This window comes from Dipodomys spectabilis, unplaced genomic scaffold, assembly GCF_019054845.1.
Source record: "Dipodomys spectabilis isolate Male_0828 unplaced genomic scaffold, ASM1905484v1 ptg000043l, whole genome shotgun sequence".
NCBI lineage: Eukaryota > Metazoa > Chordata > Mammalia > Rodentia > Heteromyidae > Dipodomys > Dipodomys spectabilis.
In genome coordinates, this window is record NW_024870720.1 from 25447725 (window position 1) to 25519813 (window position 72089).

General features: G+C 36.0%; 2 protein-coding genes and 1 pseudogene across 3 annotated transcripts; all 3 read right to left on the reverse strand.

The window, feature by feature from the left end:
• Positions 1-8121: 8121 nt before the first annotated feature.
• Positions 8122-23957, reverse strand: LOC122106894 (UDP-glucuronosyltransferase 2B15-like). Of its 2 annotated transcripts, none has more exons than XM_042678442.1 (6): positions 23706-23957; positions 15966-16114; positions 14117-14248; positions 12198-12285; positions 11194-11413; positions 8122-8569 (listed from the first exon to the last, which is right to left on the reverse strand). In XM_042678442.1, exons 2-6 carry the CDS (start codon positions 16095-16097, stop codon positions 8290-8292), a joined length of 852 nt encoding a protein of 283 aa, XP_042534376.1. In that variant the 5' UTR covers positions 16098-16114; positions 23706-23957; the 3' UTR covers positions 8122-8289. The 2 variants fall into 2 exon arrangements, with proteins under 2 accessions (XP_042534376.1, XP_042534375.1); XM_042678441.1 differs by lacking the exon at positions 23706-23957 and adding an exon at positions 17475-18248.
• Positions 23958-32002: 8045 nt separating this feature from the next.
• On the reverse strand, positions 32003-39597 carry LOC122106849 (UDP-glucuronosyltransferase 2B17-like). The gene is made up of 3 exons (XM_042678376.1): positions 39408-39597; positions 37840-38059; positions 32003-32320 (listed from the first exon to the last, which is right to left on the reverse strand). The coding sequence occupies exons 1-3, from the start codon at positions 39595-39597 to the stop codon at positions 32044-32046; spliced, it is 687 nt and encodes a 228-aa protein (XP_042534310.1). The 3' UTR covers positions 32003-32043.
• Positions 39598-46921: 7324 nt separating this feature from the next.
• LOC122106895 lies at positions 46922-57791 on the reverse strand (annotated as a pseudogene).
• Positions 57792-72089: the final 14298 nt, after the last annotated feature.

Below are 72089 nucleotides of genomic sequence, written 5' to 3' on the forward strand. Positions count from 1 at the left end.
CAATTGCCACTCAGAACCCTGCTCCTGCTATTTGCTGATGAGGAAGCCTGCTGTCCTCATAAGCCATGAGCCTGGTTTGGGACACTAAGTTAGCAGACAAATGCATTGCCATGGAGAAAAAGTCCACCCCTCCTTGTGCCCTTGCCCCTCACCACCTCCCAAAGCTCTTGTTGCAGAGTGCCACGTTTAGAATGCCCTCAAGGGGCCAGCAAAGCTGCTAGGCAGCTGACCCAAGAGCTCAAGTGGCCCTGCATATTTCCTGGGTAGCCTCAACCTGAGCAGTACCAACTGCAGAAGCCTCTAGAATACAACTGAAATCCTGCTGACCCTAACACTGCTAACCAGAAATCTGCTCAGCTTCTCTGACCACTTTACCCATAGGCCAGGCAAATCGCCTTCAATGCCCAGACAACTTCCACTTGCCACTGGAAACTTGCCAAGACGTTAATGCTGAGCTGGTTATCAAACACTGATCCTTTGAAGCAGGCAGGTGACTCTGCCCCTCTCTTCAGGCCACCCACAACAGCAAACCTCTGAGCCTGAGTGAGGGAGCCTGTTGAAGTTCTCATGAAGCAACCACCTGGCTTCGCAAATCCTGATATGACCCAGGAAGAGACATTCTCACAATGCACAGCTTACTTGATAAGGTCTAGGACGCAAATATTGGCCCCTCTCACTCATTTTCATCCCCAGGAAGAATCTGGATAGCTCAATAAGTGCAGTTTAGATGCTTGAAGCAACTATGCTGGCCCTCGGTCACAGACAGGTGGTCTTCTTTGTTTTCTGTGATTGAGGCATTGCTCCAAAGCAACGCAAAGATATTCCAGGGTACTCCATATTATTTCTTGATCTACTGTTCTACAGAAAACATCATTTTCAAGCAAGCTGTATTTGAATAATTTGCTTTGTAAATATTACTTCAACTGAATTATACCTCTTTTCAAAAAGAATCTCTTTACTTTGGTTTTTGAATCAGAGAGTAATGACCAGTTCTTGAGCTTCCTCCTTTGGCTGGCCTGTGCTTGACTACATTGCTGCGATTTGATTGCTTATTGATTATTTTATCTTTTTTGTAAATAAAAACTGGCAGTTTGATTGCTTATTGATTATTTTATCTTTTTTGTAAATAAAAACTAGCGGGTTCCAAACTGAAATCCTAGACTCTGTCACCATAAGGAGCTACCACTCCCAGGCCATTCCCATAAACAGACAAGTGCTCAACAGCCTCAGTGGTCTTTACAACCTACAGCTGCTGCTGACTAGTTCTGCCTAAGAGAAATACACCTCAGCTGCAACGTTATGTCCTATCCCTACAGAAGAAGCCATGGACACACCCAGAGCTCACGGTCATTGCCTACAGCTGATGATCTGTGTTGACCCTACACAAACACCCAACACCCAATACCAACACCAACACTGTCATCAAAGCTGATACATCTGACGTGGCCAATTCCCTAAGATATAATAATGAAGTATTTTACTATGGAAATGATCCTATATAATGGCTGCACAACTGACCTTCCACATGCAGAAATGCAAATGTAGGGACATAAGATACAGGTGAAAAAGAGAAAATTCTATGATCATTCAAAGGGAACACAATATGTTCTGGGAAAAAAATTTAAAGAAATCTTAATGAAATTAATGACTGGCTAAAAACTATTCGGAATAATAAATGTAAAGAAACTCAATGAGATATAGATGTTTAGAAGGCTTAATGGAACTTTAGTAGGTTTGAACAAAATTTATGCTAGCCAAGGCACATGAGAATATAGTCATATAAAAGAAAAGACCACAAAATGATTATAAATACAAAACAAGCTGTATTATAACAACATAACATTTCAATATACTAAGGACATGCTTTTGCGTATGATACTCAGCAGTAACTTTACATCAGAGAAGACAGGGGTTGATATATTCAAATTCCTGAAAAACTCATTAAACCTGAGAACTCTGTCTCTTTCTTTGTCTCTGTATATATATCTACATATGCATGTGTGTGTATATATATATATGCATATATGTATTATATATATATTCCCTTATACATTAAGGAGAATAAAGTATTGTTAAACTAGCAAAATGATATGAACTAACTACTAATATACAAATCCTGGAAATAATGCTTAAAGAATCTTATCTTGAAAGAAAAGTATGATAGCTGCCATCATATTGACATAGACAGAGAAGAATAAAGTAAATATACAAAAGAAAAAAAGGAATCATAACATGATCATTACAAAAACTATGCAATCCCAAGAATGGAAAATAAGAGAAGCAGAAACCCCTTGCTTGGATGGAATACGGGAACCTCCTTACTGACAAACATACAGACTGCTTAGATTAAAAACAAATATAATAGACAATGTCAGCTGTAAGAACCTATATGGATTGAAAGTAAAGAAATAATGAAAGTTGTACACAGAAATGAATAACAGAAGAAAATAAGAGTATTTACACTAATGAAGACAAAATAGACAGTAGGAAAAAACCCATGAAACACTACAAATGAGGTCATTCCATAATGATAAATGGGTCAGTACAAACAAAAGAGAAATGCTAATTCTCAATATATAGCCCCAATCCAACCACTCTATGAATAAAACATTATTAACCTAATACCACTATACTGATACTAAATAAATCTTAGAAGACTAAACATCCAAATTTATTAACGGACAGACAATGCGGTCAAAAAATGAACAAAGAAACATGAGAATTAAATTATACAACAGAGGAAGCAGAACTAGCAAAAGATAACACATTCATTTACGGGTGCCAGCATGAACATTCCTTCCATTAGCATAAGAAAAATTCTCTAGGATAAGCTAACTGGCAGATACAAAATAGATATGAAAAATTCATCATAAGATATATTTTCTTAAAAACAGAATGAAATTAAGAATTTAAAAACAGAAAAATTTAAAGTACCCATAACAGAGAAATGAAAGAAAATTTCTTGAGCAAAGGATGTCACAATTAAGGAACCCAAAGTGAAATTAACATTTTCTTGATTCAGATGCAGTGAAATGGAGCAAACATAGACATAGCAGGGAACTTAACATGAAGGAGGAACAAGAAGAGGGAGTTTAAAAAATACACTACAAACGCCAATCTAAAACTAAAAAAGAATGCACCAAGCAAACCTCAAATGAATAGAAGCAAGAAAGAGCAATGACCAGAAACAAAATAACTTACAGACTGAAAGATAAAGGGTTTATAAATAAGTTAGTTGATTTAAAAAAAATTCTTCAGAAACCATTATCTGGAATGATGAGGAAACAAGAGGGGAGACCCAAATGAAGAAATCAAGATGAAAGGGGAAGTATTCCAACACATGCCGCATGGTCATGGCTTGAGAAGACACAGGGTTAATTTTTGAGAACTTTGGCACAATTCAACAGTGGAGTTAGCTGGTCCTCCTCATCTTCTGTTTGTTTTGGAATCTCTACCATATGTTATTGGTCTGTCCATGTTTCCACATATTCCAACTTAGTAGATTATCTGTCCAGAAAGAGATATAGTTGTTTTACATTTTCCTATTGATTGCTGAGAAGTTGTTTCTGATAATCCCTCTAGCTGCATTTCTGAAGTATCAGTTGAGGTATCTATGCCATTGAATATGACTTTGGTTACTTTAGTGATGGTTAATCTGGCAAAAATAATTGTCCATTTTGTTTTGTGCTGTATATTTTATGCACAAATTCATAGATCATCAATTCAGAGACCTTTCAGTGTTGACTCCAGTATCCAAAAGCACAGGGTTTATGTGATAAGTCTGTCAATGTCATGGCTTTCTCAAAGTTTCAGTTCTCCATTTAGGAAGAGATGCCACAGTGAGGACGTGGGAAGGCAGCCAGGTTCCACACTTAGGACCAGTGTGATTTGGAAATGGTTTTTAAACTAACTTTGCTGGAGCTGGGAAGTTGGCTCAGTGGTAGAGCACTTGCCTTGCATGCCTGAGGCCTTGGGTTCAATTCCTCAGCACCACATAAGTAAAAGAAAGAAAAAAGCCAGAAGTGGTGCTGTGGCTCAAGCGGTAGAGTGCTAGCCTTGAGCTGAAGAGCTGAGGGACAACTCCCAGGCACAAAGTTCAGGCCCCACGACCGGACCCCAAAAAAATAAATAAATAAAATGAACTAACTTTACTAAAGTGTGATGTTGTAAATGGACCCTAGGAGCAAGGGAAATGTATGCCTGTTCCTTTGCTTTGTTCACTTTTCACTTCCAGTGGAAAAGATTCTGCTCTATTCAGTGTTTACCTCCATCAAACCTGCACTGCAGTGGTGACTTTGTTTGGGCCCCATCTTTGGTGGATATTTGTTTTACCTACTTCACAGAACCAGAAAATATATCATTAATTGATGTGGCAAAGCACTATTTATTAAACTCATTGACTATCTTTTGAAGTTTAGAATCCACCTTTCAATCATGGGCTTGAACTTGGGCCAGAACATTTGTCCCTAAGTTTTTCTCTGTCTTTGTTTGCTCATTATTAACCCTCTACCACTCAAGCCAAAGCCCCACCTCCAGCTTTTGAGTGTTTAAGAGGAGATTAGAACTTCACTGATTTTGCTGCTTGGCCTGGCTTTGAACCATGATCCTCAGATCTCAGTCTTCTGAGTAGCTAGGATCAAGGCATGTGCTCTCAATAACACTTTTGTAAAATTTCTGCTTTCTCTATTTTCTTACAAACAAGTAAAAAAAAATTTTTTTGTGAAAAGGGTTAGATTCCTGAGTCATAGTGACAGTGGCTTAGAGTTCTTGGCATAAACGGGATTAAGGTTAAAAAAGTAATAATTAACTAGTAATTCTAGGTCACATAAGGTTAGGATTGCAACCATTTGTCAATCAGAATTGATAGAGGCAATTCACGAGAGTAAGACAAAACCAATGCAAAATTGAAGGAAGTAATCGGAATCAGTTCCATAAAGCAAAAGCTAAGTAATTGCTGGTGAGTATATAAGTGTTTTAAGAAAAGGTATGACTAATATAAGACATTAAGAAAATTTAGCTTCTAGCCTATTACCTGCTGTTCTGGAGCCCTTAGCAGATTTTCATTGTGTGCTCTTCTATTCAGGTTTACTCAGAAATCCAGAAAATTCACTAAATCTCTCCACTGCTGGTCATGATTATCTTTTACTTTTTCATTCATCCATTCTGTCCCTTTCACATGGTATAATGAGGGAATGCATCTATAATTTCAAGAATTTGTATCAGTGCATATAAACTATTTCACTATGTAAATTCATTTCCACATTTACTGTACTGCACTTTCATTAAATTAACCTGTATTAACTTCTACTAATTATATTTTTCTTTTGTTCTATTCCCTCCTTACACCTGCATGTGGAAAGCTTTCAGTCGGTTCTATGTTCCATCCTCAAAAATTGGCAATGCATTTTGTTATTGTTTATACTAACTCATTCTCTCATTTTAATCTCCTTTCCCTCAAACAGTCCAACAATTACATCACTATGTATATATATATACACTTATGCATATTGATTATATAAACTTACACATATACATACATGGTGATATAACAGTGATATATAGATATATATGTACAAAGACAGAGAGTGGTATATATACTTATAGATATATCCACATTATAATGGTATCATGTATACAAATATAATACTATATATTTAATAACACTGTATAGGTACATAGAAGAACAGATATAGATATACACTCTGTGTACTCTGCATGTGAGAGGAAACTTGTGACCTTTGTCCTTCGGGACCTGACCTAATCTGTTTAACGCACTAATCTCCAATTTCTCCCCAATTTGTTTGCAAATGATATAACATTCTTATTTCTGTAAAATACTCTAATATATACATGTGTAGATCTCTATTCATTTTCTTTTATAGGTATATATGTGTATATATATTTATATATGAATACATCTCTCTATTTTTCTTATTCGTTGAAAAGTCAAAGGTCATCTAAACTGACTTCATAACTTGTCTTTTAATAAATAATGCTGCATTAAACATCTGAGTGTGCAATTATATTACTTCAGAGATGTGACCAACAGTGATATTAAGTCATTCACTAGCTCCATGTCTAGTTTTTGAAAATCTTGCATGTTGCTTTCCGTAGGAGCTGCACTGGTTTGCGTTGCTCCCAGCAGCATTTCATGTTTTCTTTCCCTTATAGCCTGGTTAGCATCTGTAGTGCTCTTTTGTAGAATTTTTTTTTAGTTATCATTTCTTTGTAATTTGAGAGTTTTGATAGTGATATTTCCATATACACACATTGTGCACTTGGAACGTATTTTCATTTTTCACTCTATTCTCACCCCCTTCCAAGGTCTCCTTTCTCAAGTAGCGTTTAGTTCATTTAATCATGACCCTGTCATCGATGTGTGTGTTCAATGTCCTTTTATCCTCTGTGCTCCACAGTAGCCTTTCCTTTCTCTCTTCCTCCTATTGCTGATCCCCTCTTTAAAGGTCCTGTATTCACGTCATCTTGACTGTTGCATACTATCATTATTATCATCATTTATGTGTCCACTCCACAAATGAGTAAGACCGAACTGTATTTAGCATTTTTATTTTTGGTTCATAGCAGTCAACCTGATGATTTCCAGTTTTATTTATTTATTTTTTCGGTCATGGGGCCTAAACTCTAGGTCTGGGTGCTGTCTCCCAACTCTTCAGCTCAAGGTTACTGCTCTACCACTTGAGCCAAATGCCACTTCCCTCTTTTCTTCTGTTTATGAGGTGTTCATGCATGCAAGGCAAGCACTCTATCACTGAGCCATCTTCCCAGTCCCTCCAGTGTTATTTATTTTCCTGAAAATGATATAGTTTAATTTTTCCTTATGGTAGAGTAATATTCCTTTGTATATCTAATGTTAATAGGCAATCTTACTGTATATAATAATTTGAGGAAGAAATTAAAGTAGACTAGAAGTTGCTTTGAATAATGTATATAGAGCTTCATTATAAGTGCAGAAAAAGTATCTGCAAAGTTTTTTCTGTTAAATACTTAATATAATAAAGAGCACAGATATATTATTTTGTTTTTATACATTTATTTGTATCCTATGTTTAAAATATAGACTGATTATACATTTAAATGTTAGTAAAGGGTAACTGTCTTTACCTATTTCCTTTTGTAATGTTACTTTCATAATTAGTTTTATTAATGCTTCCTATAGTATAGCAGTGGAATAAAAATGAGAGTCTCATGTTTGCTTGAGCATATACAGTTTTGCCTTTACTCAAATCAAACCATCACCATACTATCTCCATTTCCTAAGGAACAGGGATTACACATGTACAACACAATGCCCATCAGATCCCTTATTTATTTATTTGTTTATTATTTGCTTGTTTATTTATTTATGTCAGTAATGGGCCTTGAACTCAGCGACTCATGGTCTAGATTCTATTTGCTCAAGTTTAGTACTCACTTTAACCACAGTTCCATTTTTGGTTTCTGGTGGTTAATAGAGTTAACACTCTCCTAGACTTTCCTTCCTGGGCTGGCTTTGAACTGTGATCTTTAGATCTCAGCCTCTTGTGTTGCTGGGATTACAGGCATGAGCCACCAAGGTCTCAATGATATCTAATTTTCTTATATTCATTACATTCATAAAATCTGTCCATAGGTCAAAAGCAATAATCATGTCTCAGTGACCATATATAATGCACACCTTCTAACTTTTCTACCCAAAGCAGGCCTTTTCCAGTAAATTTTCACTTCTTTTGTAGTTGGTTATCTTCACATAGATTGTAGTCCCATTTAAGTCTCCCTTCTTCACTTCCTCTCACTCACTCTTTATGTTTATGAAAATCTTAGTTAGCTTTGAGTTAGCAGAAGTTTACTTCAGTTATTGTCAACTATCTCCCATATGTCAGTAGTCTGAATAAAATGTTACCTCTTTTAACCTATCCCTCTGTTTTTCTTTGGACAGACACAGAAAGAGTTCATTTCATTTTATCTTAATAAAATATTCCTTTTTAGAAAATGCCCATAAAACTTTGGATTGTATGCTTCTCTCAAACTAACAGACTCAAATTTCCATATGTCCCAGTTAATTCAGTTATACTATCTACATAAATCAGTGACGGACCTTTTTGAGGAACTCTGACATTAGAATTGTACATTGCTTCATTTTTAATCAAGAGTAAGATCCATTTGAAAATACAAAAGGCATAGGTTTAGGTAAAGTGTGAATGAGAATCCCTCCCAGCTTGATTGTGCTAAAAATCACTAGGATGTTCTTCCTTAACAGGCTTTTGGTCCATTTCCTGAGCGTTGAAAGCTCTACTCCCTCTTTTTCTTCTTGTCCATCTTAAAAACCTTTTGGTAAACAAGCAAGCAACATTTTAAGACAAGGAAGGTAACAGTGGCCACACAGGCCAGTAGGAATCCGATGACATCCAGAGAGTGGTACTGGTACCAGGTGAGGTTGTGGGAAAGTGGCCTCAGATGCTGGGCTCCTTTGTGGCGCATGACAAATTCAATCCAGAAGACAGCTCGATCCAGTGGCTTCATAGGCTGATCATGGTGAATGGTTGACAACCACATAGCATTCTTTTTGTAGCTAAAGGTAAATCAAGTTGATGTAAGTATATCAAATAAACTAGAAAATACAGATATTGAAATTTTCTGCAGATGAGTCTAAAAAAATTTTGAGAGAAAAGAGAATTCTTTTCTTCTGCTGTATTTTTAGACCTGTTAGTGTAAAAGGCAAGAGCTTCTTAATAGCTCTGGATTTAACCATTTAGAAAAATCTTGTTAAAGTCGTGGGGGGGGGGGGGGTGTGGGTGTGGGGGAGAGGTGGGTTGGTATGAGAAGGAATAGAAATATGAAACAAAGGAGAAAGCAACAAGGCTTGATAAGAAAAGTATTCATTATCTTGCCCATGTAATTGTAACTCGTCTGAATGGTATTTTCACAATAGAAAAAAAAAGAAAAATCTTGTTAACACAAGAATTTCTGAAGACAAATGTAGAATGATCAAAGAAATCCACAGCAATATAAATGCTTAATTATTACTGCATGTTGTTCAAAGTTTAGAATTGTGTCATAATTTAGAGATTGATAGATAATTTAATCAAGAAGTTATTTTCCCCTGATGGCTCTCTTTATCATTTATTGGTGCTTAATTATTATTTAACTACAAAATTCCCTGCCTCCTTTGTTTTGTTCTGGTCTTAGAACAATTGAAATGTGTGCTAATGCTAAGTTTTAGCATGTACTATCTCGTTAAGAAATCTCCTGTATCTCCCAGTATCAACATTGTATCTGTTCATAATTTAATAAGAACAATATATGAGAGATATACTTATATAGCAAATAAAAATACAAAAATATACTGCCTTTCAAAACAAAGGAAGATAAAATATGGCTTACAAACTATATGTTTTGGTGCTCAATATCTGTAGGAAAATGGAAGTCAGAGCTAGATGCTGATGGCTCTTGCCTGTAAACTTGTCTACCCCAGGAGGCTAGGTCCTGACAGTCACAGCTCAAAACTGGGAATGGTAGAAAAGTCTCTAGACTTTACCTTCAAATAACCAGCAAAGAATAAAGTCAGAGCTTAAATCATAAAATGTCCCCACTTTTTTTTTTTTTTGGTCAGTTGTGGGCCTGAACTCTGGGCCCTCAGCTCTTCAGCTCAAGGCTAGTGCTCTACCACTTGAGCCACAGAGCCACTCCCGGCTTTTTCTACTTGTGTGGTGCTGAGGAATTAAACCCAGGGCCTCATGCATGCAAGGCAAGCACTGTGCCACTGAACCACCTTCTCAGCTCTAGAATGCCCTTTAGAAAGCTAAACATTTGAGTATTAAGGTCTGAGTTCAAACCCACCTACTCCCCAAAAGAGATCAAAGTAACACAGCCTTTACAATGTGTCTGCTATACTATTATATCCAATAAAAGTAAAATACACTACAATATTTTTACAGTTATGGTGAAAGGGAAGAATTACATACAGAGTATTACTGAGTATAAGAGGAAATTAATGGTATAAAAATAATTGAACCTATTTCTTGAAATAATTTGAATAATAACTTATTGCTTCAGATATTTTAGTAATCATGCAGTTACATTTCACTTGTACTTCTGAAGGTAATTTCTTTTATGCTTGTTCTGAATAAGATAATCATAGTCCCTTGATATCTAAGAATATGCATACATTTCAAAAAATGTTCTCTTTTCTTACCAGGATGATCAGGTAATTTTAAAAGCTGTAGTTAGTTAACAATGATAGAATCTAAGCATTAACATAGATATTTGAGGAAGTATTTATACTAGGAATGTGAAATTTGATTATTTTCTTGCTGTTTAACAATACAAACCATTTAGAATGTTTTGAAGAAACAACAAAAACTAGAAACTGAAATGACAGATATTTTCATGTGGTTCACAAGAGTAAAATTTCAACCACCGAAACTTCATGCTCTATTTTTCAAACACAGTGAATTTTTATTTTATAAAGAGTAACTAGTGCGATCTTAGGTGGAAAGAAAGTTATAACTGAATGAGTTAGTTAGTGTTATTTGTGGAGGAAGAGTTCATGTGCCTCTAGTTCACTGCTTTCCTAAGCTTCCTTGCATTCTTCTATTGTCATTCTTAGTGATTCCTTTCAGTCCACTTTGCCTGGTCTCGAATTTTGTACTACTCTCAAGGTTTTGATAATTCCTTTTTACTGAAATCACCTGGGGAACAAAACAAATTATGGTTGGAAATGAAAGTGGGTCTGTGGAATCTCAGCATTCCAAATGCTGAAAGATGATGATCATGAGTTTGAGGCAATCCTGGCCTGTATAGAATAACAATGTTGCAACACAGACACTGACACAGACACAGACACATGCAGACACACACAGACACAGACACACACACACACACACACACACACACACACACACATCCCATCCATACAAACATACACAAATATTATTGTGACTTGTGAAACACATGATGGGTTATTGATGAATCTTCCAGAATTAATCAAGTCTTAACTGAGGGTACCTTTCATGGTCAGACTTATGTGAGAAATTATCTATAATCACAATTTGGTCAAACAAGAATCAGACTAATGAATAGAGTAGAGTGGTCATTAATCATGAGCAAGTCCCTGGGTGTAATGCCCAGATGAACAAAGAGACCGACAGACTTACATACCAATGCACACCTACACATAATGAAGGTTATACTCACACAGGGTTATTAATGACTGCTTCCAGTGCTCTGAGCAAGTCTTTGCTTGATATTGCTCTTATATCCAGTTGAACAGCTGCTCCTTTGGCCACCATGTGAGCAATGTTATCATGTTGTTCCCCAAACAAAGGAATGCCCACCATGGGAATCCCATGATGGATCGCCTCATAGATGCCATTAGCTCCAGCATGAGTGATGAAAGCTTTTGTTTTGGGATGGCCTAGGATTAGGGACATTTCAATACAATTGTTCATTTAAAGTCTTAGACATGAAATGAAAAATGTATAACATGAGCAATGAAAAGAACAGTGTTGTCTAAATAATAATTCTTGAACCAATGGGTTACATTTAATTTGCCTTTATGTCACTCTGCAAGTAGCATCTAACCAACTGGAGATGTAAGTAAAATTCCTATGGTTTGTGCCCTAAGTTTTGTATGACTTGAGATTTGAAAACAAATATACCATTTCCTGTGGAACAGATAGGAAAACAACATAATGGATCATAGCAAATTCCAAAACAAGAAAATGGTCATGTTAGATTATGCTCCCATAAACTTAAAACTAGTATATTAATCTAATGAAGGAGGGATGCTTGAAATAGAGTGTATTATCATTTCATATGAAGTAATTTTTCCCACAAAGAAGGCAGACTCTTTCAAAATAAAACAAAGTAGCAAGTTTCAGTGGCATTGAAATACTTGCTCTTCTTTAGGAGGATGGATAATGTAAGGATGAATTAAAGGACAGAGAGATAACCTCAGGTAATTATAGAAAATTCTGTATCAATGGTAAATATATTTGCAGAAAGATAAACTGATTGTTAAGAATATGATGTAGTATGATGAAATTCCAACTACTTAGCCTTTTTTTGTTAGGAAAAAATGTGTGGTTTCACTTTTGAGTTTTTATTAATACATCTTCACCAGTTCTTTTCCTGTTGTGTTGTTATCAACTACTTCTACAGTTACCCATGCTTTCAGTATGTGTATTTCAGAGTCTTACCAAGGAGGTCATTCTGGGGGAGCCACTTGTACAGCCGAGTATTTGGTCCTAAGGTCTCTGGTTTCTTTCCATTAAATCTCCAAAGAATCTGGTGCGTTGAGATAAAATATTTTTAAATTTCAAAATGTTACTTTTTAAAATATAGAGATCACACAGTTAAATGACTTACATAGAATGGATAAAGAGAACAGGTAGGGTGCATTAATGAGGTCTATTATAAGAGTAAGAGAAAAAGAATATCGACATTTCCTGCACTTATTTTCACACTCAATAAGATGGAATGTCATCATAATTTTCACAATATTTAGACAAATGATGTAATAAATGACAAATGAATGCATTCCAAAATTTTTATGTAGTCACAGTGATAGATCTGGTGCATAACAGCACTAAAAATTCTTATGATTTACATCTTACCACATAAATATTTACTAAATGCTAGTTTTAGCTATCAACCATTATAAAATGATTAGGGTAATATTCTTTCATTCTATGAGATTTCATTTTAGTTTCACATTTTCATTTGTTTCTTACCTGCCTATTTAATAACAACTATTTTACCTTCACAGTTCTCCCTGGAGAGAAGTTATGTGAAAAAATATTGTCCTGTTTGACCAGAAATGTAATCAAATTTCACAATAATGAGCATGGTATTAAGTCAGATTATATTACAGAATGTTCCACATTATGGAGTTAGTACACAATATTAACATACTATTCATACTATGAAGGGACTCACAAAACTCTAGGTAGTAGCCTGGCCATTTAGCCTCCCTTAAATGTTGGTTGGACACATTGATCTGGACAGACAGACAAATGGTCCTTAGAACCAATTATGTGGTTGTTGACTGGGTCTTTCCATGACACCCAGATCAACAACTCACACCGTTGTTCTGCATGTTAAGGCTACATTTCCTGCCTCATGACCAGCACATGAACACATGTTATTTTCGTCCAATCTTTTCTAAAGACAAATTCCTCAAATCTATGTAACCAATTCTTTATGATTAATCAATTAATTCTTTTTAAGTAATTACATGAAACTAGTATTATAATAGAAATTATTAGTTGTGATATCTCGGAAATCTGCAAGCTGAATTTTGATCACAAATTGATTATACTGATATCCAAACTTACAATCATTATTGTGGTATAATCTTTAAAGGTGGGAAATGGAGCTGGCCTGTAGTTTATAAGTCATATGGCTGCTGCAAGGAATCCAAATTTTACTGATGCTACATTTATTTTTCAGTAGAATATGTCCCTTTTCACATGAACTGTACAGATCTTGTTTCATATATGAACAAGGCCCAGTCCTGTAGGGCAGGTTGTCTTTATTTACTTTCTCTGAATTTATCAGACTGAATACATACCTGGCAGGAGGAGTGAACCTTCTTTTGCCTTTCTCTGAAGAACCCCCTCAAGTGCACACTAAATCAGTCAATTACAAAATTGGAGGAACGGATTACATGTGAACCCTAAACTATGTAGAACATTTCAAACCTTTTTTCTACATGCTAATTGTTATTGTATGATGTCACTTATCAAGTGTAATTTAATTCCTTTATGAAACTTGCTTAGTTTATTGAGAGGCTTCAACATTCTTGCTATGACTAGATGAAAATTTCAGGATGTCTGTGAAGTCTTGCTGGCAATACTATGATAAAGACAAAGTTTCATACTTTGGATATTGTGTTTATTCTGATGACGGAATTCATGTTGTACTTACTGTAAATTTAAAACAATCCACATTGAATACTATCTGAGCATCTGTGATGCATTGCTTTGTCTTTAAACTGGCTAAGATAAGTTAGAGATGTAGTAACAGTGTATCTTTCACCAGGAATCTAGTGCAATCAGAAATCTCCAGGGTTGAAGTTCCATTCAGTGAAGACCACTAATGAGGTCCACTATCTCACCTTTTGTGGAACTTGGGCCAGTGCTGATGCAATCTCATTGGCTGTCTCCTCTGTTATGTTATCAACCATTGACCCCAGGGAAAACACCACCACACCATTGTCACCAGAGCTCTGCACAAAGTCTTCCATTTCCTGTGAAGAAAAATTTTGCCTTACCAAACACACACACACACACACACACACACACACACACACACACACACACACACACACACACACACACACACAGAAATAATAGTGAAGCAAACATTTAAAATATTGCTCAATCCAACTAGCCAAGTATGGTTGGCTCTTGCCTGTAACCCTAGCTAGTCAGGAGGCTGAGATCTGAGGATCATGGTTCAAAGTCTGCCTGGGAAAAAGTGTCTGGGAGACTCTCAGCTTCAATTAACCAAGAAAAATCTGGAAGCAGAGCTGTGACTCAAGTGCTAGAGTGCTAGACTTGAGCACTGAAGCTCAGGGACAATGTCCAAGTTGAATTCAAACGCTTCTTATGACAGGCAAAATCATTAATAGAAAACTAGGAGAGAAAAATCAAATACTATCAGACAATAGCCAGAGAAGATACATAAAACGCAATAAGATACATAAAACACAAAATTTTCCATTAGCCAATAGTAAGGGCACAGGTAGTATTAAATCAGATATTGGCACCAGTGTGCAATAAAATTTCCAAACATTTCCATCTTGAGTCTAAATTATTGTCTAGCATTTTTCCCTTATATTAAGTGAAGTAAACCAGGCCCAAAGACACATAGGTCCCATGGTTTCTCTTATTTGCAATAACTAGTTTACATCTGAGACAAGCAGAAATGGTCAGATAAGTTGATGTTAGGCAAAATGAACCCCAACATAAGGATTCAAATGGTTTTTCTTTCTTGCTACTATTTCTAACATATTTATAAGATGGTTTCTTTGTTGCTTTGTATGTCCCTCCCCCACGGTATAACCCCTGTTTTCACTGTATTTGATGTTGGTATAATTTGTGGGGGGGAAGAGAAAAAACAAATTGTTTAAATAGGGATACAGGTGGACCCCTTGCAACAATGAGATGTACAAGACTTTATGTGGAAAAACAAACTTTACAACTTTGTCAGCTGTGGGTGTGAGGTAGGGAAAGCCATGGGGGGGAGGGAGATGGGAGGGCAGAGATGGTACGGGGAAATAAAGGAGGAGGCAACAATGCTTGATAGAAATGCACTCTACCTTGGTCATGTAATTGTAGCTCTTCTGTACGTTATTTTCACAATAAAAATTTATTAATATTAAAAAAGAAAAAGATTAGTTCTTATAAATTGTTCTTGCTAGTCTAATTTCTTTTTTTATATATCTTTTTCAATTCTCATTTCTCAGAACTGATATCTGAGCATTGTTCATCTAATATTTCACTCTTAGTGATGGAGAAACTTTCTTTGATTCCTATCATATGTTACTTTAATATTGTAATTTTTCCTTTCCAAGATGCTTCCACATAATTTTTACTAATTGATTCTAAAGTCTCCTTTTAAAATGGCTATGTGTTGTAGTAGAAATAGCTGCAGTGTTTCCTTGCATGTCTAGTACTTATTTCTTTATATGCTAATTACTTGATAGTTTTATGAGTGAATCAAGGATTCCTTCTAGGTGCTGACTCATTAAATCTTAATTAAGCTGACTTTGTTCTGAATGACTCTAAGTTTTCTGAGATCCAGAAACTTGTGATGGTTCAAAAATTAGTTTCAATTGGTAGACTGCTTTACCCTACTTACTGTTTTTCTTTCACTGTAAACAAAGACTTGTATTGAGTGGTCCAGAACCATATTTATTGAAAAGGAAATGAAATAACACCGACAAAATGTTATCAATTTACCTTAGGCAACGGTTTGGCAGGTTTGCAGTGGAGTCCTCCAACAAAGTCAACATTTGGTAAAGTTGGGCGAGGGAATTCCAAGTCCCAGTAAGATCGAATAAGCCAGATTTCTGCTTTACTCATCATCTCCATTAAGGTAGTAGGTCGTCCTGAGTGGAGAGGGGAAAAGTAAATAGTAGGTAAGGACATGAAAGAGTTGTTTCTTAATAAAATATTTATATTTCTCTAAAAATGATTGGTATAATTTGTACTTAATGATATACAATGTGTTTGTTGATAAAATGTATTACACAAGAAATAAGGTAAGTGTGTATTTGTGTGAAAAGCATTCTGGTAAGACACTATATCTATGGCACCTCAATTTATTAGCAGTCATAAATAATCATTAAAATAAGCAATTATAGAATTAACTATGCATTTCTTTTCTCATTATCCATTAGAGAAATTTTCAAACTCCAGACTCAATGATTCTTTCATAGTCACAGAAATTATTTTCTCTGCAGTACTTAAACTAGTTTTCTACATTGTAATAACTGTTCCTTGATTCTTGATTTCCCATATGAGTGAATTTTTATGACTGTGGCTGAATTTCTTCCTTTTAGTTGATTCACATTAGGAGTCTAAAATATTTATTTTTATGTGGAAACACTGGAAAATATCAGCTGGAAGTATTTCAGAAATATTGAGACTAGATAACTGAATTTACCTTATTGATGGCTAATATTTAGTAAACGTAGGAACATAATAAGAATGACAGAGAATAATCACAAGTATATCATCACTTTACTAGATTGTATGTCTATAAAATAGATTATGAGAAACAATAAAGGAATGTGGATACATTAAGAGTTATAGTTATTGAGTCTGTGCTGAAACATTGTATTGGTCAAGAATAAGGAAGTCATTTAGTAAATCCAGAAAACTGGTCACCAGTGGCTCACACTTCTAACCCTAGCTACCCAGGATTCTGAGATCTGCAAGAGTGAAGTCTGAAGCTCACATGGGCAGAAATATTTTCAAGAATGAAGTAGCAAAATGCTGAGCTGGGGCATGGTTCAAGTGGGAAGGTACCAGCCCAAATAAGTAAGCCAAATAAGATTGAGTTCTCTGAGTCCAAACCTCGGTATAAGCAAAAAGAAAATAAAGAAGAATACAAATAAATATTTTGATTTAAATAAGGAAATTGATCAAGGAAAACTATTTCTTGTTTCCTATGAAAAATGTATCTTCTCAGTATACATATTTTCATTCATCAGTCTCTTCAGTAACTGGTGATTTTGATAACAAAGAAAAAAACGAACAATTTTTACTGAGGATAATCTCCTACATTGTCTTGTATAGATAGGTAATTGTCCATTGTCTTCTCTCTTATTCCATAATCTGGTAGACAAATTTATATCTCATTTAACTGTTTCATCTACAACAGACAAATTTCTCTTATTTCACATGCATCTCAGAGCACCTCTTTCAACTTTTACAAAAGTTATGATCTTACCCTATTAAACTTACCTAAAACTTCACTGTAAAAGCGACTCCACTTCTTTGACTCAAATGTCTCGAACCAAAAGTCAAAATAAAGCATGCATATCATGTTTTCTACCCTCTCCATGAAAGTCATCTGACCACTTAATCCTGACAGAATAACAGGCACATAAGAGGAAGGGAATAGAAGCCCTCCACTATACTTTTCGGTTGTGTAGCCAGGATAGAAGCGGAGAGTGTACATGAAAGGATTCTCCAATAGCTCAGCCAGAAGCTCCCCACAAGGACCGACGCCATCTGCAATCACAACATCAAATCTTGCTTTTCGTAGCCTTGCTATAAGTTCTTTGTTCAGAGCTGCTTCTTTACAAATATTTAGCCAAAAATCAGATATTGTCCTAAATAGATTCTGCAGTAATGGTGAATATGCCAAACATGTTGTTCTTGGCAGTTCATATGTCCACAAAGAGGTGAATCTTGTGAAAAATGCGATGAATTCATCGGTTTTGTAAGCCGAAGGGAAAGTTTCAAATTTAATGCTGGATGCTTCATTGCTATCAACAACAATAGCAGATGATGGTCTCACAACTGTGACTTGATGACCCCTCATGATAAGTTCATCCAGTATTACCTTCATATTCATCCAGTGGCTATATTCCACAGGCCACACCAGTACTTTCCCACAGCTTCCAGAGTTAAAGTAATAACTCAGCTGTAATAGTAGTAGAACTGAAATCCATTTCCAAGTCATCCTGACTAACATTACAGCGACCTTCAAACTATGTTCACCTCTGACAAGTTCTTGTGCTTACACACAAATAAAAAATTGATCATTAAGTTAAAATATAACTTGGGTTGATCCAAGCAAATGTGTAAAATGACCAACTGGGGCATGTGGACTGAATGGCAGATTTATAAAGAAATTTAATTTCCTGATGATTTGACAGGTAAATTCAGCATCCCTTTTGTAATTGAATACTTTCAGGCAGCTAGGAATCTATGACATGTTTGTGTAAGTACCTTGTTTTATGTAAGCCATTTTGTAATTATGCAAAAAATTTTGGCAGCTGAGTGGTGACTTGGTTTTGCATCCTTTTTGACACAGAAGAAACATAGTAATTTCATAATTGCTCAACATTTCTCAGATATCATGATTGAAGAGTTTTTGATAGTAACTGTTCTGAAATATAATTCACATTGATCCAATTCAGTTTAAAGTTTGGCATCAATGCTTTCTAGTATAGTTCCAGAAGCCTGTAATCATCTTCACTATCAGTTTTCAAGTACTCTAATCAACAGTATTCTAATAAAGAGTCATAAAAATGCCCCCAGGATATCAAAAAGATGGCTGATTCAAAGTGTTTGGAATTCTTCACTCCAGAGGAAGGACCAAATTATCTAGAAACAACACATTCCCCAGGAGTATATGAGGCAGATACCACAGGGATGGTTTTGAAACAGATATTGCAGAATACAGAGATAAAACATGGTTTACATACAAGGAGTCAAATATATAGCACACCTACATAAAGACTCGAAGTGTAGTTATCTATTATATCTAAATGTGTATTTCAGATCTAGCTTCCACAAAGGAGTGAAAACATGCACTGTTGTAGTTTCTGAGCTTGGGTTATACCACTTAACATCATTTGTTCTGGGTCCATCCTTTTCCATGGAAATGTCATAATGTTATTCTTTCTAATTGCTGTGCAAAATTCCATTGTGTATATCTGCCAATCTAACTGAGCTGAGACAGAAAATCTGAGTTGTTTTGCTTTCCATTTCCTTTATGTTTAGGGATGATGAACATTTCCTCTTGTAGACTAAGAAACGTTTCAACCTTTAAAAATAGAAACCATAACTTCTATATATATATAATGTACTTTGCAAGATATTAAATATATTGGAGAAAAGTTATAAATAAGGCAAATTCAATTAAAACTCCACTGAAGCTGAGCACTAATGGCTCACTTATGTAGTCTTATCTCTTTGGGTCGTGGACATCACAAGGATCATGGTACATAGGCAGAAAAGTTCATATCATAGTTCACATGGAGCAGAAAAGTTCAAATCACAGTTCACAAAGGTCAGAAAAGATCACAAAACAACATCAACAGCCAAATGTGGGTGTATTCACCTGTCATCCCACCTCCTGGAAATCCATATAGAAGGCCATCATAGTTCAGGCTGACACAGGGAAAAAGTAAGAACCTACTTCAGACTCCTACTCTGTATTGTGAAGTGAACATGAACACTAAAGGACTGTCACATGCTTACTTGTGTGTTGCTTTCCAATACCGTGCTTAGAACAGAGATACATTCTAAATGTTAACCTTAGATTCTTTAAGTAAGAGGCTGATTCTGAGTAATTACACAAATCAATGATTTCTATTTACAAAAGAGAAGTTTTGCAACTGATAGTAAGGTTTATTTTGAACAATTTTTTAAAAAATTTCTAGAAGTTACATTAGGAACATATTAACAATTGAACAAATAACATTTTGATCTCTGAATTGCTTATGTTTCACATTCTCCCTAATTGCAAAGCCTTATATCACTGTAGTTTTTATGTTTTTGTGTCTCATTTAAGAAACCCTTACAGGATCCAAATAGGGAAAGAAGAAATAAAACTCTCCCTCTTTGCAGATGACATGATCTTGTATTTAAAGAATCCCATAGACTCCACTCCCAAACTACTCAAGCTGATTCAAAACTTTGGCAAAGTAGCAGGTTATAAAATTAACCCCCAAAAATCAATGGCTTTTCTGTATGCCAACAATGAGAAAAGTGTGGCTGAAATTAGGAAAGCAACTCCATTTGTAATAGCCCCACAAAAAATAAAATACCTAGGAATTAACTTAACTAAAGAAGTGAAGGACCTCTATGATGAAAACTTTAAAATCTTGTAAAAGGAAATCAACACAGAACTTAAAAAATGGCAAAACCTCCCATGCTCCTGGATTGGAAAGATTAACATCGTGAAAATGGCAATACTTCCCAAGGCTATCTACAAATTCAACGCAATACCTATCCAAATTCCAACCTCATTCTTCAAGGAAATAGAAGAGGCAATCCAAAAATTCATATGGAACAATAAAAGACCCCGAATAGCAAAAACGCTCCTGAATGGAAAGAACACTGCTGGAGGAATATCAATACCAAACTTCAAACTCTACTATAAAGCCATAGTAATCAAAACAGCTTGGTATTGGCATAAGAACAGACCTCAGGAACAATGGAATAGAATTGAAAACCCAGAAATGAACCTACAGACCTATAGCCATCTAATCTTCGATAAGGGAGCTAAAACAATAGAATGGAAGAAAGACAACCTCTTCAGTAAATGGTGCTGGCAAAATTGGTTAACTACATGTAGAAAACTAAAGCTAGATCCTTATATATCACCCTGCACCAGAATCAACTCCAAATGGATCAAAGACCTTGAAGTCAAAGCAGACACTCTGAAAACATTACAGGATGGAATAGGAGAAACCCTAGGTCTCCTTGGCTCAGGCCGAAGTTTTCTGAATAGAAACCTGGAAACACAACAAATCAAAGAAAGGTTGGACAAATGGGATTGCATAAAGTTGCAGAGTTTCTGCAGGGCAAATGACATAGCTAGCAAGATCAATAGAAAGCCCACGGATTGGGAGAAGATCTTTACTAGCCATACAACCGACAAGGGTCTCATATCTAAAATATACTTGGAACTCAAAAATTAAATCCCCCAACAACAAATCCTCAAAGATACAACTGCCCAATAAATAAGTGGGCGAAAGACTTAAAGAGAAACTTCTCTGAAGAAGAAAGAAGGATGGCCAATAGACACATGAAGAAATGTTCAACATCCCTAGCCATAAAAGAAATGCAAATCAAAACAACATTGAGATATCACCTCACTCCAGTTAGAACGGCAAAAATCAAGAACTCTAACAACAACAGATGCTGGAGGGGATGTGGACAGAAAGGAACCTTACTTCATTGTTGGTGGGAATGTAAACTTGTTCAACCACTTTGGAAAGCAGTATGGAGGTTCCTCAAAAGACTTCACATAGAGCTCCCCTATGACCCAGCAATCCCACTTTTGGGCATTTTCCCTAATGTTTACAAACAAGACCACACTAAAGCTACCAGCACAACTATGTTTATTGCAGCATTGTTTACCATAGCTAAGATATGGAACCAACCCAGATGCCCCTCAGTAGATGAATGGATCAAGAAAATGTGGTATATATACACAATGGAATTCTATACCTCCATCAGAACGAATGACATTGCCCCATTTGTTAGGAAATGGAAAAACTTGGAAAAAATTATATTAAGTGAAGTAAGCCAGGCCCAAAGAAACGTAGGTCCCATGGTTTCCCTTATTTGTAATATCTAGTATATGTATGAGTCAAGTGGAAAACGTCAGATAATGTGATGTCAGGAAAATGAACCCTTAGATGTGTATTTTAATGTTTTTTTCTTTCATGCATGTGTTTCTAACACATTTATAAGATTATCTCTTTGTTGCTTTGTATGTCCCTCCCCCACAGTATAACCCCTGCTTTCACTATATTTGATGTCAGTATAACTTGTGGAGGAGATGGGGAAAAACCAGTTGTTTAAGGATACAGGTGGACCTGTTGCAACAATGAGAAGTACAAGCTGTCATGTCCAAAACGAGCTTTACAACGTTGGTGGGGGGGGGGAAGGAGAAGGATTGGGATTGGGGGGGGGAGGCTGGGAAGGGATGTGAAGGGTAAACAAAGGAGGAAGCTGCAATGCTTGGTAAGAAATGTACGCATTATCCTGCCCATATAACTGTAACTCCTCTGTACAGTATGTTCACAAATAAAAAAAAAAAAAAAGAAACCCTTACAGTGAATGGCAAGTTTTATAGGACGAAAACTTAAGAGTCAGACATGGATGGTAGCTGAAGCTTATAATTCAGCAATGGATGAAACTGGTGTAGAAAGATTTTGATTTTGAGGTCAGATCATACAAATTGCCTGAGACTCTCTCTTGAAAGCAAACAGGAACATAAGGGCTGTGTGTGAAGCTTAATAAACAACTGTGCTTGCCTGGCAGGCATGTAGCCTGTTTTCTATTACCACTAATGAAAAAGAAAGAAAACAGACACTCTGTATGCAGTACACAGAAATACTATGTCAAAGGATGATTCAAATGAACATGGAAAGTGTAGATTAACCAAAGCAAGTGAAAATAAATATAAACAGGTATAAATTCAACATAAAAATGATACTCTCTCCCCTATATTTTACATTATCAGTATAAATTCCTATCATTTAAAAATGTTTCAGAAAATGAGAAAATATTCTAATCACATTAATAGCTTTGATTTACTTTATCTTCTACTCTCTCTGAAATGGCTCCAGCAGTAATACAGAGGATGAAATTGACCAAAGTACAAAATATGTGTGCATAGAAATACCAAGTGAAAACTTTTGTACGGCCAATATAGCTTAATTTTATAACCTTGAAAAAGAACTGACTATCATGGTTTTTATGAGTTCAAGAAAGTACAATCATAATATATTAAATTAACGCTTATCTGATCAAATGCAGATTTTAAGTTATTATTTTATATTGATACTCATAGATACAAATTCTTCTCAATATTACTTGCTCTGTAAAGCTGGTATACATTAACCCAGGGCCTCCAACATGCTAGGTCATTTCACTGCCACTTATCTACACACATTCCTGACTATATCTATATTCTTGGTCACAGTAAAATTAACTGATGACCTTAAGCTTTTTCTTTTAGATCTGAAATGGGGACTCAAACTTGGTACCTGACACTTTTACTCATTAGCTAGCACTCTACCAGCTGAGACATGATAATTAGCTAGAAAATAGTACATGTAGTCCCACATTTTGAGTTTGCATTTACTTCTGGTAGAAAAATTAAACTTCAGATTATAAAGATTAACTACTTTAAGAGGTAGTGATTTTTATGGAACAATACAAGGATATCAAATAGTACAACCAGTGAAAATTGTCATGAAATTACTACATTTTATGAGGTTTTTTTTACAGTTTTTAATTATCCAATGATGTACAGTTACATAAGGCAGTGAGTACATTTCTTGTCTAACTTGTTACCCCTCCTTCATTTTTCTCTCTCTTTCCTTTTTCCCAACCCCCCTCCCAAGTTGTACAGATCATTTCCAACATATTGTTTTGTGAGTATTGCTGTTGTATAGGTTCCCCTTTTTAGACCTTTTTTCTTAAAGTTATGATATTACTCACAGTTCCATCAGTTAACAACTGGACCTCCAAAGCAGGCCTTAGAAAGACACTCAAGATGCAAACTATAGTGGTCTTCGTACTGTAGACAAATGTAGGGAAGGCAACAATTTTCTTCTGAAGTTCTCATGAAGCAGCCAGGGGGCCTCTCATATCCTGATGTGACCCAGAAAGAGACATTCTCACAATGCACAGCTTACTTGATAAGGCCTTCAAAGTAAACTTTGGCCCTTCTCGCTCATTTTCAGCCCCAGGATGAAGCTGAGTAGCCCAATAAATGCACTTCCGATGTTGGGAGCTGTTGGGAGCTGACAGTAAAGCTCAAAGGTCATCTTGACCCCTGTGCTTGCTTGAAGGCCCCTAATGAACTGGCTTACAGAAAACACCAGGTTCCCAGGATTGCTTTGCTGTGTCTGCAGTTTGTTTTACTTTCTACCAGTTGACCTTGTCTTGTTTTTACTGCACTCTGTTTTTACTGAATTTTCCTTGTTTTTCTGGACTATTGTAACCTGCTATTAGCTCTTGACTTCTAATAGTATATATTAGGGAAAGTTAAAAATAAACGCTGCTGCAGTCTTGAGCTGCAGACCTCCCGACCCCATCCTTTGTCTTTGTCTTTATTTTTCTGCATCCTTGCCCCCTAATTCAGGATTCCCTTTCATTGCCCGCAGGCTCCGGCATTCAGATACACTGGAAACAATTATTTTATCTCTTGGGCGCTGACAGGCGGTCTTCCTGCTTTTTCCATGCCTGATGCATTGCTCCAAAGCAACCCAAAGATATTCAAGGTGCTCCATCCTGCTTTCTGATCTGCCATTTTACAGAAGAAACATTTGAAAGCCAAGCCATCATTGACTAACTTGGTTTGTAAATATGACTTTAACTGAATCGCTACTTTTAGAAAAGAATAATCTTCTGACTTTGTCTTTTGAATCCATGAGAACAATGACTTTTACTCTGAGGAGCTTTACCTGTGAGAAATACATCTCAGTTGGCAATGTAATCTCGTGTTCCTACAGAAGAAGCACCTGAGACACTCAGATCTCACGGATATTGCCTACAAGTGAAGATCTGTGTTGACACTACAGCAAAGCACATATCTGGCATCAAGGCAAAGGCATTCATTATCACCAGTTCCCTAACACTTATTATAATAACAAAGTATTTTACTTTGGAAACCATCCTATGTAACCGGTACCCAACTGATGTGTCACATGGACAAATATCAATATGGGACACAAGATACATGGGAAAAAGAAGATACTGTGATAATTCAAAGGGAACACAGTAACTTCTTGGAAAATATTTGTATGTTTTTTATTGTAAAAATACCGGGCAGAACGGTTACAGTTACATGAGCAAGGTCATGAGTACATTTCTTATTGAGGATTGTTGCCTCCTCCTTTCTTTTTCCCCTACCATCCCTTCCCTCCCACCTCCTTGGAAATTTTTTTAAAGAAACCTTTCTTAAAAAATTATTTTATTGTGAAGATGCTGTACAGAGGGTTTACAGTCACATGATAACTCAATGGGTCCATTACTTGTCCATCGTTTTTACCCCTTCCATTCCTTAATGAAGTTAATTATTGCCTTAAAAAGAATTCAAAATAATAATTTTAAAGGCACTCACTAAGATACAGATGCTTGTAAGGATCAGTGAAACTTTAATTAATTTGGACAAGATTGATCCTGCCCAAAGCATATCAGCAAATGATCATAAAAAACATAAACAAGCAGAATTACAAAAACAACAGAATATTTCAAGACACCTATTAAGGAATTGCTATAGAGTAAAATACTCAGCAGTAAATTTACATGAGATAACACAGGGTTGATATATTGAAATATATTGAAAAATGCATACCAACTACAGGATATATACATATATATATATTATATGTATATACATGTGTGTATAATATATATAGAACATATATACTATAAATACAACATGTGTATAAATACATATATATAATTCATACATGTGTAATATATACATATATGTATATATTGCATATACATATATAATATATGCAATATGTGTAAATATAGAAAATATATGACATATATTTAATATATATTGTCCCTCAAACATAAAAGAGAATAAAGTCTTTTTCAAACTAGTAAATATTGTTTCCACTCACTACTATTAGTAGTAATTTAAGCACAAAAAATGCTTAAAGGTGTTTTACCTAGAAAGAAAAGGATGATACCATCCATCAAAGAGACACAGAAGTATAAGGCAAATATACAAAAGAATAAAGGAGAATTATAACATTCTCATTACAGAACACTGTCACGTCACAAGGAAGAAAAGTAAGAGATGAGGAAACTAAACAAAATATAGTCAACAGAAACAAAAAAATGACATGACAGGAATATATATTTATTAGTAATGATCTTGAATCAAAACAGCTGAACCTCCTCACTGAAACACATACAAACTGAGTAGATTAAAAACAAATATAACACAATAGACTGTGTCATCTGTATGTTCTCACATGCACTGAAAGTAAAGGAACAATAAAACTTGAACACAGAAATGCCTACCAGAAGAGAACAAGAGTGTTTATACTAATGAAGATAATATAGACTTTAGGTAAAATCCTGTGAAACACCACAAAGGAGCCTCAGTCCATAATCATCAATGGATCAGTACAAACAAAAGAGAAATCATAATTCTCTCTCCATATATATATTCATCCAATGTTAGCAATAAATGAATAAAACATTATTAACCTAATACTAATATGTTGATGCCAAATAACCCTTAGGAGACTAAACATCCAGCTTTCCTTAAAGGACAGATTATGCAGACAAAAATCAACAAAGAAACATTAGAGTTACATTATACAATAGGCCAAGCCGAGCTAGCAAATGTTAACACATTCATTTAAAGGTTCCTGAATGAACATTCCTCTCATTAGCATAAGGAAAATTCTATATGATAAGACATAGACACAAAACAAATACAAAAAATGCAGCAAAATTGGCATCATGAGAAATATTTTCTTGACCACATAGAATAAAACATGAAGTTAAAAAATATACAACATTTAAAAACTACCAAAAATGGAGATTAAAGAAAATTCCATGAACAAACAATGTTACAATGAAGAAACCCAAGGGGAAATTAATGCTTTATTGATTCAGAGGAGATGGAATTCAACAGAAGTAGACATAAGATGGAACTTAATATATAGGAGGAAAAGGAAGGGGGGGTTTAGAGAAAAATATCACAAATGGCTCTCAAGAAACTAGAAAAGGAAGAACCAAGCAACCCTCAAATTAATAGAAGCAAAGAAATAGCAATGACCAGAAACAAAATAAATTACAGATTGAAAGAAAAACAACCAACGAGGTAATAAGTTGATTTTTGAAAAAAACAAGAGGAAAGATCCAAATGAATACAATGAGATGAAAGGGGCATTATTCTAAGACACAGCGTTAATTCTTTAGAGGTTTGGCACAATTCAGCAGTGGAGTCAGCTGGTCTTAGTCTTCTCTCTGCTAGGAATCTCTACCATATGTTATCAGTCTGTCCATATTTCCTACATATTAACAAACCAATTTTTAAGATTATCCATCCAGAAATAGATCCATTTGTTTTACATTTTCCTACTCATTGCTGAGAAGTTGTTTCTGATCATCTCTACAGCTGTATTTCTGAAGTAATAGTAGCAATATTTTAAGCATAAATTCATAGATTATCAATGCATAGACTTGTCTGTATTGTTGCATAGAATGTCCAAAAACACAATGAACATATATCAACTCTGACAATGCCATGGCTTTTCTTTCTTTTCTAAACATTTCAGTTCTCCATTTAGGAAGAGATGCTATGCTGAGACCATAGAAAGGCAGCCAGCTACCCCACTTGATGCCAGAGTGATTTGGAAATTTTTTTTTAAACTAACTTTACCAAAGAGTGATTGTTGTGAATGGACACTACAAAAAAGGGAGATATACACCTGTTAGTTTGCTCTGTTAGCTTTTCATTTTCAGTGGTAAAGATTCTGCTGTCTTCTATAGATACCTCCATCAAACCAGCACTGCAGTTGTTACTTTGTTGGAGCTCCCATCTTTGGTGAATACTTGGTTTACCTACTACATGGAACCAGAAAATGTATCATTATTTGATGTGGCAAATTATGATTTATTATTTTGATTGACAATCATTTAAAATTTATAATCCACCCAGCATTCAGGGGCTTAAAGTCTAGGCCTGGGCATTGTCCCTAAGTGTTTCTCATTTTTATTGTGCTCAGGCTAGCACTCTACCAGTTGAGCCAGAGATCCACTTCCAGATCTCGTGTTTAATTGGATATTAGAGTCTCACAGACTTTCTTCAGAGGATGGTTTAGACCATGATCCTCAGACCTCAACCTCTTGAGTAGCTGAGAAGATAGGCATGAGCTCTCAATTTCTCTTTTGCAAAATCTCTACTTTCTCACAGACAAGTAAGAAAACTAAATTTGTTTTTGTGAAAAGAGTCAGATTCCTGAGTCATGATGAGAGTGGCCCACAGTTACTGAAAAGATGTGTGATCAGTCAAGGTTAGAAAGTGCAATAATTAACTAGTAATTCTAGGTTAATATATTTTTTTGGGGGGGTGGCGGTCCCTGAGCCCAAACTCCGAGCCCAGGAGCTGTCCCTCAGCTCTTCAACTCAAGGCTAGTGCTCTACAACCTGAGGCACAGTGCAGTTTAGGCTTTTTTCTTTTTATGGGGTACTGAGGGATCAAACCCAGGGCCTCATGCATGTAAGGCAAGCACTCTACCACCGAGCCACCTTTCTAGCCTTCTAGGTTAAATTTTAAGGTTAGATTTTGAAACATTTGTCAATGAGTTGTTACAAGCAAGTGGAAATCATTTAGACAAAATAAATGCTAAATTGAAGCAAGTAATATAAATGCAAACACTGAGTAGTTATGGCTGACCAAATAGTAAGAACTAAGAGTGTGCTAAGGAAGGGAAGGATGAATATATGATATTAAAAATACTGCTTTTAACCTGATACTTACTGCTCAGCAGCACTTAAGTGAGGTATTTCTTATGGGCTCCTCTATTCAGTTTTACTCAGAAAATTCTCTACATCTCTCCAACGCTGGCCATGCCTCTATTTTTTTCATTAATTAGTTCTGTCCCATTTCATCTCACATAATGAGGGAACTTTAAGAATTTGTATTAGCGTATATTAACTGTTTTGTCATGTAATTTTGCATCCAAATGTTCTGTACTGCATTTTGATTAAATTAATCCCTTACATTATATTTTTCTTTTTTCTTTCCATTTTATCTGTAAATGCTATGACATATTTTCTGTTTAATACTCTAATATATATGTGTATTCATATCTCTTCATTTCCTTACATATGTATAGATACATATTGTATATGTATCTCTATTTTCATTATCAACAGAAAAGTCAAAGCGCATTTAAACTGACTTCATAGCCTGGTTATTAGCAAATGATGCTGGAATAAACACCCAAGTGTGCAATTAAATTACTTCAGATAATACTTCACAGAATAATTCATAGCTCTATTTCTAGGTTTTTGAAAATCTTCCATGTCTTTTCCATAGGAGCTGCACTGATTTGCATTTCTAACAGTATATAACATTCCTTTTCTCCCTATTTCCTTGTCAGCATCTGTTGTATCTTTTTAAATATTTTACTTTTCAGTTTTCACTTTTTGTAACACAGGGACTTTCCTTGTAATTTTTCATATACACACACTGTGCACTTTGCATATATTGTCCTTTTCCACTATAGTCTCATTCCTCTCAATCTCTCCTCCTTTCTCAAATGGCATTTGGTAGACTTTATTATGACAGTCACAGGCGTGTGGGTTTTATATCCTTTTATCCTCTTTGCTCTACAATATCCATTGTTTTCTCTCTTTCTCCTTTTGCTGACCCCTCCTGGAAGTTCCTCCTTTTACATTCATGGCTCTTGTCCACTAATTGCTATCATCATCAACATCATCATCATTATTGTCATCATCATTATCATAACATCAACATCCTCAGTTTAGTGTCAACTGCACAAATGAGCAATAACCTGCAATATTTGGTATTTTGATTTTGGTTTACAGCAGTCAACCTAATGATTTGCAGTGTTATCCATTTTTCTGAAAATGACTCAGCTTGGTTTTTCACTAAGATAGCATAATATTCTTTATATATATGGTGTTAATATAAAGTCTCATTATATATAATAATTTGAGGAAGAAATTAGACATAGACTAGAATTTGTTTTGAGTAGTATATTTAGAGTTAGCTTCATTTTTAGCTCAGAAAAACATACCTACAAAGTTGCCTTCTGTTAAAAACCTAATGTAATAAAGGGTACTGATGTATTATTTTTATATTTTATACATTCATTTTTATTTAATTTTAAATATTAAATTGCTGATCTATGTAAAATCAAATCTTTAAAGTTACCATTATTGTCTATTTCTTTTCTGAACATTATTTTTAAAATTAGTTTTCTTGAGAGTAACTTTAGTACTGTAGCAGTAAGAATTAAACTGAGTGTCTTATGTTTGGTAGGCAACTGCTGTAACATGGGCCTTAACAACTTTGCTTTTACTATCCTCAAGCAACCACCATACTATTTCCATTTCCCAAGTATTTGGGATTACAGATGTTCAAAACTATGCCCATCAGATTCTTTCTTTCTCTCTCTCTCTCTCTCTCTGTCTCTCTCTCCCTCCCTCCCTCCCTCCTTCCCTCCATCCCTTTCTCCCTTCCTCCCTTCCTCCCTTCCTCTCTCCCTTCCTCCCTTCCTTCCTTCCTTCCTTCCTTCCTTCCTTCCTTCCTTCCTTCCTTCCTTCCTTCCTTCCTTCCTTCCTTTGTTTCTGTGTACGTCAGTCTTGAGTCTTAAATTCATGGCTCAGGCACTGTCCCTGAGCTCTTTTAGCTTTAGACTAGTGTTCAAGAACTTTCACTAACAGCTCTACTCCCAGTTTTCTTGTCCATAGAAGTCTCTTTGACTTTCCTTCCCAGATTGGCTGTGAGCTGAGATTTTCAGATATCTGTTTCCTAAGTGTTTAGGATTATAGCCATGAGCCACCAGCAGCCAGAATGATAATTGTAAAAGAGTGTTGTAAAGTTTACTATATGTGAAAATCAATCATCATGTCGCTCATTCAACTATTTAAACCTATCTTGTGCCAGGCGGAAGTAATACTCCTTAATTGATTTCCCTTTTTTCCTGCTTTGTGGACTGTGTTCTGAGCTCAGACTGTGACAGCAGCATCTTAACAGTGAGTTTTTGGGATCTTTTGAAATACTAAATGTTTTCTAAAATTGCTTCACAATTACTTTTATGTGTTATTATTCAAGAATAAGTAAAAATATAATATAAATTTAGGGTCTCATGTACTCACTGTCAAGGACTTCAAAGAAGCTAGATGTAATGAATTGTTGAGACACATTATGGCAAAAACAAGAGGTCCTGCTTCAACCTTTGAGCCTCTAGTTATCTTGCAAAACAGAAAATAACAAAATAATCTGAATTTCAAGAGGGATTTGCAATGTATTTTCTTCATGGTACTAAGTACAAAACATCAAACATTGCTGAGCAAAGTGACCAGATCTACCTTTGCCTCTACCTATACTAAGTTATGTAGAGTGTCAGTTCTGGACACCACAATTTTCTTTTTTCTTTCTTTTTTTTTTTTATGAAAATATGACTCACCAACAGTATACAATGCACAACCTGCAACTCTTCCACCCAGGGAAGGCCATGTTCAGTAATTTTCCACTTCTTTTGTAATTGGCTATCTTGATGTAAAGCTTCAGTTCCCTTTATTCTCACTTCTTCACTTCCTGTTATTCAGTTTTGATGTTTATGAAAATCTTAGTTGGCTTTGTCTCCGGAGAAGTTAGTTTCAGTTGTTGTCAACTCCCTCCCATATTTCAATAGATTAAAAAAAGTCTGTACTTCTTATAACCTTACTTTCTCTCTCTTATTTTGGACACACATGAAGAGCCCATTTGATCATATTTTATTAAAATATTCCCTTTTTGGAAGTGCACAGTAAAATGTTGGGTCTTATGCTTATCTCAAATTAATAGGTTCAATTTCCGTAAGTACCAGTTCATTTACTTATACTAACATACATAAACAAGTAAAGTGAAATTTTTTGAGGAATTGTGAAATTAGAATTGTACATTACTTCATGTTTGATCAGGAGTAAGATCCATTTGAAAATCCAGAAGGTATTAGTTTGGTAAAGTACGGACAAGAATCTCTCTCACCTTTATTGTGGTCAAATTTCTTGGGATGGTTTTACTTAGTATGCTCTTAGTCCATTCCCTGGAATATTGAAAGCTCTACTTCTTTTTCTTCTTTCTCATCTTAAAAACCTTTTGGCAAACAAGCAAGCAACAATTTAAGAGAAGGAAAGTAACAGTGGCCACACAGGCCAGTAGGAATCTGATGACATCCAGAGAGTGGTACTGGTACCAGGCGAGGTTGTGGGAAAGTGGCCTCAGATGCTTGGCTCCTTTGTGGCACATGACAAATTCAATCCAGAATACAGCTGGATCCAGTGGCTTCATAGGCTGATCATGGTGAATAGTTGATAACCACATAGCGTTCTTTTTATAGCTAAAGGTAAATCAAATTGATGTAAATATATCAAATGAACTAGAAAAAAGATATTGAAAGATTTCCGTAAGTGGTAAAAATGTTGAAGAGAGGAAAATGATTTTCTTTTGCTCTATTTTTAAACATCTTAGTGTGAAAGGTAAGAGCTTTTTAATGACACTAGGTTTAGCCATTTAAAAAATCTTGTTAAATTCAAGAATTTTTAAGTAGAAAGTAGAATCAGTTCAATTTCAAAGGCAGAAGAAAAACTTAATTTATTCAGTAAGCAATTATTAATGCACCTGTTGTTCAAAGTTCAGTTACAGGTATATTTTAGATATATAAGACCCTTGTCCAGTTATATGGCTAGTGAATAAAAGACCCTGAATACCAAAAATAATCTTTAGCAGAAAGAATGTTTCTGGAGGAATAACAATCAGACTTCAAGCTGTACTACAAAGCCATAGTAATCAAAACAGCTTGGTACTGGCACAAGAACAGATCTGAATACCAATGGAACAGAACAGAAGGCCCAGAAATGAACTCACAGACCTGTAGCCACCAATCTTTGATAAGGGAGCCAAAAATAGAATGGAAGAAAGACAGTCTTTTCAATAAATAGTGCTGGAAAAATTGGTTAAACAACTGTAGAAAAGCAGCAGAATCAACTCCAAATGGATCAAAGGCCTGGAAATAAAAGCAGACACCCTGAAAACATTACAGGAAGGAATAGGAGAAACTCTAGGGCTCCTTGGCACAGGCCAAAATTTCCTTAATAAAGACCCAGAAACACAACAAATCAAAGAAAGTTTGGGCAAATGGGATTGCATGAAACTGCAGAGCTTCTGCATGGCCAAGGACATAGCTAATAAGATCAGTAGAAAGCCCACAGACTGGGAGAAGGTCTTCACTAGCTATACAAAAGACAAGTATCTCATATAAAAAATATACTTAGAACTCAAAAAATTAAGCCCTCCAAAAACAAATCCTCAGAGAAGCAACCACTCCATCAGCAAGTGGGCTAAAGACTTAAAGAGAGACTTCTCTGAAGAGGAAATAACAATGGCCAATAGACCCATGAAGTAATTCTCAAATTCTCTGGCCATAAAAGAAATGAAAATCAAGACAATATTGAGATTCCACCTCACCCCAATTAGAACGTCTATAATCAAGAATACTAAGAACAACAGATGATGGGGGGATGTGTCCAAAAGTGAACACTACTGCATTGTTGATGGGAGTATAAACTTGTTCAACCACTTTGGAAAGCAGTATGGAGGTTCTACAAAGAACTACACATAGAACCCCCCCTATGACCCAGCAATCCCACATCTCTGCATTTACTCAAATGATCACAAACAAAGCCATACTAAAGTTACCAGCACAACTATGTGTATCACAGCATTATTTACCATAGCTAAGATATGGAACCAACCCAGATGCCCTTCAGTAGATGAGTGGATCAAGAAAATGTGATCTATATATAGTGGAATTCTAAGCTTCCATCAGAAAGAACAACACTGCCCCATTTGTTAGGAAATAGTAAGACTTGGAAAAATATTAAGTGAAGTAACACAGTCCCAAAGAAATTTAGTTCCCATGGTTTCCCTTATTTGCAATAATTAGTATACATATAGGATAATCTTGCCAATGAGCTGAAAAGCTTAAAAGCCATATACAATGATCATATAAGATGATGCGAAGTGAAATGAACCCCAAGATATGGACATAAGAGGTCTTTGTTAATAGTTATTGTTTTCAATGTACCATGTGATTTTCGTTTTTGTTGTTGTTTCCTTTGTATGTTCTTTCCCCTATAGCATATCCCCTGTTGTTACTGTACTTGATTTTGGTACATGCATCTTGTATGTACATATGTCTAATCTGGGGAGGGGAAGGGGAATAACAAAATACTGACACAGGGACACAAGATGACCCATTGCATCAGGGTTGATTCCATATCTTAGCTATGGTTAATAATGCTGAAATAAACATAGTTGTGCTGGGAGCTTTAGTATGGTCTTGTTTGTGACCATTCCAGTAAATGCCCAAAAGTGGAATTGCTGGGACATAGAGGAGCTCTATGTGGAGTCTTCTGAGGAACCTCAATAATACTTCTCAAAGTGGTTGAACAAGTTTACACTCCAGCCATCAGTGCAGTAGGATTCCCTTCTGTCCACATCTCCTCCAGCATCTATTGTTATTAGAGTTCTTGATTATAGCCATTCTAACTGGGGCGAGGTGGTATCTCAATGTTGTTTTGATTTGCATTTCTTTTTTTTTTTTTTTTTTAATAAAGAAGCAACTTTATTGAAAAGGTTCCTACACAAACCGGCCAGGGCAGCAGCAAAGGCTCGGGAGCTGATACTGTGACCACAAACAGCCCCTATTCTTTGATTTTTACAGGCAAAATCCATGAGGTCGAGCCTGGTCACGCACAGGTGACCAATGGGGTCATACCAGACCACACACAGGTGGCCAATAGGCACAAGGCAGGGTTTACCATAAGCATATGGTGTTGCCAGTTGGAGCCAGATTAAACCTGTTTTATGGGTCAGTCTTAACTGCACAATCAAGGTGGGTTAGGTTGTTAAGGGGAGGGGGACCTAGAGGCATTCTTTCCACTCCAGGAACTGGGCTGGTTGGAGCCGAGGTCTAGTTAACCTTGTTTAAAGTTTTTTGTTTTTTTTTTTCTCTAAAATCCCTGAAACAAAGGCAACGCCTGGAAAGAAGCTGTACCAGCTCTAGTCTCTCAGGACCTACTTCAGTTGTAAGGTGAATCATCCCAGAAGCCACATTTTGAAATATAGAATACTGGAATCTTAAGCTGGGCGCTGGTGGCTCACGCCTGTAATCCCAGCTACTTAGGAGGCTGAGATCTGAGGAATGAGGTTCAAAGCCAGCCCGGGCAGGAAAGTCCATGAGACTCTTATCTCCAATAAACCACTAGAAAACTGGAAGTGGTGCGGTGGCTCAAGCGGTAGAGCACTCGCCTTGAGCTGAAGAGCTGAGGGACAGCGCCCAAGCCCAGAATTCAAGCTCCATGACCACCAAAAAAAAAAAAAAAAGAATATTGGAGTCTTTATTATACAGTTAACAGACTGCAGGCCACAAGTTGTTACAAAGGCCTGCAGCAAACAAATACACTTAACACAGCTAGGAAACGTGCTAAAGAGGAAAGAAATAACAAAAACAATACCAACAAGCCAATTCAGCTCTAATGGAGAGCTGAATTGGGATCCATGATGACTGGAGATGAGCAGGAGACAGGACACAGAACATGATCACACAGACACATGTGGCATGATCTTCTGGTGGCTAGACTGGTCTGGGCCTAAATATGTCAACGCAAGGGGCAGATCCTCAGGAAATTCCCAGTCCCAGGCACTGGACTGACAAATGCAGGGGGGCGGGAGAGGGGAGTGCGGAGGCTCCTTTCCCCAGCATGAAGACAGCATGCCAGACCCTGCCACCTACGATGTGACCAATATGGCACCGGCCAGACCTGACATCCTTACTTCACCGTTAGGCATGTTTCTTTTTTTTTTTTTTTTTTATTTAATTGAATTTTTTTTTGTGAACATACTGTACAGAGGAGTTACAATTACATGGGCAGGATAATGCGTACATTTCTTATCAAGCACATTCCTTCCCAGCCTCCCGCCCCCCACCCAATCCTCTCCCCCTGCCCCCCCTTCCCCTCCCCCCACCAACGTTGTAAAGCTCGTTTTCGACATGACAACTTGTACTTCTCATTGTTGCAACAGGTCCACCTGTATCCTTAAACGACTTGTTTTTCCCCATCTCCTCCACAAGTTATACTGACATCAAATATAGTGAAAGCAGGGGTTATACTGTGGGGGAGGGACATACAAAGCAACAAAGAGATAATCTTATAAATGCGTTAGAAACAAATGCATAAAAGAAAAAAACATTAAAATACATATCTAAGGGTTCATTTTCCTGACATCACATTATCTGACTTTTTTCGCTTGACTCATACATATACTAGATATTTGATTTGCATTTCTTTTATGCTAGAGAGGTTGAGCATTTCTTCATGTGTCTATTGGCCATCATTCTTTCCATTTCAGAGAAGTTTCTCTTTAAGTCTTTAGCCCACTTATTTATTGGGCAGTTGTGAGTATTTTTCAAAATACAAGGCTTTATTTTGCAGTTATGGTGAAAGGGGAGAAATACATACAGAATATTGCTGATAATAATTGATACCAGAATTGACAATATAGTTACATGTAATGAAATATTTTGAATCACAAATATTTCTTGCTTCAGATATGCTGGCTATTAAACAGCCATATTTAAGTTGCACTTTACAAGGTATTTTTTTTTTTTAATTATAGCTGTTCCTAATAAGAAAACCATAGTACTAAGGATCTAAGAATATTCACATGTTTTTCTAACAGGATTAATCAGGTAATTTTAAAAGTCCTAGTGCTAGAATTAAAGCATTAATATAGATAGTTTAGGAAGCATTAAATAGAACAGAAATTACAGCTTAGATTATGTCTTACTGTTTAACAACAATGTAAACAATTGTAAAAGTGTTTTTTTTTTTCTCTTAAAGAAACCACATTTCCCTCCCAAAAAATCCCCAGAGGGCTAGGAGGTTGGTTCAGTGGAGGAATGCTTTCCTCACATGCATGAGGCCCTGGGTTTGAGTCCTCAGTTCCACATATGCAAAAAAAAGGGAAGTGGTGGTGTGGCTCAAATGGGAGAGCACTAGCCTTGACCTGAAGAGCTGAGGGACAGCGCCCAGGCCTAGAATTCAAGCCCCATGACCGACACAAAAAACCCAAAAACTGAAATGATGGATGTATTCATCCTTTTCACTATATTAAGATTTCAACTATCTTTACTTCATATAGTATTTGCCAAATATTTATTTTATAAACATTTATTTTATAAACAGTAGCTAGTGAGAGCTTAGGCTGAAAGAAACTTCTAACTGAACAGGATTAATTAGTGTCATTTATAGAGGGAGGGTTCATACACCCCTAATTCATTGCTGTGCTCATCTTCTTTGCAATCAACTGTTGTCATCGTTAGTGACTCCTTTCTGTCCACATTTGCCCTATTTAAGAATGCTCATGGGTCTAATAATTATTTTCCATTGAAATTGTTGGTGAAAATAGCTACTTATTATGGCTGGAAAGGAAAGTGAATCCCTGAAATCTCAGCATTCCAAATGCTGAAATATGATGACTGTGAGTTCAAGCTCTACAGCATGACAATGTTGCAACACACACACACACACACACACACACACACACACACACACACACACACACACTCTATTGTGCCTTAGGACACACATGCTAGGTTATTGATGAATTCTTCCAATATTAACCAACTCTAAACTGATGATAATTTAAATGTTTGGACTCTGATAAGAAATTATCCTAAAGACTAATAAAACATAAGCATAGTAACAAAAGTGTTGGATAGTTACCAATGAGAAACAATTCCTTAGGTGTAATATCTAGAAACACACACACACACACACACACACAAGATCATACAAAGGTTTGTGAATGACTGATTCCAGTGCTCTGAGCAAGTCTTTCCTTGATATTGCTCTTATATCCAGTTGATCAGCTGCTCCTTTGGCCACCATGTGAGCAATGTTATCACGTTGTTCCCCAAACAAAGGAATGCCCACCATGGGAATCCCATGATGGATGGCCTCATAGACGCCTTTAGCTCCACCATGAGTGATGAAAGCTTTTGTTTTGGGATGGCCTAGGATTAGGGGCATTTCAAAACAATTGCTCATTAAAAGTCTTAGACATGAAATGAGAAATGTATAACGTGAGCACGTGAAAGATACAGTCTTTTCCAAATAACAATTATTGTACCAATGAAGTTACATTTACATTGCCTTCATGTCTCACTCTTAGGACCACCTAATCCACTTGACAGGTAAGTGAAAAATCTTATGATCAGTGCCTTAGGTTTTGTGTGACATGAGCTGTGAAAATCAATATACCATTTTCTGTTGAACAGATAGGATACACATATGGATCATAGAGAGCAAATTCTGAAGCAAGAAAATGGTCATGTCCCATTATAACAATGGGATGTACAAGACATTATGTTGAGAAACGAACCTTACAATTTAGGCCAGGGCTGGTTGTGGGGAGTGGTTGCGGGGGAGTTTAGTTGTGGAGGTGGGAGGGAAGGGATGGTAAGGGAAAAACAAAGAGTGATGTAAGAACTGTTTTTTTTTTTTATTGTAAAAATACCATACAGAGGAATTACAATTACATGAGCAAGATAATAAGTACATTTCTTATCAAGCATTGTTGCCTCCTGCTTTGTTTCCCCTTCCCATCCTTCCCATCTCCCACCCCTACTACTGTCCTCCCTACCCCCCACCCCCACCAGAGTTCAGCCTCCCAAGTAGATAGCTTCCTGGGAAGAAATTCCCTATCATCAAGACAGAAGCAAGATGGCTGAATAAAGGTGCTTTACTCCACAACAAAGGAATAAAGCCCAGACAAATCAAAGTGATTTTCTTGGAGTTTGAAACAAAGTGACAGTGTTCAGGGAGGACATGGACAAGCCACTACACTGGAGAACTCAGGATTGAACTATGGCTTTATAAAATAAGGGGTTAAGAACACAGACTCTTCACTTTCCCATCTTGGAACATTGAACATGAGCCAAAAGACCCTTCCTCTAGTGGAGGAGGGCAAACAGGACACCCAACAATTGCCACTCAGAACCCTGCTCCTGCTATTTGCTGATGAGGAAGCCTGCTGTCCTCATAAGCCATGAGCCTGGTTTGGGACACTAAGTTAGCAGACAAATGCATTGCCATGGAGAAAAAGTCCACCCCTCCTTGTGCCCTTGCCCCTCACCACCTCCCAAAGCTCTTGTTGCAGAGTGCCACGTTTAGAATGCCCTCAAGGGGCCAGCAAATCTGCTAGGCAGCTGCCCTAAGAGCTCAAGTGGCCCTGCATATTTCCTGGGTAGCCTCAACCTGAGCAGTACCAACTGCAGAAGCCTCTAAAATACAACTGAAATCCTGCTGACCCTAACACTGCTAACCAGAAATCTGCTCAGCTTCTCTGACCACTTTACCCACAGGCCAGGCAAATCGCCTTCAATGCCCAGACAACTTCCACTTGCCACTGGAAACTTGCCAAGACGTTAATGCTGAGCTGGTTATCAAACACTGGTCCTTTGAAGCAGGCAGGTGACTCTGCCCCTCTCTTCAGGCCACCCACAACAGCAAACCTCTGAGCCTGAGTGAGGGAGCCTGTTGAAGTTCTCATGAAGCAACCACCTGGCTTCGCAAATCCTGATATGACCCAGGAAGAGACATTCTCACAATGCACAGCTTACTTGATAAGGTCTAGGACGCAAATATTGGCCCCTCTCACTCATTTTCATCCCCAGGAAGAATCTGGATAGCTCAATAAGTGCAGTTTAGATGCTTGAAGCAACTATGCTGGCCCTCGGTCACAGACAGGTGGTCTTCTTTGTTTTCTGTGATTGAGGCATTGCTCCAAAATAACACAAAGATATTCCAGGGTACTCCATATTATTTCATGATCTACTGTTCTACAGAAAACATCATTTTCAAGCAAGCTGTATTTGAATAATTTGCTTTGTAAATATTACTTCAACTGAATTATACCTCTTTTCAAAAAGAATCTCTTTACTTTGGTTTTTGAATCAGAGAGTAATGACCAGTTCTTGAGCTTCCTCCTTTGGCTGGCCTGTGCTTGACTACATTGCTGCGATTTGATTGCTTATTGATTATTTTATCTTTTTTGTAAATAAAAACTGGCAGTTTGATTGCTTATTGATTATTTTATCTATTTTGTAAATAAAAACTAGCGGGTTCCAAACTGGAATCCTAGACTCTGTCACCATAAGGAGCTACCACTCCCAGGCCATTCCCATAAACAGACAAGTGCTCAACAGCCTCAGTGGTCTTTACAACCTACAGCTGCTGCTGACTAGTTCTGCCTAAGAGAAATACACCTCAGCTGCAACATTATGTCCTATCCCTACAGAAGAAGCCATGGACACACCCAGAGCTCACGGTCATTGCCTACAGCTGATGATCTGTGTTGACCCTACACAAACACCCAACACCCAATACCAACACCAACACTGTCATCAAAGCTGATACATCTGATGTGGCCAATTCTCTAAGATATAACAAGGAAGTATTTTACTATGGAAATGATCCTATATAATGGCTGCACAACTGACCTTCCACATGCAGAAATGCAAATGTAGGGACATAAGATACAGGTGAAAAAGAGAAAATTCTATGATCATTCAAAGGGAACACAGTATGTTCTTGGAAAAATATTTAAAGAAATCTTAATGAAATTAATGACTGGCTAAAAACTATTCGGAATAATAAATGTAAAGAAACTCAATGAGATATAGATGTTTAGAAGGCTTAATGGAACTTTAGTAGGTTTGAACAAAATTTATGCTAGCCAAGGCACATGAGAATATAGTCATATAAAAGAAAAGACCACAAAATGATTATAAATACAAAACAAGCTGTATTATAACAACATAACATTTCAATATACTAAGGACATGCTTTTGCGTATGATACTCAGCAGTAACTTTACATCAGAGAAGACAGGGGTTGATATATTCAAATTCCTGAAAAACTCATTAAACCTGAGAACTCTGTCTCTTTCTTTGTCTCTGTATATATATCTACATATGCATGTGTGTGTATATATATATATGCATATATGTATTATATATATATTCCCTTATACATTAAGGAGAATAAAGTATTGTTAAACTAGCAAAATGATATGAACTAACTACTAATATACAAATCCTGGAAATAATGCTTAAAGAATCTTATCTTGAAAGAAAAGTATGATAGCTGCCATCATATTGACATAGACAGAGAAGAATAAAGTAAATATACAAAAGAAAAAAAGGAATCATAACATGATCATTACAAAAACTATGCAATCCCAAGAATGGAAAATAAGAGAAGCAGAAACCCCTTGGATGGAATACGGGAACCTCCTTACTGACAAACATACAGACTGCTTAGATTAAAAACAAATATAATAGACAATGTCAGCTGTAAGAACCTATATGGATTGAAAGTAAAGAAATAATGAAAGTTGTACACAGAAATGAATAACAGAAGAAAATAAGAGTATTTACACTAATGAAGACAAAATAGACAGTAGGTAAAAACCCATGAAACACTACGAAGGAGGTCATTCCATAATGATAAATGGGTCAGTACAAACAAAAGAGAAATGCTAATTCTCAATATATAGCCCCAATCCAACCACTCTATGAATAAAACATTATTAACCTAATACCACTATACTGATACTAAATAAAGCTTAGAAGACTAAACATCCAAATTTATTAACGGACAGATAATGCGGTCAAAAAATCAACAAAGAAACATGAGAATTAAATTATACAACAGAGGAAGCAGAACTAGGAAAAGATAACACATTCATTTACGGGTGCCAGCATGAACATTCCTTCCATTAGCATAAGAAAAATTCTCTAGGATAAGCTAACTGGCAGATACAAAATAGATATGAAAAATTCATCATAAGATATATTTTCTTAAAAACAGAATGAAATTAAGAATTTAAAAACAGAAAAATTTAAAGTACCCATAACAGAGAAATGAAAGAAAATTTCTTGAGCAAAGGATGTCACAATTAAGGAACCCAAAGTGAAATTAACATTTTCTTGATTCAGATGAAGTGAAATGGAGCAAACATAGACATAGCAGGGAACTTAACATGAAGGAGGAACAAGAAGAGGGAGTTTAAAAAATACACTACAAACGCCAATCAGGAAACGAAAAAAGAATGCACCAAGCAAACCTCAAATGAATAGAAGCAAGAAAGAGCAATGACCAGAAACAAAATAACTTACAGACTGAAAGATAAAGGGTTTATAAATAAGTTAGTTGATTTAAAAAAAATTCTTCAGAAACCATTATCTGGAATGATGAGGAAACAAGAGGGGAGACCCAAATGAAGAAATCAAGATGAAAGGGGAAGTATTCCAACACATGCCGCATGGTCATGGCTTGAGAAGACACAGGGTTAATTTTTGAGAACTTTGGCACAATTCAACAGTGGAGTTAGCTGGTCCTCCTCGTCTTCTGTTTGTTTTGGAATCTCTACCATATGTTATTGGTCTGTCCATGTTTCCACATATTTGCAAACCAACTTAGTACATTATCTGTCCAGAAAGAGATATAGTTGTTTTACATTTTCCTATTGATTGCTGAGAAGTTGTTTCTGATAATCCCTCTAGCTGCATTTCTGAAGTATCAGTTGAGGTATCTATGCCATTGAATATGACTTTGGTTACTTTAGTGATGGTTAATCTGGCAAAAATAATTGTCCATTTAGTTGTGTGCTGTATATTTTATGCACAAATTCATAGATTATCAATTCAGAGACCTGTCAGTGTTGACTCCAGTATCCAAACGCACAGGGTTCATGTGACAAGTCTGTCAATGCCATGGTTTTCTCAAAGTGTCAGTTCTCCATTTAGGAAGAGATGCCACAGTGAGGAGGTGGGAAGGTAGCCAGGTTCCACACTTAGGGCCAGTGTGATTTGGAAATGGTTTTTAAACTAACTTTACTAAAGAGTGATTTTATGAATGGACCCTAGGAGCAAGGGAAATGTATACCTGTTCCTTTGCTTTGTTTACTTTTCACTTCCAATGGAAAAGATTCTGCTCTATTCAGTGTTTACCTCCATCAAACCTGCACTGCAGTGGTGACTTTGTTTGGGCCCCATCTTTGGTGGATATTTGTTTTACCTACTTCACAGAACCAGAAAATATATCATTAATTGATGTGGCAAAGCACTATTTATTAAACTCATTGACTATCTTTTGAAGTTTAGAATCCACCTTTCAATCATGGGCTTGAACTTGGGCCAGAACATTTGTCCCTAAGTTTTTCTCTGTCTTTGTTTGCTCATTGTTAACCCTCTACCACTCAAGCCAAAGCCCCACCTCCAGCTTTTGAGTGTTTAATAGGAGATTAGAATTTCACTGATTTTGCTGCGTGGCCTAGCTTTGAACCATGATCCTCAGATCTCAGTCTTCTGAGTAGCTAGGATCAAGGCATGTGCTCTCAATAACACTTTTGTAAAATTTCTGCTTTCTCTATTTTCTTACAAACAAGTAAAAAAAAATTTTTTTGTGAAAAGGGTTAGATTCCTGAGTCATAGTGACAGTGGCTTAGAGTTCTTGGCATAAACGGGATGAAGGTTAAAAAAGTAATAATTAACTAGTAATTCTAGGTCACATAAGGTTAGGATTGCAACCATTTGTCAATCAGAATTGATAGAGGCAATTCACGAGAGTAAGACAAAACCAATGCAAAATTGAAGCAAGTAATCAGAATCAGTTCCATAAGGCAAAAGCTAAGTAATTGCTGGTGAGTATATAAGTGTTTTAAGAAAAGGCATGACTAATATAAGACATTAAGAAAATTTAGCTTCTAGCCTATTACCTGCTGTTCTGGAGCCCTTAGCAGATTTTCATTGTGTGTTCTTCTATTCAGGTTTACTCAGAAATCCAGAAAATTCACTAAATCTCTCCACTGCTGGTCATGATTATCTTTTACTTTTTCATTCATCCATTCTGTCCCTTTCACATGGTATAATGAGGGAATGCATCTATAATTTCAAGAATTTGTATTAGTGCATATAAACTATTTCACTATGTAAATTCATTTCCACATTTACTGTACTGCACTTTCATTAAATTAACCTGTATTAACTTCTACTAATTATATTTTTCTTTTGTTCTATTCCCTCCTTACACCTGCATGTGGAAAGCTTTCAGTCAGTTCTATGTTCCATCCTCAAAAATTGGCAATGCATTTTGTTATTGTTTATACTAACTCATTCTCTCATTTTAATCTCCTTTCCCTCAAACAGTCCAACAATTACATCACTATGTATATATATACATATACACTTATGCATATTGATTATATAAACTTACACATATACATACATGGTGATAAAACAGTGATATATAGATATATATGTACAAAGACAGAGAGTGGTATATATACTTATAGATATATCCACATTATATATGGTATCATGTATACAAATATAATACTATATATTTAATAACACTGTATAGGTACATAGATGAACAGATATAGATATATTCTCTGTGTACTCTGCATGTGAGAGGAAACTTGTGACCTTTGTCCTTCGGGACCTGACCTAATCTGTTTAACTCACTAATCTCCAATTTCTCCCCAATTTGTTTGCAAATGATATGACATTCTTATTTCTGTAAAATACTCTAATATATACATGTGTAGATCTCTATTCATTTTCTTTTATAGGTATATATGTGTATATATATTTATATATGAATACATCTCTCTATTTTTCTTATTCGTTGAAAAGTCAAAGGTCATCTAAACTGACTTCATAACTTGTCTTTTAATCAATAATGCTGCATTAAACATCTGAGTGTGCAATTATATTACTTCAGAGATGTGACCAACAGTGATATTAAGTCATTCACTAGCTCCATGTCTAGTTTTTGAAAATCTTGCATGTTGCTTTCCGTAGGAGCTGCACTGGTTTGCGTTGCTCCCAGCAGCATTTCATGTTTTCTTTCCCTTATAGCCTGGTTAGCATCTGTAGTGCTCTTTTGTAGAATTTTTTTTTTAGTTATCATTTCTTTGTAATTTGAGAGTTTTGATAGTGATATTTCCATGCACACACATTGTGCACTTGGAACGTATTTTCATTTTTCACTCTATTCTCACCCCCTTCCAAGGTCTCCTTTCTCAAGTAGCGTTTGTTCATTTAATCATGACACTGTCATCGATGTGTGTGTTCAATGTCCTTTTATCCTCTGTGCTCCACAGTAGCCTTTCCTTTCTCTCTTCCTCCTTTTGCTGATCCCCTCTTTAACGGTCCTGTATTCACGTCATCTTGACTGTTGCATACTATCATTATCATCATCATTTATGTGTCCACTCCACAAATGAGTAAGACCAAACTGTATTTAGCATTTTTATTTTTGGTTCATAGCAGTCAACCTGATGATTTCCAGTTTTATTTATTATTTTGTCGGTCATGGGGCCTAAACTCTAGGTCTGGGTGCTGTCTCCCAACTCTTCAGCTCAAGGTTACTGCTCTACAACTTGAGCCAAATGCCACTTCCCTCTTTTCTTCTGTTTATGAGGTGTTCATGCATGCAAGGCAAGCACTCTATCACTGAGCCATCTTCCCAGTCCCTCCAGTGTTATTTATTTTCCTGAAAATGATATAGTTCAATTTTTCCTTATGGTAGAGTAATATTCCTTGGTATATCTAATGTTAATAGGCAATCTTTCTGTATATAATAATTTGAGGAAGAAATTAAAGTAGACTAGAAGTTGCTTTGAATAATGTATATAGAGCTTCATTATAAGTGCAGAAAAAGTATCTGCAAAGTTTTTTCTGTTAAATACTTAATATAATAAAGAGCACAGATATATTATTTTGTTTTTATACATTTGTTTTATCCTATGTTTAAAATATAGACTGATTATACATTTAAATGTTAATAAAGGGTAGTTGTCATTACCTATTTCCTTTTGTAATGTTACTTTCATAATTAGTTTTATTAATGCTTCCTATAGTATAGCAGTGGAAGAAAAATGACAGTCTCATGTTTGCTTGAGCATATACAGTTTTGCCTTTACTCAAATCAAACCATCACCATACTATCTCCATTTCCTAAGGAACAGGGATTACACATGTACAACACAATGCCCATCACATAAGTTATTTATTTATTTGTTTATTATTTGCTTGTTTATTTATTTATGTCAGTAATGGGCCTTGAACTCAGCGACTCATGGTCTAGATTCTATTTGCTCAAGTTTAATACTCACTTTAACCACAGTTCCATTTTTGGTTTCTGGTGGTTAATAGAGTTAACGCTCTCCTAGACTTTCCTTCCTGGGCTGGCTTTGAACTGTGATCTTTAGATCTCAGCCTTTTGTGTTGCTGGTATTACAGGCATGAGCCACCGAGGTCTTAATTATATCTAATTTTCTTATATTCATTACATTCATAAAATCTGTCCATAGGTCAAAAGCAATAATCTTGTCTCAGTGACCATGTATAATGCACACCTTCTAACTTTTCTACCCAAAGCAGGCCTTTTCCAGTAAATTTTCACTTCTTTCATAGTTGGCTATCTTCACATAGATTGTAGTCCCATTTAAGTCTCCTTTCTTCACTTCCTCTCACTCACTCTTTATGTTTATGAAAATCTTAGTTAGCTTTGAGTTAGCAGAAGTTTACTTCAGTTATTGTCAACTCTCTCCCATATGTCAGTAGTCTGAATAAAATGTTACCTCTTTTAACCTATCCCTCTGTTTTTCTTTGGACAGACACAGAAAGAGTTCATTTCATTTTATCTTAATAAAATATTCCTTTTTAGAAAATGCCCATAAAACTTTGGATTGCATGCTTCTCTCAAACTAACAGACTCAAATTTCCATATGTCCCAGTTAATTCAGTTATACTATCTACATAAATCAGTGACATGGACGTTTTTGAGGAACTCTGACATTAGAATTGCACATTGCTTCATTTTTAATCAAGAGTAAGATCCATTTGAAAATACAAAAGGCATAGGTTTAGGTAAAGTGTGAATGAGAATCCCTCCGAACTTGATTGTGCTGAAAATCACTAGGATGTTTTTCCTTAGCAGGCTTTTGGTCCATTTCCTGAGCGTTGAAAGCTCTACTCCCTCTTTTTCTTCTTGTCCATCTTAAAAACCTTTCGGTAAACAAGCAAGCAACATTTTAAGACAAGGAAGGTAACAGTGGCCACACAGGCCAGTAGGAATCCGATGACATCCAGAGAGTGGTACTGGTACCAGGTGAGGTTGTGGGAAAGTGGCCTCAGATGCTTGGCTCCTTTGTGGCGCATGACAAATTCAATCCAGAAGACAGCTCGATCCAGTGGCTTCATAGGCTGATCATGGTGAATGGTTGACAACCACATAGCATTCTTTTTGTAGCTAAAGGTAAATCAAGTTGATGTAAGTATATCAAATAAACTAGAAAATACAGATATTGAAATTTTCTGCAGATGAGTCTAAAAAAATTTTGAGAAAAAAAGAGAATTCTTTTCTTCTGCTGTATTTTTAGACCTGTTAGTGTAAAAGGCAAGAGCTTCTTAATGACCCTGGATTTAACCATTTAGAAAAATCTTGTTAAAGTCGTGGGTGGGGGGGGTGTGGGTGGGAGGGGGAGGTGGGTTGGTATGAGAAGGGATAGAAATATGAAACAAAGGAAAAAGCAACAAGGCTTGATAAGAAAAGTATTCATTATCTTGCCCATGTAATTGTAACTCCTCTGAATGGTATTTTCACAATAAAAAAAAAGAAAAATCTTGTTAACACAAGAATTTCTGAAGACAAAGGTAGAATGATCAAAGAAATCCACAGCAATATAAAAGCTTAATTATTAATGCATGTTGTTCAAAATTTAGAATTGTGTCATAATTTAGAGATTGATAGATAATTTAATCAAGAAGTTTTTTTTCCCCTGATGGTTTTCTTTATCATTTATTGGTGCTTAATTATTATTTAACTACAAAATTCCCTGCCTCCTTTGTTTTATTCTGGTCTTAGGGCTTCACACTCCCCTTGAGCTTTCTTTACTCAGGGGAAGAACTCTACCACTTGAGCCACAGATCCAGTTATGGCTCTTTGAATGTTAAGTTGAGATCAGAGTCTGAGGGACTTTTCTGCCTGGCTTGATGTCAAACCACAATTCTCAGATCTCAGCTCTGGAATCACAGCTAGAATCACAGGCATCAGCCGTTGGCTGTCATCTAGCCTTCCTTTTATTTCCTGAACTTTCACTTACTTGTTCCACTAATACTCTATGACTTACCTTTTCCTTTTATGAACCTCTTTTGAAAGGTCTCAGTTTTTATTTGTTTGCTGTTATACAGCAAAATGATAGGAAATGGAAAAATAGAAATAATTGAGTTTTTCTTGAATTATGAGAAATAAATGTACTCATATTTAGGATGATTTTAATTATTCATCTTTTCAGATAGACATTCAAAGACATTTGCTAACATTGCTGTTATTTTTCTTGATAGTATTTTGATGTTAGACCCAATAAGAGAGTGCTCTAGTCACTTTGAGGCAATATAAGTACATGGGATTTGTGTTGAAACTGTTCTTTCCAGTATGGTGAAAGTGGGCATGCCTAGAGAATGATTATTAAGGGTAATTCCAAGGTGTTACAGAAGGAGAGTATTGCAATGGCAAGTATCGCTATTCTTTTAAAAGATCTCACAGATATGGGTGAGCTTCACCCAGGACTAGTGGTGATCCTTTTTGTAATACAGCAGGTAGAAAGAAAATGAAATGCATCAAAAAACAATTGAAATGTGTGCTAATGCTAAGTTTTAGCATGTACTATCTCATTAAGAAATCTCCTGTATCTCCCAGTATCAACATTGTATCTGTTCATAATTTAATAAGAACAATATATGAGAGATATACTTGTATAGCAAATAAAAATACAAAAATATACTGCCTTTCAAAACAAAGGAAGATAAAATATGGCTCACAAACTATATGTTTTGGTGCTCAATATCTGTAGGAAAATGGAAGTCAGAGCTAGATGCTGATGGCTCCTGCCTGTAAACTTGTCTACCCCAGGAGGCTAGGTCCTGACAGTCACAGCTCAAAACTGGAAATGGTAGAAAAGTCTCTAGACTTTACCTTCAAATAACCAGCAAAGAATAAAGTCAGAGCTTAAATCATAAAATGTCCCCACTTTTTTTTTTTTTTGGTCAGTTGTGGGCCTGAACTCTGGGCCCTCAGCTCTTCAGCTCAAGGCTACTGCTCTACCACTTGAGCCACAGAGCCACTCCCGGCTTTTTCTACTTTTGTGGTGCTGAGGAATTGAACCCAGGGCCTCATGCATGCAAGGCAAGCACTGTGCCACTGAACCACCTTCTCAGCTCTAGAATGCCCTTTAGAAAGCTAAACATTTGAGTATTAAGGTCTGAGTTCAAACCCACCTACTCCCCAAAAGGGATCAAAGTAACACAGCCTTTACAATGTGTCTGCTATACTATTATATCCAATAAAAGTAAAATACACTACAATATTTTTACAGTTATGGTGAAAGGGAAGAATTACATACAGAGTTTTACTGAGTATAAGAGGAAATTAATGGTATAAAAATAATTGAACCTATTTCTTGAAATAATTTGAATAATAACTTATTGCTTCAGATATTTTAGTAATCATGCAGTTACATTTCACTTGTACTTCTGAAGGTAATTTCTTTTATGATTGTTCTGAATAAGATAATCATAGTCCCTTGATATCTAAGAATATGCATACATTTCAAAAAATGTTCTCTTTTCTTACCAGGATGATCAGGTCATTTTAAAAGCTGTAGTTAGTTAACAATGATAGAATCTAAGCATTAACATAGATATTTGAGGAAGTATTTATACTAGGAATGTGAAATTTGATTATTTTCTTGCTGCTTAACAATACAAACCATTTATAATGTTTTGAAGAAACAACAAAAAATAGAAACTGAAATGACAGATATTTTCTTGTGGTTCACAAGAGTAAAATTTCAACCACCGAAACTTCATGCTCTATTTTTCAAACACAGTGAATTTTTATTTTATAAAGAGTAACTAGTGCGATCTTAGGTGGAAAGAAAGTTATAACTGAATGAGTTAGTTAGTGTTATTTGTGGAGGAAGAGTTCATGTGCCTCTAGTTCACTGCTTTCCTAAGCTTCCTTGCATTCTTCTATTGTCATTCTTAATGATTCCTTTCAGTCCACTTTGCCTGGTCTCGAATTTTGTACTATTCTCAAGGTTTTGATAATTCCTTTTTACTGAAATCACCTGGGGAACAAAAAAATTATGGTTGGAAATGAAAGTGGGTCTGTGGAATCTCAGCATTCCAAATGCTGAAAGATGATGATCATGAGTTTGAGGCAATCCTGGCCTGTATAGAATAACAATGTTGCAACACAGACACTGACACAGACACAGACACATGCAGACACACACAGACACAGACACACACACACACACACACACACACACACACACACACCCCATGCATACAAACATACACAAATATTATTGTGACTTGTGAAACACATGATGGGTTATTGATGAATCTTCCAGAATTAATCAAGTCTTAACTGAGGGTACCTTTCATGGTCAGACTTATGTGAGAAATTATCTATAATCACAATTTGGTCAAACAAGAATCAGACTAACGAATAGAGTAGAGTGGTCATTAATCATGAGCAAGTCCCTGGGTGTAATGCCCAGATGAACAAAGAGACCGACAGACTTACATACCAATGCACACATAAACATAATCAAGGTTATACTCACACAGGTTTGTTAATGACTGCTTCCAGTGCTCTGAGCAAGTCTTTGCTTGATATTGCTCTTATATCCAGTTGAACAGCTGCTCCTTTGGCCACCATGTGAGCAATGTTATCATGTTGTTCCCCAAACAAAGGAATGCCCACCATGGGAATCCCATGATGGATCGCCTCATAGATGCCATTAGCTCCACCATGAGTGATGAAAGCTTTTGTTTTGGGATGGCCTAGGATTAGGGACATTTCAATACAATTGTTCATTTAAAGTCTTAGACATGAAATGAAAAATGTATAACATGAGCAATGAAAAGAACAGTGTTGTCTAAATAATAATTCTTGAACCAATGGGTTACATTTAATTTGCCTTTATGTCACTCTGCAAGTAGCATCTAACCAACTGGAGATGTAAGTAAAATTCCTATGGTTTGTGCCCTAAGTTTTGTATGACTTGAGATTTGAAAACAAATATACCATTTCCTGTGGAACAGATAGGAAAACAACATAATGGATCATAGCAAATTCCAAAACAAGAAAATGGTCATGTTAGATTATGCTCCCATAAACTTAAAACTAGTACATTAATCTAATGAAGGAGGGATGCTTGAAATAGAGTGTATTATCATTTCATATGAAGTAATTGTTCCCACAAAGAAGGCAGACTCTTTCAAAATAAAACAAAGTAGCAAGTTTCAGTGGCATTGAAATACTTGCTCTTCTTTAGGAGGATGGATAATGTAAGGATGAATTAAAGGACAGAGAGATAACCTCAGGTAATTATAGAAAATTCTGTATCAATGGTAAATATATTTGCAGAAAGATAAACTGATTGTTAAGAATATGATGTAGTATGATGAAATTCCAACTACTTAGGCTTTTTTTGTTAGGAAAAAATGTGTGGTTTCACTTTTGAGTTTTTATTAATACATCTTCACCAGTTCTTTTCCTGTTATGTTGTTATCAACTACTTCTACAGTTACCCGTGCTTTCAGTAAGTGTTTTTCAGGGTCTTACCAAGGAGGTCATTCTGGGGGAGCCACTTGTACAGCCGAGTATTTGGTCCTAAGGTCTCTGGTTTCTTTCCATTAAATCTCCAAAGAATCTGGTGCGTTGAGATAAAATATTTTTAAATTTCAAAATGTTACTTTTTAAAATATAGAGATCACACAGTTAAATGACTTACATAGAATGGATAAAGAGAACAGGTAGGGTGCATTAATGAGGTCTATTATAAGAATAAGAGAAAAAGAATATCGACATTTCCTGCACTTATTTTCACACTCAATAAGATGGAATGTCATCATAATTTTCACAATATTTAGACAAATGATGTAATAAATGACAAATGAATGCATTCCAAAATTTTTATGTAGTCACAGTGATAGATCTGGTGCATAACAGCACTAAAAATTCTTATGATTTACATCTTACCACATAAATATTTACTAAATGCTAGTTTTAGCTATCAACCATTATAAAATGATATTAGGGTAATATTCTTTCATTCTATGAGATTTCATTTTAGTTTCACATTTTCATTTGTTTCTTACCTGCTTATTTAATAACAACTATTTTACCTTCACAGTTCTCCCTGGAGAGAAGTTATGTGAAAAAATATTGTCCTTTTTGACCAGAAATGTGATCAAATTTCACAATAATGAGCATGGTATTAAGTCAGATTATATTACAGAATGTTCCACATTATGGAGTTAGTACACAATATTAACATACTATTCATACTATGAAGGGACTCAGAAAACTGTAGGTAGTAGCCTGGCCAATTAGCCTCCCTTAAATGTTGGTTGGACACATTGATATGGACAGACAGACAAATGGTCCTTAGAACCAATTATGTGGTTTTTGACTGGGTCTTTCCATGGCACCCAGATCAACAACTCAAACCGTTGTTCTGCATGTTAAGGCTATATTTCCTGCCTCATGACCAGCACATGAACACATGTTATTTTCGTCCAATCTTTTCTAAAGACAAATTCCTCAAATCTATGTAACAAATTCTTTATGATTAATCAATTAATTCTTTTTTAGTAATTACATGAAACTAGTTTTATAAAAGAAATTATTAGTTGTGATGTCTCGGAAATCTGCAAGCTGAATTTTGATCACAAATTGATGATACTGATATCCAAACTTAAAATCATTATTGTGGTATAATCTTTAAAGGTGGGAAATGGAGCTGGCCTGTAGTTTATAAGTCATATGGCTGCTGCAAGAAATCCAAATTTTACTGATGCTACATTTATTTTTCAGTAGAATATGTCCCTTTTCACATGAACTGTACAGATCTTGTTTCATATATGAACAAGGCCCAGTCCTGTAGGGCAGGTTGTCTTTATTTACTTTCTCTGAATTAATCAGGCTGAATACATACCTGGCAGGAGGAGTGAACCTTCTTTTGCCTTTCTCTGAAGAACCCCCTCAAGTGCACACTAAATCAGTCAATTACAAAATTGGAGGAAAGGATTACATTTGAACCCTAAACTATGTAGAACATTTCAAACCTTTTTTCTATATGCTAATTGTTATTGTATGATGTCACTTATCAAGTGTAATTTAATTCCTTTATGAAACTTGCTTAGTTTATTGAGAGGCTTCAACATTCTTGCTATGACTAGATGAAAATTTCAGGATGTCTGTGAAGTCTTGCTGGCAATACTATGATAAAGACAAAGTTTCATACTTTGGATATTGTGTTTATTCTGATGACGGAATTCATGTTGTACGTACGGTAAATTTAAAACAATCCACATTGAATACATTCTGAGCATCTGTGTTGCATTGCTTTGTCTTTAAACTGGCTAAGATAAGTTAGAGATGTAGTAACAGTGTATCTTTTACCAGGAAACTAGTACAATCACAAATCTCCAGGGTTGAAGTTCCATTCAGTGAAGACCACTAATGAGGTCCACTATCTCACCTTTTGTGGAACTTGGACCAGTGCTGATGCAATCTCATTGGCTGTCTCCTCTGTTATGTTATCAACCATTGACCCCAGGGTAAAAACCACCACACCATTGTCACCAGAGCTCTGCACAAAGTCTTCCATTTCCTGTGAAGAAAAATTTTGCCTTACCAAACACACACACACACACACACACACACACACACACACACACACACACACACACAGAGAAATAATAGTGAAGCAAACATTTAAAATATTGCTCAATCCAACTAGCCAAGTATTGTTGGCTCTTGCCTGTAACACTAGCTAGTCAGGAGGCTGAGATCTGAGGATCATGGTTCAAAGTCTGCCTGGGAAAAAGTGTCTGTGAGACTCTCAGCTTCAATTAACCAAGAAAAGGCTGGAAGCAGAGTTGTGACTCAAGTGCTAGAGTGCTAGACTTGAGCACTGAAGCTCAGGGACAATGTCCAAGTTGAGTTCAAACCCTTCTTATGACAGGCAAAATCATTAATAGAAAACTAGGAGAGAAAAATCAAATACTATCAAACAATAGCCAGAGAAGATACATAAAACGCAATAAGATACATAAAACACAAAATTTTCCATTAGCCAATAGTAAGGGCACAGGTAGTATTAAATCAGATATTGGCACCAGTGTGCAATAAAATTTCCAAACATTTCCATCTTGAGTCTAAATTATTGTCTAGCATTTTCCCCGTATATTAAGTGAAGTAAACCCGGCCCAAAGACACATAGGTCCCATGGTTTCTCTTATTTGCAATAACTAGTTTACATCTGAGACAAGCAGAAATGGACAGATAAGTTGATGTTAGGCAAAATGAACCACAACATAAGGATTCAAATGGTTTTTCTTTCTTGCTACTATTTCTAACATATTTATAAGATGATTTCTTTGTTGCTTTGTATGTACCTCCCCCACGGTATAACCCCTGTTTTCACTGTATTTGATGTTGGTATAATTTGTGGGGGGGAAGAGAAAAAACAAATTGTTTAAATAGGGATACAGGTGGACCCATTGCAACAATGAGATGTACAAGACTTTATGTGGAAAAACGTACTTTACAACTTTGTTGGCTGTGGGTGTGAGGTAGGTAAAGCCATGGGGGGGAGGGAGATGGGAGGGCAGAGATGGTAAGGGGAAACAAAGGAGGAGGCAACAATGCTTGATAGAAATGCACTCATTACCTTGGTCACGTAATTGTAGCTCCTCTGTACGTTATTTTCACAATAAAAATTTATTAATATTAAAAAAGAAAAAGATTAGTTCTTATAAATTGTTCTTACTAGTCTAATTTCTTTTTTTATACATCTTTTTCAATTCTCATTTCTCAGAACTTATATCTGAGCATTGTTCATCTAATATTTCACTCTTAGTGATGGAGAAACTTTCTTTGATTCCTATCATATGTTACTTTAATTTTGTAATTTTTCCTTTCCAAGATGCTTCCACATAATTTTTACTAATTGATTCTAAAGTCTCCTTTTAAAATGGCTATGCGTTGTAGTAGAAATAGCTGCAGTGTTTCCTTGCATGTCTAATACTTATTTCTTAATATGCTAATTACTTGATAGTTTTATGAGTGAATCAAGGATTCCTTCTAGGTGCTGACTCATTAAATCTTAATTAAGCTGACTTTGTTCTGAATGACTCTAAGTTTTCTGAGATCCAGAAACTTGTGATGGTTCAAAAATTAGTTTCAATTGGTAGACTGCTTTACCCTACTTACTGTTTTTCTTTCACTGTAAACAAAGACTTGTATTGAGTGGTCCAGAACCATATTTATTGAAAAGGAAATGAAATAACACAGACAAAATGTTATCAATTTACCTTAGGCAAGGGTTTGGCAGGTTTGCAGTGGAGTCCTCCAACAAAGTCAACATTTGGTAAACTTGGGCGAGGGAATTCCAAGTCCCAGTAAGATCGAATAAGCCAGATTTCTGCTTTACTCATGGTCTCCATTAAGGTAGTAGGTCGTCCTCAGTGGAGAGGGGAAAAGTAAATAGTAGGTAAGGACATGAAAGAGTTGTTTCTTAATAAAATATTTATATTTCTCTAAAAATGATTGGTATAATTTGTACTTAATGATATACAATGTGTTTGTTGATAAAATGTACTACACAAGAAATATGGTAAGTGTGTATTTGTGTGAAAAGCATTCTGGTAAGACACTATATCTATGGCACCTCAATTTATGAGCAGTCATAAATAATCATTAAAATAAGCAATTATAGAATTAACTATGCATTTCTTTTCTCATTATCCATTAGAGAAATTTTCAAACTCCAGACTCAATAATTCTTTCATAGTCACAGAAATTATTTTCTCTGCAGTACTTAAACTAGTTTTCTACATTGTAATAACTGTTCCTTGATTCTTGATTTCCCATATGAGTGAATTTTTATGACTGTGGCTGAATTTCTTCCTTTTAGTTGATTCACATTAGGAGTCTAAAATATTTATTTTTATGTGGAAACACTGGAAAATATCAGCTGGAAGTATTTCAGAAATATTGAGACTAGATAACTGAATTTACCTTATTGATGGCTAATATTTAGTAAACGTAGGAACATAATAAGAATGACAGAGAATAATCACAAGTATATCATCACTTTACTAGATTGTATGTCTATAAAATAGATTATGAGAAACAATAAAGGAATGTGGATACATTAAGAGTTATAGTTATTGAGTCTGTGCGAATCATTGTATTGGTCAAGAATAAGGAAGTCATTTAGTAAATCCAGAAAACTGGTCACCAGTGGCTCACACTTCTAACCCTAGCTACCCAGGATTCTGAGATCTGGAAGAGTGAAGTCTGAAGCTCACATGGGCAGAAATATTTTCAAGACTACCCCTCTAATGAAGTAGCAAAATGCTGGGCTGGGGCATGGTTCAAGTGGGAAGGTACCAGCCCAAATAAGTAAGCCAAATAAGATTGAGTTCTCTGAGTCCAAACCTCGGTATAAGCAAAAAGAAAATAAAGAAGAATACAAATAAATATTTTGATTTAAATAAGGAAATTGATCAAGGAAAACTATTTCTTGTTTCCTGTGAAAAATGTATCTCCTCAGTATACATATTTTCATTCATCAGTCTCTTAGGTAACTGGTGATTTTGATAACAAAGAAAAAAATGAACAATTTTTACTGAGGATAATCTCCTACAGTGTCTTGTATAGATAGGTAATTGTCCATTGTCTTCTCTCTGATCCCATAATCTGGTAGACAAATTTATATCTCATTTAACTGTTCCATCTACAACTGACAAATTTCTCTTATTTCACATGCATCTCAGAGTACCTCTTTCAACTTTTACAAAAGTTATGATCTTACCCTATTAAACTTACCTAAAACTTCACTGTAAAAGCGACTCCACTTCTTTGACTCAAATGTCTCAAACCAAAAGTCAAAATAAAGCATGCATATCATGTTTTCTACCCTCTCCATGAATGTCATCTGACCACTTAATCCTGACAGAATGACAGGCACATAAGAGGGAGGGAATAGAAGCCCTCCACTATACTTTTCAGTTGTGTAGCCAGGATAGAAGCGGAGAGTGTACATGAAAGGAATCTCCAATAGCTCAGCCAGAAGCTACCCACAAGGACCGACGCCATCTGCAATCACAACATCAAATCTTGCTTTTCGTAGCCTTGCTATAAGTTTCTTGTTCAGAACTGCTTCTTTACAAATATTTAGCATAGCATCAGAAAATGTCCTAAATAGATTCTGCAGTAATGGTGAATATGCCAAACATGTTGTTCTTGGCAGTTCATATGTCCACAAAGAGGTGAATCTTGTGAAAAATGCCATGAATTCATCGGTTTTGTAAGCCGAAGGGAAAGTTTCAAATTTAATGCTGGATGCTTCATTGCTATCAACAAAAATAGCAGATGATGGTCTCACAACTGTGACTTGATGACCCCTCATGATAAGTTCATCCAGTATTACCTTCATATTCATCCAGTGGCTATATTCCACGGGCCACACCAGTACTTTCCCACAGCTTTCAGAGTTAAAGCAATAATTCAGCTGTAATAGTAGTGGAACTGAAATCCATTTCCAAGTCATCCTGACTAACAGCACAGCGACCTTCAAACTATGTTCACCTCTGACAAGTTCTTGTGCTTACACACAAATAAAAAATTGATCATTACGTTAAAATATAACTTGGGTTGATCCAAGCAAATGTGTAAAATGGCCAACTGGGGCATGTGGACTGAATGGCAGATTTATAAAGAAATTTAATTTCCTGATGATTTGACCGGTAAATTCAGCATCCCTTTTGTAATTGAATACATTAAGGCAGCTAGGAGTCTATGACATATTTGTGTAAGTACCTTGTTTTATGTAAGCCATTTTGTAATTATGCAAAAAATTTTGGCAGCTGAGTGGTGACTTGGTTTTGCATCCTTTTTGACACAGAAGAAACATAGTAATTTCATAATTGCTCAACATTTCTCAGATATCATGATTGAAGAGTTTTTGATAGTAACTGTTCTGAAATATAATTCACATTGATCCAATTCAGTTTAAAGTTTGGCATCAATGCTTTCTAGTATAGTTCCAGAAGCCTGTAATCATCTTCACTGTCAGTTTTCAAGTACTCTAATCAACAGTATTCTAATAAAGAGTCATAAAAATGCCCCCAGGATATCAAAAAGATGGCTGATTCAAAGTGTTTGGAATTCTTCACTCCAGAGGAAGGACCAAATTATCTAGAAACAACACATTCCCCAGGAGTATATGAGGCAGACTACCACAGGGATGGTTTTGAAACAGATATTACAGAATAGAGAGATAAAACATGGTTTACATACAAGGAGTCAAATATATAGCACACCTACATAAAGACTCGAAGTATAGTTATCTATTATATCTAAATGTGTATTTCAGATCTAGCTTCCACAAAGGAGTGAAAAGATGCACTGTTGTAGTTTCTGAGCTTGGGTTATACCACTTAACATCATTTGTTCTGGGTCCATCCTTTTCCATGGAAATGTCATAATGTTATTCTTTCTAATTGCTGTGCAAAATTCCATTGTGTATATCTGCCAATCTACCTGAGCTGAGACAGAAACTCAGTTGTTTTGCTTTCCATTTCCTTTATGTTTAGGGATGATGAACATTTCCTCTTGTAGACTAAGAAACGTTTCAACCTTTAAAAATAGAAACCATAACTTCTATATATATATAATGTACTTTGCAAGATATTAAATATATTGGAGAAAAGTTATAAATAAGGCAAATTCAATTAAAACTCCACTGAAGCTGAGCACTAATGGCTCACTTATGTAGTCTTATCTCTTTGGGTCGTGGACATCACAAGGAACATGGTACATAGGCAGAAAAGTTCATATCATAGTTCACATGGAGCAGAAAAGTTCAAATCACAGTTCACAAAGGTCAGAAAAGTTCACAAACAACATCAACAGCCAAATGTGGGTATATTCACCTGTCATCCCACCTCCTGGAAATCCATAGAGAAGGCCATCATAGTTCAGGCTGACACAGGGAAAAAGTAAGAACCTACTTCAGACTCCTACTCAGTATTGTGAAGTGAACATGAACACTAAAGGACTGTCACATGCTTACTTGTGTGTTGCTTTCCAATAACGTGCTTAGAACAGGGATACATTCTAAATGTTAACCTTAGATTCTTTAAGTAAGAGGCTGATTCCGAGTAATTACACACATCAATGATTTCTATTTACAAAAGAGAAGTTTTGCAACTGATAGTAAGGTTTATTTTGAGCAATTTTTTAAAAAATTTCTAGAAGTTACATTAGGAACATATTAACAATTGAACAAATAACATTTTGATCTCTGAATTGCTTATGTTTCACATTCTCCCTAATTGCAAAGCCTTATATCACTGTAGTTTTTATGTTTTTGTGTCTCATTTAAGAAACCCTTACAGGATCCAAATAGGGAAAGAAGAAATAAAACTCTCCCTCTTTGCAGATGACATGATCTTGTATTTAAAGAATCCCATAGACTCCACTCCCAAATTACTCAAGCTGATTCAAAACTTTGGCAAAGTAGCAGGTTATAAAATTAACCCCCAAAAATCAATGGCTTTTCTGTATGCCAACAATGAGAAAAGTGTGGCTGAAATTAGGAAAGCAACTCCATTTGTAATAGCCCCACAAAAAATAAAATACCTAGGAATTAACTTAACTAAAGAAGTGAAGGACCTCTATGATGAAAACTTTAAAATCTTGAAAAAGGAAATCAACACAGAACTTAAAAAATGGCAAAACCTCCCATGCTCCTGGATTGGAAAGATTAACATCGTGAAAATGGTAATACTTCCCAAGGCTATCTACAAATTCAACGCAATACCTATCCAAATTCCAACCTCATTCTTCAAGGAAATAGAAGAGGCAATCCAAAAATTCATATGGAACAATAAAAGACCCCGAATAGCAAAAACGCTCCTGAATGGAAAGAACACTGCTGGAGGAATATCAATACCAAACTTCAAACTCTACTATAAAGCCATAGTAATCAAAACAGCTTGGTATTGGCATAAGAACAGACCTCAGGACCAATGGAATAGAATTGAAAACCCGGAAATGAACCTACAGACCCATAGCCATCTAATCTTCGATAAGGGAGCTAAAGCAATAGAATGGAAGAAAGACAACCTCTTCAGTAAATGGTGCTGGCAAAATTGGTTAACTACATGTAGAAAACTTAAGCTAGATCCTTATATATCACCCTGCACCAGAATCAACTCCAAATGGATCAAAGACCTTGAACTCAAAGCAGACACTCTGAAAACATTACAGGATGGAATAGGAGAAACCATAGGTCTCCTAGGCTCAGGCCGAAATTTTCTGAATAGAGACCCGGAAACACAACAAATCAAAGAAAGGTTGGACAAATGGGATTGCATAAAGTTGCAGAGCTTCTGCAGGGCAAATGACATAGCTAGCAAGATCAATAGAAAGCCCACGGATTGGGAGAAGATCTTTACTAGCCATACAACCGACAAGGGTCTCATATCTAAAATATACTTGGAACTCAAAAAATTAAATCCCCCAACAACAAATCCTCAAAGAAACAACTGCCCAATAAATAAGTGGGCGAAAGACTTAAGAGAAGCTTCTCTGAAGAAGAAAGAAGGATGGCCAATAGACACATGAAGAAATGTTCAACATCCCTAGCCATAAAAGAAATGCAAATCAAAACAACATTGAGATATCACCTCACTCCAGTTAGAACGGCAAAAATCAAGAACTCTAACAACAACAGATGCTGGAGGGGATGTGGACAGAAAGGAACCTTACTTCATTGTTGGTGGGAATGTAAACTTGTTCAACCACATGGAAAGCAGTATGGAGGTTCCTCAAAAGACTTCACATAGAGCTCCCCTATGACCCAGCAATCCCACTTTTGGGCATTTACCCAAATGTTTACAAACAAGACCACACTAAAGCTACCAGCACAACTATGTTTATTGCAGCATTATTTACTATAGCTAAGATATGGAACCAACCCAGATGCCCCTCAGTAGATGATTGGATCAAGAAAATGTGGTATATATACACAATGGAATTCTATGCCTCCATCAGAAAGAATGATATTGCCCCATTTGTTAGGAAATGGAAAAACTTGGAAAAAATTATATTAAGTGAAGTAAGCCAGGCCCAAAGAAACGTAGGTCCCATGGTTTCCCTTATTTGTAATATCTAGTATATGTATGAGTCAAGCGGAAACGTCAGATAATGTGATGTCAGGAAAATGAACCCTTAGATGTGTATTTTAATGTTTTTTTTTTCTTTCATGCATGTGTTTCTAACACATTTATAAGATTATCTCTTTGTTGCTTTGTATGTCCCTCCCCCACAGTATAACCCCTGCTTTCCCTATATTTGATGTCAGTATAACTTGTGGAGGAGATGGGGAAAAACCAGTTGTTTAAGGATACAGGTGGACCTGTTGCAACAATGAGAAGTACAAGTTGTCATGTCCAAAACGAGCTTTACAACGTTGGTGCGGGGGGGGGGGGGGGGGGGGGGGGGGGAGGAGTGAGGGGGGGTGTAGGAGAAGGATTGGGATTGGGGGGGAGGGGGGAGGCTGGGAAGGGATGTGAAGGGTAAACAAAGTAGGAGGCTGCAATGCTTGGTAAGAAATGTACGCATTATCCTGCCCATGTAACTGTAACTCCTCTGTACAGTATGTTCACAAATAAAAAAAAAAAAAGAACCCTTACAGTGAATGGCAAGTTTTATAGGACGAAAACTTAAGAGTCAGACATGGATGGTAGCTGAAGCTTATAATTCAGCAATGGATGAAACTGGTGTAGAAAGATTTTGATTTTGAGGTCAGATCATACAAATTGCCTGAGACTCTCTTGAAAGCAAACAGGAACATAAGGGCTGTGTATGAAGCTTAATAAACAAGTGTGCTTGCCTGGCAGGCATGTAGCCTGTTTTCTATTACCACTAATGAAAAAGAAAGAAAACAGACACTCTGTATGCAGTACACAGAAATACTATGTCAAAGGATGATTCAAATGAACATGGAAAGTGTAGATTAACCAAAGCAAGTGAAAATAAATATAAACAGGTATAAATTCAACATAAAAATGATACTCTCTCCCATATATTTTACATTCTCAGTATAAATTCCTATCATTTAAAAATGTTTCAGAAAATGAGAAAATATTCTAATCACATTAATAGCTTTGATTTACTTTATCTTCTATTCTCTCTGAAATGGCTCCAGCAGTAATACAGAGGATGAAATTGACCAAAGTACAAAATATGTGTGCATAGAAATACCAAGTGAAAACTTTTTTACGGCCAATATAGCTTAATTTTATAATCTTGAAAAAGAACTGACTATCATGGTTTTTATGAGTTCAAGAAAGTACAATCATAATATATTAAATTAACGCTTATCTGATCAAATGCAGATTTTAAGTTATTATTTTATATTGATACTCATAGATACAAATTCTTCTCAATATTACTTGCTCTGTAAAGCTGGTATAAATTAACCCAGGGCCTCCAACATGCTAGGTCATTTCACTGCCACTTATCTACACACATTCCTGACTATATCTATATTCTTGGTCACAGTAAAATTAACTGATGACCTTAAGCTTTTTCTTTTAGGTCTGAAATGGGGACTCAAACTTGGTACCTGACACTTTTACTCATTAGCTAGCACTGTACCAGCTGAGACATGATAATTAACTAGAAAATAGTACATGTAGTCCCACATTTTGAGTTTGCATTTACTTCTGGTAGAAAAATTAAACTTCAGATTATAAAGATTAACTACTTTAAGAGGTAGTGATTTTTATGGAACAATACAAGGATATCAAATAGTACAACCAGTGAAAATTGTCATGAAATTACTACATTTTATGAGTTTTTTTACAGTTTTTAATTATCCAATGATGTACAGTTACATAAGGCAGTGAGTACATTTCTTGTCTAACTTGTTACCCCTCCTTCATTTTTCTCTCTCTTTCATTTTTCCCAATCCCCCTCCCAAGTTGTACAGATCATTTCCAACATATTGTTTTGTGAGTATTGCTGTTGTATAGGTTCCCCTTTTTAGACCTTTTTTCTTAAAATTATGATATTACTCACAGTTCCATCAGTTAATAACTGGACCTCCAAAACAGGCCTTAGAAAGACATTCAAGATGCAAACTATAGTGGTCTTCGTACTGTAGACAAATGTAGGGAAGGCAACAATTTTCTTCTGAAGTTCTCATGAAGCAGCCAGGGGGCCTCTCATATCCTGATGTGACCCAGAAAGAGACATTCTCACAATGCACAGCTTACTTGATAAGGCCTTCAAAGTAAACTTGGCCCTTCTCGCTCATTTTCAGCCCCAGCTGAGTAGCCCAATAAATGCACTTCAGATGTTGGGAGCTGTTGGGAGCTGACAGTAAAGCTCAAAGGTCATCTTGACCCCTGTGCTTGCCTGAAGGCCCCTAATGAACTGGCTTACAGAAAACACCAGGTGCCCAGGATTGCTTTGCTGTGTCTGCAGTTTGTTTTACTTTCTACCAGTTGACCTTGTCTTGTTTTTACTGCACTCTGTTTTTACTGAATTTTCCTTGTTTTTCTGGACTATTGTAACCTGCTATTAGCTCTTGACTTCTAATAGTATATATTAGGGAAAGTTAAAAATAAACGCTGCTGCAGTCTTGAGCTGCAGACCTCCCGACCCCATCCTTTGTCTTTGTCTTTATTTTTCTGCATCCTTGCCCCCTAATTCAGGATTCCCTTTCATTGCCCGCAGGCTCCGGCATTCAGATACACTGGAAACAATTATTTTATCTCTTGGGCGCTGACAGGCGGTCTTCCTGCTTTTTCCATGCCTGATGCATTGCTCCAAAGCAACCCAAAGATATTCAAGGTGCTCCATCCTGCTTTCTGATCTGCCATTTTACAGAAAGAAACATTTGAAAGCCAAGCCATCATTGACTAACTTGGTTTGTAAATATGACTTTAACTGAATCGCTACTTTTAGAAAAGAATAATCTTCTGACTTTGTCTTTTGAATCCATGAGAACAATGACTTTTACTCTGAGGAGCTTTACCTGTGAGAAATACATCTCAGTTGGCAATGTAATCTCGTGTTCCTACAGAAGAAGCACCTGAGACACTCAGATCTCACGGATATTGCCTACAAGTGAAGATCTGTGTTGACACTACAGCAAAGCACATATCTGGCATCAAGGCAAAGGCATTCATTATCACCAGTTCCCTAACACTTATTATAATAACAAAGTATTTTACTTTGGAAACCATCTTATGTAACCGGTACCCAACTGATGTGTCACATGGACAAATATCAATATGGGACACAAGATACATGGGAAAAAGAAGATACTGTGATAATTCAAAGGGAACACAGTAACTTCTTGGAAAATATTTGTATGATTTTTATTGTAAGAATACTGGGCAGAACGGTTACAGTTACATGAGCAAGGTCATGAGTACATTTCTTATTGAGGATTGTTGCCTCCTCCTTTGTTTTTCCCCTACCATCCCTTCCCTCCCACCTCCTTGGAATTTTTTTTAAAGAAACCTTTCTTAAAAAATTATTTTATTGTGAAGATGCTGTACAGAGGGGTTACAGTCACATGATAACTCAATGGGTCCATTACTTGTCCATCGTTTTTACCCCTTCCATTCCTTAATGAAGTTAATTATTGCCTTAAAAAGAATTCAAAATAATAATTTTAAAGGCACTCACTAAGATACAGATGCTTGTAAGGATCAGTGAAACTTTAATTAATTTGGACAAGATTGATCCTGCCCAAAGCATATCAGCAAATGATCATAAAAAACATAAACAAGCAGAATTACAAAAACAACAGAATATTTCAAGACACCTATTAAGGAATTGCTATAGAGTAAACTACTCAGCAGTAAATTTACATGAGATAACACAGGGTTGATATATTGAAATATATTGAAAAATGCATACCAACTACAGGATATATACATATATATATATTATATGTATATACATGTGAGTATAATATATATAGAACATATATACTATAAATACAACATGTGTATAAATACATATATATAATTCATACATGTGTAATATATACATATATGTGTATATATGTACATATATGTATATATTGCATATACATATATAATATATGCAATATGTATAAATATAGAAAATATATGACATATATTTAATATATATTGTCCCTCAAACATAAAAGAGAATAAAGTCTTTTTCAAACTAGTAAATATTGTTTCCACTCACTACTATTAGTAGTAATTTAAGCACAAAAAATGCTTAAAGGTGTTTTACCTAGAAAGAAAAGGATGATACCATCCATCAAAGAGACACAGAAGTATAAGGCAAATATACAAAAGAATAAAGGAGAATTATAACATTCTCATTACAGAACACTGTCACATCACAAGGAAGAAAAGTAAGAGATGAGGAAACAAAACAAAATATAGTCAACAGAAACAAAAAAATGACATGACAGGAATATATATTTATTAGTAATGATCTTGAATCAAAACAGCTGAACCTCCTCACTGAAACACATACAAACTGAGTAGATTAAAAACAAATATAACACAATAGACTGTGTCATCTGTATGTTCTCACATGCACTGAAAGTAAAGGAACAATAAAACTTGAACACAGAAATGCCTACCAGAAGAGAACAAGAGTGTTTATACTAATGAAGATAATATAGACTTTAGGTAAAATCCTGTGAAACGCCACAAAGGAGCCTCAGTCCATAATCATCAATGGATCAGTACAAACAAAAGAGAAATCATAATTCTCTCTCCATATATATATTCATCCAATGTTAGCAATAAATGAATAAAACATTATTAACCTAATACTAATATGTTGATGCCAAATAACCCTTAGGAGACTAAACATCCAGCTTTCCTTAAAGGACAGATTATGCAGACAAAATTCAACAAAGAAACATTAGAGTTACATTACACAATAGGCCAAGCCGAGCTAGCAAATGTTAACACATTCATTTAAAGGTTCCTGAATGAACATTCCACTCATTAGCATAAGGAAAATTCTATATGATAAGACATAGACACAAAACAAATACAAAAAATGCAGCAAAATTGGCATCATGAGAAATATTTTCTTGACCACATAGAATAAAACATGAAGTTAAAAAATATACAACATTTAAAAACTACCAAAAATGGAGATTAAAGAAAATTCCATGAACAAACAATGTTACAATGAAGAAACCCAAGGGGAAATTAATGCTTTATTGATTCAGAGGAGATGGAATTCAACAGAAGTAGACATAGGATGGAACTTAATATATAAGAGGAAAAGGAAGGGGGGGGGGTTAGAGAAAAATATCACAAATGGCTCTCAAGAAACTAGAAAAGGAAGAACCAAGCAAACCTCAAGTTAATAGAAGCAAAGAAATAGCAATGACCAGAAACAGAATAAATTACAGATTGAAAGAAAAACAACCAACAAGGTAATAATTTGATTTTTGAAAAAAACAAGAGGGAAGATCCAAATGAATACAATGAGATGAAAGGGGCATTATTCTAAGACACAGCGTTAATTCTTTAGAGGTTTGGCACAATTCAGCAGTGGAGTCAGCTGGTCTTAGTCTTCTCTCTGCTAGGAATCTCTACCATATGTTATCAGTCTGTCCATATTTCCTACATATTAACAAACCAATTTTGAAGATTATCCATCCAGAAATAGATCCCATTTGTTTTACATTTTCCTACTCATTGCTGAGAAGTTGTTTCTGATCATCTCTACAGCTGTATTTCTGAAGTAATAGTAGCAATATTTTAAGCATAAATTCATAGATTATCAATGCATAGACTTGTCTGTATTGTTGCATAGAATGTCCAAAAACACAATGAACATATATCAACTCTGACAATGCCATGGCTTTTCTTTCTTTTCTAAACATTTCAGTTCTCCATTTAGGAAGAGATGCTATGCTGAGACCATAGAAAGGCAGCCAGCTACCCCCACTTGATGCCAGAGTGTTTGGAAATTGTTATTTAAACTAACTTTACTAAGAGTGATTTTTGTAAATGGACACTACAAAAAAGGGAGATATACACCTGTTAGTTTGCTCTGTTAGCTTTTCACTTTCAGTGGTAAAGATTCTGCTGTCTTCTATAGATACCTCCATCAAACCAGCACTGCAGTGGTTACTTTGTTGGAGCTCCCATCGTTGGTGAATACTTGGTTTACCTACTACATGGAACCAGAAAATGTATCATTATTTGATGTGGCAAATTATGATTTATTATTCTGATTGACAATCATTTAAAGTTTATAATCCACCCAGCATTCAGGGGCTTAAAGTCTAGGGCCTGGGCATTGTCCCTAAGTGTTTCTCTTTTTCATTGTGCTCAGGCTATCATTCTACCAGTTGAGCCAGAGATCCACTTCCAGATCTAGTGTTTAATTGGATATTAGAGTCTCACAGACTTTCTTCAGAGGATGGTTTTAGACCATGATCCTCAGACCTCAGCCTCTTGAGTAGCTGAGAAGATAGGCATGAGCTCTCGATTTCTCTTTGCAAAATCTCTACTTTCTCACAGACAAGTAAGAAAACTAAATTTGTTTTTGTGAAAAGAGTCAGATTCCTGAGTCATGATGAGAGTGGCCCACAGTTACTGAAAAGATGTGTGATCAGTCAAGGTTAGAAAGTGGCAATAATTAACTAGTAATTCTAGGTTAATATTTTTTTTGGGGGATGCGGTCCTTGAGCCTGAACTCTGAGCCCAAGAGCTGTCCCTCAGCTCTTCAACTCAAGGGCTAGTGCCCCACAACCAGAGCCACAGCGCAACTTCAGGCTTTTTTCTTCTTATGGGGTACTGAGGGATCAAACTCAGGGCCTCATGCATGTAAGGCAAGCAATCTACCACTGAGTCACCTTCCTAGCCTTCTAGGTTGAATTTTAAGGTTAGATTTTGAAACATTTGTCAATGAGTTGTTACAAGCAAGTGGAAATAGTTTAGGCAAAATAAATGCTAAATTGAAGCAAGTAATATAAATGCTAACACTGTGTAGTTATGGCTGACCAAATAGTAAGAACTAAGAGTGTGCTAAGGAAGGGAAGGGACGAATATATGATATTAAAAATACTGCTTTTAACCTGATACTTACTGCTCAGCAGCACTTAAGTGAGGTATTTCTTATGGGCTCCTCTATTCAGTTTTACTCAGAAAATTCACTACATCTCCACAATGCTGGCCATGCCTTTATTTTTTCATTAATTCATTGTCTCATTTCATCTCACATAATGAGGGAATGCAACTATAACTTTAAGAATTTGTATTAGCATATATTAACTGTTTATTAAATGTTTTCTATTAATATTAATAATTATTATTAATAAATTAATAAATATTAAATGTTTTCTAAAATTGCTTCACAATTACTTTTATGTGTTATAATTCAAGAATAAGTAAAAATATAATATAAATTTAGGGCCTCATGTACTCACTGTCAAGGACTCAAAGAAGCTAGATTTAATGAATTGTTGAGACACATTATGGAAAAAACAGGAGGTCTTGCTTCAACCTTTGAGTCTCTAGTGATCTTGCAAAACAGAAAATAACAAAATAACTTGAATTTCAAGAGGGATTTGCACTGTATTTTCTTCATGGTACTAAGCACAACCCATCAACATTGTGGAGCGAAATGACCAGATCCACCTTTGCCTCTACCTACACTAAGTTATGTAGAGTGTCAGTTCAGGAGACCACAATTTTCTTTGTTCATGAAAATATGACTCACCACACAGTATACAATGCACAACCAGCAACTCTTCCGCCCAGGGAAGGCCATGTTCAGTAATTTTCCACTTCTTTTGTAACTGGCTATCTTGATGTAAAGCTTCAGTTCCCCTTATTCTCACTTCTTCACTTCCTGTTACTCAGTTTTGATGTTTATGAAAATCTTAGTTGGCTTTTTCTCAGCAGAAGTTAGTTTCAGTTGTTGTCAACTCCCTCCCATATTTCAATAGATTAAAAAAAAGTCTGTCACTTCTTATAACCTTACTTTCTCTCTCTTACTTTGGACAGACATAAAGAGCCCATTTTATCATATTTTATTAAAATATTCCATTTTTGGAAGTACACAGTAAAATGTTGGGTCTTATGCTTATCTCAAATTAATAGGTTCAATTTCCATAAGTACCAGTACATTCACTTATACTAACATACACAAACAAGTAAAGTGAATCTTTTTGAGGAACTGTGAAATTATAATTGTATATTACTTCATGTTTGATCAAGAGTAAGATCCATTTGAAAATCTAGAAGGTAGCCGGGCGCTGGTGGCTCACGCCTGTAATCCTAGCTACTCAGGAGCCTGAGATCTGAGAATCGCGGTTCAAAGCCAGTCCTGGCAGGAGAGACCGTGAGACTCCTATCTCCAATAAACCACCAGAAAAACCGGAAGTGGCGCTGTAGCTCAAGTGGTAGAGTGCTCGCCTTGAGCTGAAGAGCTGAGGGACAGCGCCCAGGCCAAGAGTTCAAGCCCCACGACCGAAAAAAAAAAAAAAAAAAAAAAGAAAATCTAGAAGGTATAAGTTTGGTAAAGTATGGGACAAGAATCACTCTCAGCTTGATTGTGCTCAAATTTCTTGGGATGGTTTTACTTAATATGCTCTTAGTCCATTCCCTGGAGTGTTGAAAGCTCTACTCCCTCTTTTTCTTCTTGCCCATCTTAAATTCCTTTTGAAAAACAAGCAAGCAGTGGGCTGGGAAGGTGGCTCAGTGGTAGAGTGCTTGCCTTGCATGCATGAGGCCCTGGGTTCGATTCCTCAGCACCACATAAGCAAAAAGGAAAAAGTGGAAGTGGTTGCTGTGGCTCAAGTGGTAGAGCGCTAGCCTAGAGCTGAGGGACAGCGCCCCATGCCCAGAGTTCAAAGCCCACGACCGGACCCAAAAAAAAGAAAAACAAGCAAGCAATAATTTAAGACAAGGAAAGTAACAGTGGCCACACAGGCCAGTAGGAATCCAATGACATCCAGAGAGTGGTACTGGTACCAGGCAAGGTTCGTGGGAAAGTGGCCTCAGATGTTTGCCTTCTTTGTGGCGCATGACAAATTCAAACCAGAAAACGGCTTGATCCAGTGGCTTAACAGGCTGATCACGGTGAATGGTTGACAACCACATAGAGTTCTTTTTGTAGCTAAAAGTAAATCAAATTGATGTAAATAGATCAAATGAACTAGAAAAGAGATATTGAAAGATTTCCATAGATGGTAAAAATGATTCCATAAAAGTTGAAGAGAAAAAAAAAAAGATTTTCTTCTGCTGTATTTTCATCTTAGTGTGAAATGCAAGAGCTTTTTAATGACACTAGATTTAGCCATTTTAAAAATCTGGTAAAATTCAACAATTTCTAAAGTAGAAAGTAGAATCAGTTCAATTTCAAAGGCAGAAGTAAAAATTTATTCAGTAAGCAATTATTAATGCCCCTGTTGTTCAAAGTTCAGTTCCAGGTATATTTTAGATATGAAACCCTTTTCCGTTGTATGGCTAGTGAAGATCTCCCAATTTGTAGGCTTTCTATTGATCTTGCTAGCTATGCCCTTTGCCATGCAGAAGTTCAGCAATTTCATGCAATCCCATTTGTCCAACCTTTCTTTGGTTTGTTGTTTCTGGGTCTCTATTAAGAAAATTTCGGCTTCTGCCAAGGAGACCTAGGGTTTTTCCTATTCCATCCTGTAATGTTTTCAGAGTGTCTGCTTTGACTCTGAGGTCTTTGATCCATTTGCAGTTGATTCTGGTGTAGGGTGATATAGAAAGATGTAGCTTTAGTTTTCTACAAGTGAAATAACCAATTTTGCCAGCACCATTTACTGAAGAGGCTGTCTTTCTTCCAGTCTATTTTTTTAGCTCCCTTATAGAAGATTAGATGGCTATAGCTCTTTAGGTTTATTTTTGGGTTTTCAATTCAGTTCCATTGTTCCTCAAGTCTGTCCTTGTGCCAGTACCAAACAGTTTTGATTACCTTGGCTTTGTAGTAGAGTTTGAAATTTGGATTGTTATTCCTCCAGCACTGTTCTTTCTGTTAAGGATCGTTTTTGCTATTCGGGGTCTTTTATTGTTCCATATGAATTTTTGGATTGCCTCTTCTATTTCCTTGAAGAATGAGGTTGGAATATTGATAGTTATTGCATTGAATTTGTACATAGCCTTGGGAAGTATTGCCATTTTCACGATGTTGATCCTTCCAATCCAGGAGCATGGGAGGTTTTTCCACTTTCTAAGTTCTGTTTTGATTTCTTTTTTCAGGTTTTTAAAGTTTTCATCATAGAAGTCCTTCACTTCTTTGGTTAAATTAATTCCTAAGTATTTTATTTTTTTGTGGGGCTATTATGAATGGAGTTGCTTTCCTGATTTCAGCCATGCTTTTCTCATTGTTGGCATACAGAAAAGGGATTGAATTTTTTTTTTTTTGGTCGGTTGTGGTGCTTGAACTCTGGGCCTGGGCACTGTCCCTCAGCTCTTCAGCTCAAGACGAGTGCTCTACCACTTGAACCACATTGCCACTTCCGGTTTTCTAGTGGCTTATTGGAAATAAGAGTCTCACGGACTTTCCTGCCCTGGCTAGTTTTGGACCGTGATCCTCAGATCTCAGCCTCCTGAGTAGCTAGGATTACAGGTGTGAGCCATAGGCTCACCATTGATTTTTGAGGTTAATTTTATACCCTGCTACTTTGCCAAAGTTTTGAATCAACTCGAGTAATTTGGGAGTGGAGTCCGTGGGATTCTCAACAAGAGCAAGGATAAGAACCACACGGTTATAAATGCAGAAAAAACATTTGACAAAATCCAACACTCCTTTATGATGAAGGCTCTGGAAAAACTAGGAATCCATGGAATATTCCTCAATACAATAAATGCT

What these genes read in the sequence shown, in the direction of transcription:
- LOC122106894 (XM_042678441.1), bottom strand. Translation starts at nt 18,210, where the DNA reads ATGTTAGTCAGGATGACTTGGAAATGGATTTCAGTTCTACTACTATTA. An exon ending in CTGCCAAACCGTTGCCTAAG is followed by an intron (nt 14,249 to 15,965) that starts GTAAATTGATAA and finishes TTTTCTTCACAG; the next exon opens with GAAATGGAAGACTTTGTGCA. An exon ending in GCAGTCATTAATAACCCTGT is followed by an intron (nt 8,570 to 11,193) that starts GTGAGTATAACC and finishes ATTTACCTTTAG; the next exon opens with CTACAAAAAGAATGCTATGT.
- LOC122106849 (XM_042678376.1), bottom strand. Translation starts at nt 39,597, where the DNA reads ATGAGAACTTCAACAGGCTCCCTCACTCAGGCTCAGAGGTTTGCTGTT. An exon ending in GAAGGCGATTTGCCTGGCCT is followed by an intron (nt 38,060 to 39,407) that starts GTGGGTAAAGTG and finishes CCCTAATCCTAG; the next exon opens with GCCATCCCAAAACAAAAGCT. An exon ending in TCAGTCATTCACAAACCTTT is followed by an intron (nt 32,321 to 37,839) that starts GTATGATCTTGT and finishes ATTTACCTTTAG; the next exon opens with CTATAAAAAGAACGCTATGT.